Source organism: Lolium perenne, chromosome 1 (assembly GCF_019359855.2).
Source record: "Lolium perenne isolate Kyuss_39 chromosome 1, Kyuss_2.0, whole genome shotgun sequence".
NCBI classification, from domain to species: domain Eukaryota; kingdom Viridiplantae; phylum Streptophyta; class Magnoliopsida; order Poales; family Poaceae; genus Lolium; species Lolium perenne.
The window spans coordinates 52090314-52162402 of NC_067244.2; the positions used below are offsets into that span (position 1 = coordinate 52090314).

General features: G+C 45.0%; 1 protein-coding gene across 1 annotated transcript; it reads left to right on the forward strand.

Moving 5' to 3' along the window:
- The first annotated feature begins 19351 nt into the window (after nucleotides 1-19351).
- LOC127292176 (DNA-directed RNA polymerase IV subunit 1-like) lies at nucleotides 19352-36172 on the forward strand. Its single transcript, XM_051321533.2, has 20 exons — nucleotides 19352-19782; nucleotides 19938-20474; nucleotides 26147-26231; nucleotides 26307-26427; nucleotides 26513-26637; nucleotides 27085-27138; nucleotides 27212-27478; nucleotides 28362-28520; nucleotides 28931-29062; nucleotides 30207-32078; nucleotides 32170-32339; nucleotides 32429-32495; nucleotides 32625-32743; nucleotides 33110-33255; nucleotides 33565-33791; nucleotides 33910-34083; nucleotides 34179-34316; nucleotides 34644-34819; nucleotides 34914-35025; nucleotides 35451-36172. Exons 3-10 carry the CDS (start codon nucleotides 26148-26150, stop codon nucleotides 31620-31622), a joined length of 2358 nt encoding a protein of 785 aa, XP_051177493.2. The 5' UTR covers nucleotides 19352-19782; nucleotides 19938-20474; nucleotide 26147; the 3' UTR covers nucleotides 31623-32078; nucleotides 32170-32339; nucleotides 32429-32495; nucleotides 32625-32743; nucleotides 33110-33255; nucleotides 33565-33791; nucleotides 33910-34083; nucleotides 34179-34316; nucleotides 34644-34819; nucleotides 34914-35025; nucleotides 35451-36172.
- The last annotated feature ends 35917 nt before the right edge of the window (nucleotides 36173-72089 follow it).

Here is a 72089-nt window from a genome sequence, read left to right on the forward strand (position 1 = left end):
TGTCGTCCTCCTCCTCCTCCTCCTCTTCCTTCTCCTCCTCTTCCTCCTCGGGAGAGGTGAAGTCGCAGGAGAAGTGATCGTCATCGCTCTCCTCCTCCGTTTCCCCATCGGCGAGGAAGCGGAGGTCGCTTTCCCCGTCGGTCAAGGACTTGTCGTCCTCAGACCAGATGGAGAAGTCGTGGCTGGACTCCTCCCCGGCTTCGATGGCGCGGCGGGTGTTCGCCGCGTGGACCTCCTCCTGGTTCGGCTCCGGCGTCGGCTCGCGGGAAGAGGAGGACTGGGTGGAAAGATCCGATGAGACAGAGGAGGAAGAAGACATGGTGGCGCAGGAGGGCTTTTGGAGTGCTAATGCGAAGGGGATGCGGAAGTAAACTGTTCGGAGCGGTTAAATAAAAGGGGATATAGTGGAAATTCAATACCACAGCAGTTTCCGAGGAAGTGGTGCCTAAAAGAAAAAAAAAACTGCCAGGTCACGCGGAGAAGTTGAGAAGGCAAGGCATCATGATGAAAGATACTGCGACGGTTCTGCCACGACATGACCCAACGAAGAAAGAGCAGAGTGATTTTGGAATTATCAATTCCAAAACCAGGGGGGCATGTGTTATCACCAGAATTTGACCGAGTCAGAGGTGGGCCGCGATCAAGATGGACTTGAAGATTATATACGGAGGAAATATGTGAATCGGCCTTATATGCAAAGTTTGGGCTAGTTTGCCTTTGTATCTGTAATATAGTAGATCGCATCTTAGATTAGAAGATAGAGTTTGACCCGTGCACGGTTAGGTGCACGCCTAAATTAGAAAGTCCCCTGGACTATAAATATGTATCTAGGGTTTATGAAATAAACAACAACCAACGTTCAACCACAAATCAATCTCGGCGCATCGCCAACTCCTTCGTCTCGAGGGTTTCTACCGGTAAGCATCATGCTGCCTAGATCGCATCTTGCGATCTAGGCAGCACAGGCTTATTTACGTTGTTCATGCGTTGCTCGTACTGAAGCCTTTTTGATGGCGAACAACGTAGTTATCTTAGATATGTTAGGGTTAGCATAGTTCTTCGAATCATATGATGTCGTAGTGCAACCCTTGCATATCTAGCCGCCCTTACACCTATCTTAGGTGTAGGGGCGGCACCCCGCTTGATCATTATTTAGTGGATCCGATCCGTTACGGTTGCTCCTTGTTCTACAAGGATTAGTTTAATATCTGCAATAGTTAGGCCTTACAAAGGGTTGGAGGATCCAGCGGCACGTAGGGTGTCGTTTGCTAGTCCTAGACAGGATGTTCCGGGGATCAACCTCGTGTTGGTTTTTAGGCCTTGTCTAGGATCGGCTTACGATCACCGTGCGTGGCCGCGAGGCCCAATCGTGAGTAGGATGATCCGATTATGCGGTGAAAACCCTAAATCGTCGTAGATCGCTTTAGCTTTATCTTGATCAAGCAGGACCACCATATATTCGTGCACCTCGTACGAATCATGGGTGGATCGGCTCCTTGAGCCGATTCACAGGATAACCTGAGAGCCGATCGAGGCTCGTATTTAATGTTTACGTGTATGCCATGCAGGAAACTAAGCGAGGCATCTCCATCACCTTCCTGACCAGGTATAGGTCAGGTGGCACGCCCTTGCATCAGCATCGGACGTGTGTACCAGAGGCTTTGCGGGCCGTCGCTCGGAGGGACCAGGGCCAGCCGCAGCCCTAAGTTGTTCCCGGCTCTACTGTGTTGCCCGTCGCTGCTCGCCGGTGGGTTTTGACGTCAACAGCTGGACAAGTCACAATGGCTGGATTTCAAGAAGACATATAAATACCCCTTCACCTAGCTCAGAACACTTATGCACTACACTACGAACTGTTCTTGAGCACTCTCTCTCTTACTCCATTGATAGAAACACCAAAGGCCTTAGATCTCCCTCCTCCTCCACCCAAACTCGAATCCCTCCGAGGAAAAGATAGAGGAGGGCTTGATCTATAGTTCCACTAAGAAAAATCTTGTCCCTCCTTGTATTCATCGAGATACCTGCTCTCTACGGTTCCTCGGAAACCCTAGGTGGGCAAAAGAAGTCCGGAAGCATCCGGGCTGTGGATTTTCTCCTGACAAGATTGTGAAGGTTTGGAGGCTGCCTCAAAGTCTACCACAAGTGAGTGAGCTATTCCTTCGTGGGATAGGCTCCGGAGAAGAAGGTGAGCCTTCGTGACGTTGGGGAATCCTTCGTGGGACCCCAACCTCTGCAAACGTGACGTACCTTCTTGCAAAGGAAGGGAACACGGGAATAAACCTTCGTCTTCGCGTGCTATCGGTTATTCCCAATCGATCTCTTTACTAGTGCTATATTTGCCTGTGAGAGCCTTTGTGCTTGAGTTACTTGTATCATCATCTAGGGTGCCTCACCTAGTGTGCATTAGGTTCACCTTTATATTCCGCAGAGTCTAATATTGCAAAGAAAGAATTAAAATATGTAGAAACATATTCATCCCCTCTAGGTTTACCATCTCTGAACTTTCACCGTTCCCATCCTTCCTCCTCTTGAGAGTCCACCGTCATGTCCTTGATCGAGCTTCATTCTCCCTTCTCCGGCGGCTTAGAGGTCCTCTTCGTAATCAGTAACACCACCGCTTTGAGTTAATACAGCTTTGAAACCCTTCGGGGTCCTTTCCTTGTGCAAGAAAAAAGATGTGACTCTAGACCAAGAAAGAACATTGAGAACATTGTATTTTTTTTTTTTTGGTTCATATTACTTACGAATCAAGTCCAACTTGTCCAAGATAATATCTAAGATTATGTCTCAGTGGTACATTTATTATCCTAATCGGAATATTTATTAATTAGTCTTTACAACGTTCTTTAAATTACGAGGAATTTGACAAACTCATTCCTTTGTCACGATGTAATGATTCATCACCTTATTTTCCTCTCCATATGATTTATTGGATAAGTATTAATTGTAATTGTTAAATTGTTATGATATTATAAAAATATGCTAATTAAATTCACAAATTAAAAGTCGTAGTGAGGTAGGCTTGGGCAGAAAACGTGGAGTGAGGTTCCAAATCTGGTGACATTATCTATACCTAATAATAAAGAAAATAAGGTTTCCGTGGTTCGGTCCGTCGAAAGACGCTTTCATCCGTTTTATGTACGTTTTCGTCCGTCCCAAATTTCCTCCGTCGGCCTGGGCGCTTATACGAGGAATACCATGAAGAGTGTCAGCCAGAAGTATCACGAGGAGATCCAGCCGGAAGGAACAGGTGAGGAGTTCAAGAGGGACACGAATTTAAGCAGAGCAGACTCACGCCTTGAAGGACGATTTCCATCAATGAAAAAAAGAATTTTACTAAGAACACCCACGGCCCCTATTCGTTCGTCCTGCGGATCAATGAAACCCGACGAAAACAGTGTCCTGTTCGAAAAGGAAAACGTAATAGCAGTATTCATGTTCGGGGGACTTTCCGATTCCAAAGAAGATGGTTGCTTTATAATCCCGACGCAACTTGCCGAACCGCTCATCCCATGAGGTGAGTTTAGATGTGCCGTCTTCTTCGATGTCTGCCTCTAGCAGCAACGACGACGTCTGCCACCAGAAACGATGATGTCCCCGACGATGGGACCCATGGACTGTTGGAGAAGCAGGCCGAGGGCAATGGCTACTGCGAGGAGCTTCGACCACAACTATAAGCTCGACCATGCCGGGAGCCCGGGACTCAAAGGAAGTGGGGGAAGACGGCGCAGTCGCACATCGGCCAGGGTAGGACAGCATCGTCGACGACCGCCAGCAAGAGCCTTCCGGCGTAGCTCCCCACGCCGCAATGGCGGCGCCAATGAAAGCGCTCCCAGTACAGCTCTCAATGCCCCGCATTGGCGCCTGTGAAAGCGCTCCTGGGGCGAGCCTGTGCGCACTCGTGCTCGCCTCAGCTCCGCATGCAACGAGCCTCCATGGCGGCCGCGGCGATAGCCTGAAGCTGGCGCTCACTTCCGACTCCACTGCGGCATAGTGTTTCATTGGCTCGTCCGTGGCCCATTCGTTCGATCCCGTGAAAAATACCGTACTTCGCTTCGATCAAGCGCCAGATAGGAAAATGAAACAAAGAAATCATGTCGCCGTTGGTGCCATTACCATCAATTTCATAGATCAAACATGATAACTCTCGATCGATTTCGTATGTATTGTGAGTAAGTGAGCATAGACGGTGTTGGTGTTTTGGTTGCAGCCCTTCTCCCTCACGCCTGGATACTAGAAGATGTTGATCTCGTCGATGAAGGATAGCCAGATCAAGCACTCCGGCAACCGGATCAAGCACCTGACGGCCAAAACGATATCTCTAGCAACCGATCTCCATGGCCAGCTATTGATTTCTGGGAGGGGCGAGTTGATCTTTGCAAAACAAAATCTAGACCTTGCATTGGTGGAGCTTAGATTTGTCGGGAAAAAATTTCGCCATGGACTACGAAGAAATAGATAAACGAATGATTAGCAAAAACATTGTCCCACAAAAGCACAACTAGCCCATATATATGTCATCGAAGTTCTGCTCACAAAGCAAAATTTTGTGCCTGGCTTGGAAGTTCCAAGCTAGATATGTGGATATGTTGTGGTAGAAGTTGTGGGCCACCAGCGACATATTGTGCCTGGATGTATCACGAAAGCAAGAATTTGTGTTTGGCTTAGGAGTCTCTTTCTGGTTTTTGCCATTCTATCGGGCGGATGAATGCCGCCGATTCCCCGAGGCAGGGTGGCACAATGTGGGATGCTAAGTCTGCCAGCTAGGCTGCACGCGAGGGAACTCAATAAAAAGAGATGATGGCAACAAGGAAAAAAGGGGGATGGAGTCCAGCTGGTGGAAGGTGGAGGCTGAAAGGCGACGCGTGGGTAGAAGGGATGACGCACTGTGATTTTTTTACGAATCAAACATTTAAGCCGTATCAACGCATGGTATATCAAAGGCGCCCGTCATTTTAGTCTGTCCATGCAAGTATCCCAGCCTAACATGTCGCAACCAGGCTCTTCTTACCTTGTGTGGACAGCGGAACGGTCGATGGCCATGGCAATGATCGAGTCAATTTTTCGTCACCCGTAGCAACGCACGGGCAAATTTCCTAGTATTTCCTATGAAAATAGTTCGCTTATATCGCCTAATACGTGTATTGCACGTGCTAGTGTACCCAAAAAGTTGACCTGCCAAATTTTTTTAATCATGAGTTGGCTCACCAGCTTTTTATGTATAGACTTAAATTTTATTGGCAATTTTCTTTTATTAATGTCAAATAAACTTTGGTCTTCAATAAATGGAAAATTTATGGAAGGTTTCAATACCATTAGCCGCCTATTTTATTTCTTACCGCTTGTCATATTCATACGGTGGCAAAATTTGGTAAAGCCCCATTACCGCCAGCTACCAACTTTATTTCTTACCAAAAACTTAAACGTGCCATATTCATAGGATAGAAAATTTTAGCCTTTATTCAATAGTTGGAAATTTTTAGTAAGGTTCCATTACGACATTATGATCAGCTTCACCTCTTACAAAGAAACTTTAAACTTGTCTATTCATACGATAGAGAATTAAACCATTTTCACAAGGCACTACGTGTTTCTGCCGGTGAGATGGGGGTGTCAATTTGAAAAGATAGTTAAGGAAAACGTTATCGCCATATTTTCTACTACTTACAAGCTTTGCTAAAATTTTGCATAACCAAAATTGTTTGACACTAGTGTCTCGGTAGTGAGAGCACCTCATCCCCCACCTAGGCTGATATGGGTATACCATATTAGGTACTCGGCGTTATGATCCCTGATGTGGATCCGGGAAGGAATATGTGAAGTCCATGAAGAATACAACATGGAGCAGAAGCCCAATAGCTATGAAAAATAGGCAGGTTATACCCATATTGGGTAAATCGACCTCTGTAATGTAACCGACCCGAAGGTGGACTCTGAGACATAGCCCACTCTATAAGGGCTAGGAGGGGGCACCGAGAGAAAGATCTAGATTGATAACACGGAACACCCATGCACTAGTAGGGAAAAAGCTATATGGAAGCGGGCACTAGCTGGGGCAAGCGATTGGCTATTTTTAGCTGCGACGGCGTAGAGACACACGGCTAGTATGCTCTTATAAGAAGTTTGCCGCCGGCTATGGCACGCGACAAGTATGTGGGCCGTAGCGTGTTGCTGATGAGGAGGAATCGGATGAAGACCACCTTCGCTCGAATGCAGCTCATCGTGACTGCATTTCTCATCGATGTGATTTTAGTTTGGATAACCATTTGAGATCAAATAATGGTTTAGTACTGGTATAATTGTATCATGTGTGTATGTATTTGGTATTACCTGTATATGTATATGCATGTGTATGTATATATGAATAATACGGAGAAATGATAGCGTATTCGAAACATGATAGTTCCACAAGTACTGGCAGTGTACGGGTAGAGCGCTGTTAGTATATATATACATTGGTAGCGTGTCATCCACACGCTGCCATTAATCCTATTGGTAGCGTGCCAAGAACGAACACGACTTTTAAGTGGCTTACTAGTCGTGTGCCGAGCTTACACATACCACTGACGAGATATCACTAGTGGGCCAGCACACGCGACTGGTAACCAAAATCAGCACGAGAGCGGTAGGCTACTATGTCGTCAGCTACCTAGTTTAACTGACCGGTCTTTAAAATCATCAACACCCTATTTTTTAAAAAACCCAAATCCATCATCAATGTGCATTGATAATGTTACCCCTTGTTACAGGCGCAAAGGAAAAAAAATGACCACTCACCTATGCTACAAGTCAAATCTAAGGTAGACTTTCTTGTGACAAGATATATTTGCATCAGCCGTTAGTTGAGGTACAATAAAAATAATATAATATATATCCACACACACATAGTAGTTCGGCTGGCAAGGCCCTAGCCAAGCCAATGTATACCCTGATGTTGATCAAACCCTCCCAGTTCATCAGTTAATCTATTTTAACACCTCACCGATTAAATAAAATAAAATATTTGGATCACCAGTGAGCGTATATCTCACTCATCTAAAATATGTATCTATCTTGACCGACATTGACCTCTTGATTAGATTACGAAAATAGCTTTATTGTAGTCTGAAATCCAGAATAATTTTTTTTTTGAACAAAAGAGCGGTCTGGAAGACCCCAGAGAAGATTAATTGCATACGTGGCGGGTACATTTTACACCGAGGTCCTTTTACATCGCTCGCACGGAGAAACCAAGGATTTGAAGAAAGGACCTTAAAAATTACAGAAAACACCCTGGAGCAAAAACTGAAAAAGCGATCAGGTCCTTGGGTGTCTCCGCCACCAACCGCTGGCGATCTCCAGATGTCTCCGTCGAGATACGGTGCCGAGATGCCCATCAGCACGCTTCCGGCGAAGCTTAGCATCCGCCAGCCACCTCTCCTCCTCCGGGGACGAACCACTTGTTGGTGAAGATGCGTTGAGCTCCAACAAACGAAGCAGGGGATGACCTCCGTCTTGGAGGTAGCAGATGGGCCGCCATGCCGGCCAAAGATCACGCTGTCGACGAGGAGCAACGCGTGTTCCGCACGAATGAGCTTCGACGACGAAGCTCCGTAGCACCCTGTAGGCAGGCGCCGACGAGCAGAGGTCCAGTTCGTCCATCCGCCACTTCTCATCTCGCCACCACGGCAAGGCAGAGAAGAAAGCAGGGAGACACACTAGAGCAGCAGCTACACCGGCAGAGAGGGCAGTATCCCTCCCCTCGAGACAAAATCGGCAAGCCTCTCTCCTCCTCCTCCTCCTCGCTACCATGGCCGGCCAGGAGAGAAGAATAGGCAAACCTAACAGCACCAGGGCATCTCTCCCCCACGCCGCCACGGCCGACCAGGAAAACTTCACCTGTGCTGAGATCCAGGGGAGAAGAAGAGCCTGTGACAACCAGGTTATTGGGGAAGACGATGCCGCTCCCAACCTCTCCTCCCTCCAGCCATCGGAGCAGAGGAAGAAGCAGCAGCAGCCCTAGGTTGGCCCAGATCTGGCGGCGGAGATCCCGGCCATCGCCTCCACTAAGGGGTAGACGCCCAGGCGGTGGCATACGCCACAAAACCACCAACAAAACTAATCCAGGATAATTGGAAGGTCCTTTAATTGGAGCTCAATGCCTTCCCTACGTGCCCCAAGTACTAGTTCTCAAGCTCCTGTGTGAAAACTTTAGATCTGGCATGAATTCGTTGGATCTAGCAAACAGAGCATGCGTGTCATCTCCATGGATGCATTGCTTTGAGTTCTTTTGAATTCCTGCTCTAGAAGAAAATCCTTGATCTGGCCTTTAGTGGCAGTGATCGGAAAATGACCTTGTAGGCATGTTGTTTTGCTGAAGGTGCTGCTTTGGAGGACCTTTCTTGATGTCCCGGCATTTTTCAAAAGTTAGGAGATTAGAGTAGAAGTTTTTTGTTCACCACCTTCATGGTGTTCTATATTTTTTTGTTGTGTGCATCTTCAACGCATTTTCTTAACCAAGTACTGTTTCCGAACCCATGTATTCAATGTATCATATTGGTCTTTTAATAGAATGGCACTTATCAAAAAACATGTATCAAATTCCACATGCAATGCACTCACACATGATTGCAAAGATCGAGAAGGCAAAATCTGATTGCCCCTTCTTCATAGGTAACACCACTCATGCACCTGAGGTTACATTCGTCCTCCACATGTCAACATTCACTTTCGCCTTCAAAATATACTTAGTCGATCATAAGGAATAAAACGATATCAGACTTGTGCATTCCAACGACAACCCTGTACGTGTTGCTTTCCTTTGTAGCTACATATTGCTGTTATGAAAAAATATAATCTAATACATACTCATACATCCGAGAACCCTCCAATGATATGGTCGACTTGTCATGTCTAGCTTCATTATGTTCATGCTTGAGTCTCCATAGCAGCAACAAACCATCACACATTGCGCCGCAGGTGATTCCTCCTACACGTCAAGTAAATGGTGATGTTAGTTAGTGTATCGATAATATGAGTTAATAGATCTATAGCACAACAAGTACTTGATGTTTGTGTAAAATTTTCTATTTTCTCCAATTCGGGTGAGGTTAAAAATTTCGAACACATGAGGACTCTCCTTTTTTTTTTGAAAGGAATACGGTAGGGGAAGCCCCTTGATACGTCTCCGACGTATCGATAATTTCTTATATTCCATGCCACATTATTGATGTTATCTACATGTTTTATGCACACTTTATGTCATATTCGTGCATTTTCTGGAACTAACCTATTAACAAGATGCCGAAGTGCCAGTTGCTGTTTTCTGCTGTTTTTGGTTTCAGAAATCCTAGTAACGAAATATTCTCGGAATTGGACGAAATCAACGCCCAGGGTCCTATTTTGCCACGAAGCTTCCAGAAGTCCGAAGAGGAGACGAAGTGGGGCCACGAGGTGCCCAGACCCTAGGGCGGCGCGGCCCCCCCCTTGGCCGCGCGGCCCTGTGGTGTGGGGCCCTCGTGCCGCCTCCTGACCTGCCCTTCCGCCTACTTAAAGCCTCCGTCGCGAAACCCCCAGTACCGAGAGCCACGATACGGAAAACCTTCCAGAGACGCCGCCGCCGATCCCATCTCGGGGGATCCAGGAGATCACCTCCGGCACCCTGCCGGAGAGGGGAATCATCTCCCAGAGGACTCTACGCCGCCATGGTCGCCTCCGGAGTGATGTGTGAGTAGTCTACCCCTGGACTATGGGTCCATAGCAGTAGCTAGATGGTTGTCTTCTCCCCATTGTGCTTCATTGTCGGATCTTGTGAGCTGCCTAACATGATCAAGATCATCTATCTGTAATTCTATATGTTGCGTTTGTTGGGATCCGATGAATAGAGAATACTTGTTATGTTGATTATCAATTCATGTCTATGTGTTGTTTATGATCTTGCATGCTCTCCGTTATTAGTAGATGCTCTGGCCAAGTTGATGCTAGTAACTCCAAGAGGGAGTATTTATGCTCGATAGTGGGTTCATGTCTCCGTGAATCTGGAGGGGTGACAAGAACCTCTAAGGTTATGGATGTGCTGTTGCCACTAGGGATAAAACATTGGTGCTATGTTCAAGGATGTAGTCACTAATTACATTACGCGCAATACTTAATGCAATTGTCTGTTGTTAGCAACTTAATACTGGAGGGGGTTCGGATGATAACCTGAAGGTGGACTTTTTAGGCATAGATGCATGCTGGATGGCGGTCTATGTACTTTGTCGTAATGCCCAATTAAATCTCACTATACTCATCATAATATGTATGTGCATGGTCATGCCCTCTTTATTTGTCAATTGCCCAACTGTAATTTGTTCACCCAACATGCTGTTTATCTTATGGGAGAGACACCTCTAGTGAACTGTGGACCCCGGTCCAATTCTCTATACTGAAATACAATCTACTGCAATACATGTTCTACTGTTTTCTGCAAACAATCATCTTCCACACAATACGTTTAATCCTTTGTTACAGCAAGCCGGTGAGATTGACAACCTCACTGTTTCGTTGGGGCAAAGTACTTTGGTTGTGTTGTGCAGGTTCCACGTTGGCGCCGGAATCCCTGGTGTTGCGCCGCACTACATCCCGCCGCCATCAACCTTCAACGTGCTTCTTGGCTCCTCCTGGTTCGATAAACCTTGGTTTCTTTCTGAGGAAAAACTTGCTGCTGTGCGCATCATACCTTCCTCTTGGGGTTCCCAACGAACGTGTGAGTTACACGCCATCAAGCTCTTTTTCTAGCGCCGTTGCCGGGGAGATCAAGACACGCTGCAAGGGGAGTCTCCACTTCTCAATCTCTTTACTTTGTTTTTGTCTTGCTTAGTTTTATTTACTACTTTGTTTGCTGCACTAAATCAAAATACAAAAAAATTAGTTGCTAGTTTTACTTTATTTGCTATCTTGTTTGCTATATCAAAAACACAAAAAAATTAGTTACTTGCATTTACTTTATCTAGTTTGCTTTATTTTCTGTTGCTAAAATGGCCAACCCTGAAAATACTAAGTTGTATGACTTCACAACCACAAATAATAATGATTTCTTATGCACACCTATTGCTCCACCTGCTACTACAGCAGAATTCTTTGAAATTAAACCTGCTTTACTGAATCTTGTTATGCGAGAGCAATTTTCTGGTGTTAGTTCTGATGATGCTGCTGCCCATCTTAATAATTTTGTTGAACTATGTGAAATGCAAGAATATAAAGATGTAGATGGTGACATTATAAAATTAAAATTGTTCCCTTTCTCATTAAGAGGAAGAGCTAAAGATTGGTTGCTATCTCTGCCTAAGAATAGTATTGATTCATGGACTAAATGCAAGGATGCTTTTATTGGTAGATATTATCCCCCTGCTAAAATTATATCTTTGAGGAGTAGCATAATGAATTTTAAACAATTAGATACTGAACATGTTGCTCAAGCTTGGGAAAGAATGAAATCTCTGGTTAAAAATTGCCCAATCCATGGACTGACTACTTGGATGATCATCCAAACCTTCTATGCAGGACTAAATTTTTCTTCGCGGAATTTATTGGATTCAGCTGCTGGAGGTACCTTTATGTCCATCACTCTTGGTGAAGCAACAAAGCTTCTTGATAATATGATGATCAACTACTCTGAATGGCACACGGAAAGAGCTCCACAAGGTAAGAAGGTAAATTCCGAAGAAACCTCTTCCTTGAGTGATAAGATTGATGCTATTATGTCTATGCTTGTGAATGATAGGACTAATATTGATCCTAATAATGTTCCGTTAGCTTCATTGGTTGCACAAGAAGAACATGTTGATGTAAACTTCATTAAAAATAATAATTTCAACAACAATGCTTACCGGAACAATTCTAGTAACAACTATAGGCCATATCCTTATAATAATGGAAACGGCTATGGTAATTCTTATGGGAATTCTTACAACAATAATAGGAGTTCACCCCCTGGACTTGAAGCCATGCTTAAAGAATTTATTAGTACACAAACTGCTTTTAACAAATCTGTTGAAGAAAAGCTTGGGACAATTGATATACTTGCTTCTAAAGTCGATAGTCTTGCCTCTGATGTTGATCTCTTGAAATCGAAAGTTATGCCTAATAGGGATATTGAAAATAAAATTGTTACTACAGCAAATGCCATCCAAGTTAGAATTAATGAGAATATAAGATTAATGGCTGAACTGCGTGCTAGGTGGGATAGAGAAGAAAATGAAAAACTAGCTAAAGAGAAGAATGTAGCTAAAGTTTGGACTATTACCACCACTTGTAATGCTAATGCTACACATGTTGCTGCACCTCCTACTAATAATAATAAAAAGAATTGGTGTTAGCAATGTTTCCACTTCTAATGCAAAGCGAGAAACTGCCCTAAAGCTGCTAAAAGCTGAAATCGCTGTGATAAAACTGCTGAAATTTTTTCCAACATTGGGGATGATGATCCCATTGCTTTAGATTATAATGGTTTGAATTTTGATGATTGCCACATCTCTGAAGTTATAAAGTTCTTGCAAAAACTTGCTAAAAGTCCTAATGCTAGTGCTATAAATTTGGCTTTCACGCAACATATTACAAATGCTCTCATAAAAGCTAGAGAAGAGAAACTAGAGCGCGAAGCCTCTATTCCTAGAAAGCTAGAGGATGGTTGGGAGCCCATCATTAAGATGAAGGTTAAAGATTTTGATTGTAATGCTTTATGTGATCTTGGTGCAAGTATTTCCGTTATGCCTAAGAAAATTTATAATATGCTTGACTTGCCACCGCTGAAAAATTGTTATTTGGATGTTAATCTTGCTGATCATTCTACAAAGAAACCTTTGGGGAAAGTTGATAATGTTCGCATTACCGTTAACAATAACCTTGTCCCCGTTGATTTTGTTGTCTTGGATATTGAATGCAATGCATCTTGTCCCATTATATTGGGAAGACCTTTTCTTCGAACTGTTGGTGCTATCATTGATATGAAGGAAGGTAATATAAAATATCAATTTCCTCTCAAGAAAGGTATGGAACACTTCCCTAGAAAGAGAATGAAGTTACCTTTTGATTCTATTATGAGAACAAATTATGATGTTGACACTTCGTCTCTTGATAATACTTGATACACACTTTCTGCGCCTAGCTGAAAGGCGTTAAAGAAAAGCGCTTATGGGAGACAACCCATGTTTTTACCTACAGTATCTTTGTTTTTATTTTGTGTCTTGGAAGTTGTTTACTACTGTAGCAACCTCTCCTTATCTTAGTTTAGTGTTTTGTTGTGCCAAGTAAAGTCTTTGATAGTAAAGTAAGTACTAGATTTGGATTACTGCGCAGTTCCAGATTTCTTTGCTGTCACGAATCTGGGTCTATCTCCCTGTAGGTAGCTCAGAAAATTAAGCCAATTTACGTGCATGATCCTCAGATATGTACGCAACTTTCATTCAATTTGAGCATTTTCATTTGAGCAAGTCTGGTGGCCTAATAAAATTCGTCAATACGAACTGTTCTGTTTTGACAGATTCTGCCTTTTATTTCGCATTGCCTCTTTTGCTATATTGGATGAATTTCTTTGATCCATTAATGTCCAGTAGCTTTATGCAATGTCCAGAAGTGTTAAGAATGATTGTGTCATCTCTGAATATGTTAATTTTTATTGTCACTAACCCTCTAATGAGTTGTTCTAAGTTTGGTGTGGAGGAAGTTTTCAAGGATCAAGAGAGGAGTATGATGCAACATGATCAAGGAGAGTGAAAGCTCTAAGCTTGGGGATGCCCCAGTGGTTCACCCCTGCATATATCAAGAAGACTCAAGCGTCTAAGCTTGGGGATGCCCAAGGCATCCCCTTCTTCATCGACAACATTATCAGGTTCCTCCCCTGAAACTATATTTTTATTCCATCACATCTTATGTACTTTGCTTGGAGCGTCGGTTTGTTTTTGTTTTTTTATTTTGTTTGAATAAAATGGATCCTAGCATTCACTTTATGGGAGAGAGACACGCTCCACTGTAGCATATGGACAAGTATGTCCTTAGTTTCTACTCATAGTATTCATGGCGAAGTTTCTCCTTCGTTAAATTGTTATATGGTTGGAATTGGAAAATGATACATGTAGTAATTGCTATTAATGTCTTGGGTAATGTGATACTTGGCAATTGTTGTGCTCATGTTTAAGCTCTTGCATCATATGCTTTGCACCCATTAATGAAGAAATACATAGAGCATGCTAAAATTTGGTTTGCATATTTGGTTTCTCTAAGGTCTAGATAATTTCTAGTATTGAGTTTGAACAACAAGGAAGACGGTGTAGAGTCTTATAATGTTTTTAATATGTCTTTTATGTGAGTTTTGCTGCACCGGTTCATCCTTGTGTTTGTTTCAAATAAGCCTTGCTAGCCTAAACCTTGTATCGAGAGGGAATACTTCTCATGCATCCAAAATACTTGAGCCAACCACTATGCCATTTGTGTCCACCATACCTACCTACTACATGGTATTTTCCGCCATCCCAAAGTAAATTGCTTGAGTGCTACCTTTAAAATTCCATCATTCACCTTTGCAATATATAGCTCATGGGACAAATAGCTTAAAAACTATTGTGGTATTGAATATGTAATTATGCACTTTATCTCTTATTAAGTTGCTTGTTGTGCGATAACCATGTTCACTGGGGACGCCATCAACTATTCTTTGTTGAATTTCATGTGAGTTGCTATGCATGTTCGTCTTGTCTGAAGTAAGAGAGATCTACCACCTTATGATTAAGCATGCATATTGTTAGAGAAGAACATTGGGCCGCTAACTAAAGCCATGATCCATGGTGGAAGTTTCAGTTTTGGACAAATATCCTCAATCTCATATGAGAAAATTATTAATTGTTGTTACATGCTTATGCATAAAAGAGGAGTCCATTATCTGTTGTCTATGTTGTCCCGGTATGGATGTCTAAGTTGAGAATAATCAATAGCGAGAAATCCAATGCGAGCTTTCTCCTTAGACCTTTGTACAGGCGGCATAGAGGTACCCCTTTGTGACACTTGGTTAAAACATGTGCATTGTGATGATCCAGTAGTCCAAGCTAATTAGGACAAGGTGCGGGCACTATTAGTACACTATGCATGAGACTTGCAACTTGTAAGATATAATTTACATGATACATATGCTTTATTACTACCGTTGACAAAATTGTTTCATGTTTTCAAAATCAAAGCTCTAGCACAAATATAGCAATCGATGCTTTTCCTCTATGGAGGACCATTCTTTTACTTTCAATGTTGAGTCAGTTCACCTATTTCTCTCCACCTCAAGAAGCAAACACTTGTGCGAACTGTGCATTGATTCCTACATATTTACTTATTGCACTTATTATATTACTCTATGTTGACAATATCCATGAGATATACATGTTACAAGTTGAAAGCAACCGCTGAAACTTAATCTTCCTTTGTGTTGTTTCAATGCTTTTACTTTGAATTATTGCTTTATGAGTTAACTCTTATGCAAGATTTATTGATGCTTGTCTTGAAGTGCTATTCATGAAAAGTCTTTGCTATATGATTCACTTGTTTACTCATGTCATATACATTGTTTTGATCGCTGCATTCATTACATATGCTTTACAAATAGTATGATCAAGGTTATGATGGCATGTCACTCCAGAAATTATCTGTGTTATCGTTTTACCTGCTCGGGACGAGCAGAACTAAGCTTGGGGATGCTGATACGTCTCCGATGTATCGATAATTTCTTATGTTCCATGCCACATTATTGATGTTATCTACATGTTTTATGCACACTTTATGTCATATTCGTGCATTTTCTGGAACTAACCTATTAACAAGATGCCGAAGTGCCGATTCTTTGTTTTTGCTGTTTTTGGTTTCAGAAATCCTAGTAACGAAATATTCTCGGAATTGGACGAAATCAACGCCCGGGGTCCTATTTTGCCACGAAGCTTCCAGAAGTCCGAAGAGGAGACGAAGTGGGGCCACGAGGTGCCCAGACCCTAGGGCGGCGCGGCCCCCCCCTTGGCCGCGCGGCCCTGTGGTGTGGGGCCCTCGTGCCGCCTCCTGACCTGCCCTTCCGCCTACTTCAAGCCTCCGTCGCGAAACCCCCAGTACCGAGAGCCACGATACGGAAAACCTTCCAGAGACGCCGCCGCCGCCGATCCCATCTCGGGGGATCCAGGAGATCGCCTCCGGCACCCTGCCGGAGAGGGGAATCATCTCCCAGAGGACTCTACGCCGCCATGGTCGCCTCCGGAGTGATGTGTGAGTAGTCTACCCCTGGACTATGGGTCCATAGCAGTAGCTAGATGGTTGTCTTCTCCCCATTGTGCTTCATTGTCGGATCTTGTGAGCTGCCTAACATGATCAAGATCATCTATCTGTAATTCTATATGTTGCGTTTGTTGGGATCCGATGAATAGAGAATACTTGTTATGTTGATTATCAATTCATGTCTATGTGTTGTTTATGATCTTGCATGCTCTCCGTTATTAGTAGATGCTCTTGCCAAGTTGATGCTAGTAACTCCAAGAGGGAGTATTTATGCTCGATAGTGGGTTCATGTCTCCGTGAATCTGGAGGGGTGACAAGAACCTCTAAGGTTATGGATGTGCTGTTGCCACTAGGGATAAAACATTGGTGCTATGTTCAAGGATGTAGTCACTAATTACATTACGCGCAATACTTAATGCAATTGTCTGTGTTAGCAACTTAATACTGGAGGGGGTTCGGATGATAACCTGAAGGTGGACTTTTTAGGCATAGATGCATGCTGGATGGCGGTCTATGTACTTTGTCGTAATGCCCAATTAAATCTCACTATACTCATCATAATATGTATGTGCATGGTCATGCCCTCTTTATTTGTCAATTGCCCAACTGTAATTTGTTCACCCAACATGCTGTTTATCTTATGGGAGAGACACCTCTAGTGAACTGTGGACCCCGGTCCAATTCTCTATACTGAAATACAATCTCGCAATACTGTTCTCTTTGTTTCGCAAACAATCATCTTCCACACAATACGGTTAATCCTTTGTTACAGCAAGCCGGTGAGATTGACAACCTCACTGTTTCGTTGGGGCAAAGTACTTTGGTTGTGTTGTGCAGGTTCCACGTTAGCGCCGGAATCCCTGGTGTTGCGCCGCACTACATCCCGCCGCCATCAACCTTCAACGTGCTTCTTGGCTCCTCCTGGTTCGATAAACCTTGGTTTCTTTCTGAGGGAAAACTTGCTGCTGTGCGCATCATACCTTCCTCTTGGGGTTCCCAACGAACGTGTGAGTTACACGCCATCACCCCTACAGTGGTTTTTCTTTAAATAATAAAAACTCAATTCTATGTCCGTGGAAACTTGAACCTGAGTGGCTGGGTTGTACATCCACTTCCCTAACCGAATGAGCTGGGCTCACTTCTTCATGAGGACTCTCCTTATAACAAAATATACCAAACCATAGAAGAATTAGTGGGTTAACATTGTATCCTTCAGCTAGGTGAGTGTAGATAAAAGTAGTGGCCGGCCATACATGCAGACGACGCATCCACAAAGTCTCTAGAGAAGGCAAACTTGGAAGATATTACACAAATCTTTTTGGGAGACAGAATTCCACTAACAACTCAAGACAAATCAAAAAATATAGGGGCTCGTAGAAAGTGATAAACAAAGTATACATGGTCACCTAGCTCTCCGCTGGTGTGCATTTCAAACCCGGCTAACAACTTATCTTCCGAACCAACTACCCAAAATCTTAACATACTTAGCCATAAAACCTTGTACAATTTGATCTAGATTTATTCTTGAAGAGTATTAGCCTCAAGGTTGCCACCCTTGATATCACCATGCACGAACTGTGTCACATCATACAAGCACATATAAGAGACTAATGTACCATGACCCCCCCCCCCCCCCCCCGCAGAGAAGACCATTGAAGGTCGTCATACTTCATTTCTTAGATTTATCACACCTTGCTTCTGGCACCCAACCTACACAAATCTTCTACGTGGATCTTCCTTCGCCACTATCTTCAACAACACAATCATGTTATATGCCTGAACACCGTATATGTATTTCATGTCGTAAGTGGTCTTAAGACTAGTGTGAAACGTGAATGCAGATAATAGGGAATGAGCTAACAATGGGAACACATAATATATGATGGATACTGAAATTTTATTAAACCCCTCCCAACATTCTAAGTTTTGTCCATGGTCTTGCTGTTAGGTGATAGAAAGTGAAGACGAATTTGGAATGACTACTTTGCCACATGAAAGTTCTCATTTTAAATTTACTCACACACAAAAATACATTGTTGAAACTATCAAAGTATTAATTGATTAGAAAAACTATCCCTAATGTATTGACGGAAAGAAAATCTAATGACACAACTTACATCCCAAGGTTAGCCTTCGGACATGATTGATTAAAACTTGCCAAATAAAAGCATTAGACGCTCCACGGTTTTGCGCCATATTTTTTCTCAAATACATATGCAACATGTCCTTTTTCATTCGAAGAGAATGTCAAAGCAACACAAAACTCACAACTCAAAAAAAATCAATACAAAGCAAAACACAGCTAAAGGAAACCTAAGAAGAAGTGCAAAACGACATAAACACAAAATCTATATTAAAAACTATAAACTCTACTAGCATCTATGCCACTACTATGCCAGGGGATCATGGCGATGAGGTGTCTGGCACCCCATGGCAACGTTTCAACTCCTTATCTCTGGCTAGCTTCCAATGATTGACTTCTATGAAGATCCCATGGTTGGTGTTAGGCAATCCTTCGAGGTGCTTTCGAACACACACTCATTTCTTAACCGTGACATGGTGAAAATAATAAAATGGTGCGAGACCTATCTTATACCCGTGCTTGATTCATCAACACAATATGTTATGCTTATGGTTACCATTTACTTTGCACATTTTTCTAACAAGTGCACTTTGTGTTTGCATTTTGTCTCCGTATTCCTACGACCTCGACTCCCTTCGTGAGGGTCATCATCTAAATGTAACCAGTGGGGTTTCTCACATCCATCACATCCAGTTTTGTCTTGAAACTTATGCAAAATTAAGTCACTGCAACTTAGGTTACAGTCTTCGAAACTTAGTACGGAGATACAATATTTTACAAATCATAAATGGTTATATTTAATATGTTTTAGACTTCACACACCAACCTAGACGGGCAGGTAAATCTTTTCATCTGAATTTCAAACATAAGCTAGATAGTTGGTTCAAACAGAAGTAGTGACTGCTATTTTGATGTTGCCTAGCCGTTGTTCACATTTAGTTTCAAAGAAAAAGAACACCTGCAGCCCAGCCCAGCAGCCGGCCCATCTAGGCTTTGTCCTTTCTTCTTCCCTGGAGCAGCTCGCTCTTGAGCGCATCACAGAACCGTCGACGCCATGGCGCTCCAGTCTCTCCTTGTCGTTGGCCCCCTCTCGAAATCCATACGAAAGTTTTCTTTATCTCTCCTTGTCGAGATCTCCACTATCCCCTATTTCCGCATCCTCTCGTGCCCTGTAATGCCAGTATGCCATCGTCGTGCTTGTCTTCCCCAACTCCGGCTGTCCGCCATTGTCGCGTCGATCTCCTCCACCCCCTCGCCCCGGTCCTCCTACACCGGTTTGCCGCCGTATTTCCGTACTCTTGAAGCCGGAGAAGCTCTCCCTGAGCAGTAGCGCGCCTCGAGCCTCCTCGCCCGTCAGTGTGCGTTGGCCACCCCGCCGTCGGCCATGGCGTCGCACACGCGCCTCCTCTTCCCAACCCGAACTCGCTTCCATCATTACGGTAGGCCTCTGGTTCTTCTGCCCCATTCTCCGGTCTCTCTCGCGTTCTCTTGCTCGCCCCCGCCAAGCGCCGCCCGTTGCCGCGGCTAGCTTCCTCCGGCGAGTTTATGCAGCCGATTTTTTTTGGTGCTAATAATGTTTCTTGGGTTTCTGTAGGAATTGCCCTTCCGTTCGGTGGATTTTTGCGAGGAGGGGCCAAGGACTCTCGATTCGATTTGGTAGGAATCGTGTTGGGTATGAACTGGTTCTTGTTTTTGAAACTGTCTCGGAATAACGTCTTTGTGCGGCCTAAATGAAAACTGGGCCGTCATTGGGTCCGAGCTGGGATCGCCGCTGGTCCGAAAATTCCAAAATTTCCCTCCTGCTCTCCCCTGCCGCCTATTCCCAATTCCCAAACCCCAGGATACAAATAGCGCCCGAAGTCCCAAACCTTTCTCTCCTCAGTGCGGCCGCCGCAATACTTCTCCGACCGAGAATTCTGTCCCCGTCCCCAGCTTCCATCCTCCTCTCTCTCCCCTGCGCCTTCTTCTTCCTCTTCGTATCGGGTTGGTCGCAAGATTGATAACGCATTTCTTTCTTCTCCTTAACTTGCTGAGCCGGTGGCATAGGGGCACGGCTAGGCGCCGCCACCCTCCAACTGCTGTCGGATCGGACTAAACTCGACTCATCGTAGCGTCCCTTCTTCCTTTGCAGGTGAGGAATCATCTTTTATCCACGTGAATCCTCTTTTGAACCAAACGATTTGTGTTGCCGAATTATTCTGTATATATTCGTTTGCCTCAAGGATTTCAAATGATTGTGTTAGACAACTGTTGGTGTGTCTGTTGGGTTGTCTTCTTGTTCTCTGTTGTGGCCCATTTGGCCCAGCCCAGTCCTGACCTATATAAGGTGCTTCTATCTCTGTAACCCTAGGAAGAGAGAGTTCCTCCCTGCAGCCTCCTACCTCAGGTTAGGCCCTCACCTCTGTCCGCATGGTATCAGAGCAAGGGGCAGTGAGGGCAACGACGGGAAGGACTGCCGATCTGGAAGCCTAGTCTGCTGTGGCTGCTAGGAGGAAGAGGAAGAGGAAGGGAGCAAAGCTGCTGCGGCGGCAAGGAGGAAGGCGGTGACAAGTAAGGAGACGAAGAGGCATCCTGGGTAAGTCCTTTGGTGATTACGAGAGGTTAGTTTGGTGTCAAGCATGGGGGACAACAGGATTTGGCCAAGGCTCGGAGAAGCTGGCGAGAACTTATCACTACCAAAGGAGATGGAGGAGGATCTCGCTGGAGGAGCAATCGTTCCCCATACCATCATCGGTCGAAACTTGAGCTGCCGGCGAATGAAATCAAGTTGGAAGGAGTGGCCAACTATCTCCGGTGGTCAAGGAGGGCGCCGTTGATTTTGAACTCGAAAGAAATTTGGATGAACGTGTGAGTGGTGAAGGCTGCAGAACCAGCAGACAAGACCAGTCCGGAATGGAAACAGTGGAATGCCATAAACTCTCCGATTGTGGCATGGTTGCTTAACTCTTTGGTTCCTAACATTGCCGCTCAGAGAGGCACTCACAAAAGCTTCGGAGGTATGGGACACCCTATCAAATCTTTATTACGGAAAGGGGAACATTATGTTGATTGCTGAGATTGAGGATAAAGTGCATGACTTGCAACAAGGAAACAAAGCTTGTGATGGCATATGTGGCTGAGTTGCGGCATCTTTGGGGAGATTTAGATCATGTTGATCCTCTGGAACTTGCCCATGGGGAATGTGTGAGTCTTCCGCAAGGCTGGATTGAACGTCGGCGAGTCATGAAGTTCTTGAAGGGTCTTAATCAAGATTTTGAGGGGAGAAGGGCTGCTTTCTTGCATCAAACCACTACCCCTTCTCTCAAAGAAGCCATTGCGGCTATGTCCAGAGAGGAAGTGCGTCGAATATGACAAAGGGAAGCGATTCTGTCCCTCATCCAACCTTCTACACTAACGAGAGACAAGAGATGAGAGACTGCTATACTTGTGGGCGAAGGGACACTTGAAGCATCGGTGTACCTCCTTTGCTACATCCGGTAGGGGGAGAGGAGGATACACACATGGCGAGAGGAAGCTACGAGAGGAAGAGGTGATGGCGAGAGGTAGTGGACAGCCATATGGACGGCACCATGGAAGAGGTGGTGGACGGCACTATGGCGAGAGGTAGTGGACAGCCATATGGATATCGGTATGGCGGGGGTGGAGGACAATGACACGCTATATCACCCAAGGCACATATGGCGGCGGCTTCGAGTCAACTACCGGTACCTCTCGGGGACAATCAAAGGAAGAAGGACAAAATGAAGCAACCTTTGGGAACTTTGCTCACTATGTCTACAAAGATGAAGGTAATATTGATAGAGTTTCTATAGCCACTCATAATGCTAATTCAGATTGGATTCTTGATTATGGAGCATCAAAACATGTTACTGGAAATATTAGTGAGTTTGACTCTTATACTCGGTATCCTTCCACACATAGAGGCACTATCCAAACAGTGATGGCACGGCACAATCTATAAAAGGGGAGGGGTCGGTGCAATGTACACCCAACATAAAATTGTCATCGATTCTACATGTTCTGCTTTTCCGGTAAATCTGCTATCTCTAAGTGCCTTGATTGATCAGCGAGGACTACCGTATAATAGTTGATAGATATATGTGTTTAATTCAGAAAGGGAGAGCAAAGAAGAAGATTGGGACTGCAACCAGGCATAGAGGTCTTTGGCACATAGATCGTGACAAGATGGGGCATGATGCTAGTTACGTGCTTGCTGCGATTGTTGTAGGAAAGGAGAGTATGGCACTAGTTCATCATTGTCGAATGGGTCACATGGCGTTTGATAAAATGTTTCGAGTTTTTCCTGATGTAATGAATTGAGTGGACAAAACCAAATTATGTTGTGATGCTGCGAATATGCTAAGCATACGAGAACCTCTTATGTTAGTAGAGGGATTAGAAGTGTATCCCCATTTGTGTTAGTGCACTCGATGTATGGACGTGTCTGTTGTGTCGATAAGTGGCATGAAGTACTTTGTGACTTTTATTGGTTGCTATTCGAGAATGACTTGGATCTATCTTATGCGTCACAAAGATGAAGTGTTCAATTGTTTCCGAGTTTTTGTGCCTATGTGAAAAACCAATTCAATGTTCAGTGCAAGTGATCGGAACTGATAATGGTACCGAATATATCAACAAACCTTTTCTTTGCTTTCTTATCTTCGCAAGGTATACCGCACCGAGACTTCATGTCCCGACACTCCTCCCGAGAATGGAGTTGCTTGAGCGGAAGAATAGGCACATTCTTGAAGTGGCTCGATCTCTTATGTTTACCATGAATGTTCCAAAATTCTTATGGAGTGAGGCGATTATGACTGCTACATATTTGATCAACAGAATGCCTTCAAAGATTCTAGGTATGCGGTCTCCTTGCCAACTCCTTCTAAATAACAATGACTTTGTTGTACCACCCAAACTCTTTGTTGTACATGTTTTGTAAGGGATCACGGGCCATACGTTGGCAAGCTAGATCATCGGGCTATCAAATGTATCTTTATTGGCTATTCCTCCAGACAGAAGGGTTACAAGTGTTGGAGTCCCACCGACAGGAGGACATTTGTAAGCATGGATGTTACGTTTCGCAGTCGAGAACCATTTTATGACGGTGAGAGTGATCTTAGTGGCTTGTTCCGTGGGCTTGACCATCTTGGTGATGCTCAAGAGGGGGAGCAACAGCAAGGTGCTGATCAAGAGCAGCAAGATGGTGACCAACAACAACATCAACAATTTCCTATTGTTGCGGAGATTCCTCCAATTCCTGGTACACCTATACCACCTAGACCTGTACCACCACAAAGATGGGCTGCAGAATCCACTTGTGTACTCTAGAAGACAAGTACAAAGGGAACAAGTAGATGCACCGGAGGAGCAACAAGACCAGGGGCGGGGAGCAACCCATTGGACCGAGAAAATCAAGGAAGTACAAGTGTAGATTCTGCAGAGGAGAATCAATCTCAGGCGAGTCCAATAATAGCCTAGACTTGCCAATTGCAATAAGGAAAGGGATAAGAAATGTTGGGCCCCCAAAGCGATCGAGTTATGATGACTATGACATAGGAAATTATATTTCCTACGAGGCATTGTCACCCACTTTTCGGGCTTTTGTTGCTTCCGCAAAGCTCGTATCTGTTCCTAAGGATTGGAAGGCAGCCGAGGTTGGACCCGAGATGGTGCAATGCTATGATGGAAGAGTTAGAGGCCTTGAAGAAAAATAAAACATGGGAGTTAACAGATCTCCCTAAAGGAAAGAATACGATGAGGGTCGTAAGTGGATCTATTCTGTAAAACAAAATGCGAAGGAAAAGTGGAGAGATATAAGGCAAGACTTGTGGCAAGAGGATATAGTCGGACTTATGGCATTGACTATGATGAGACATTTGCACCGATGGCAAAAATGAGCACTGTCAATTTTGATCTCTTGTGCGACAAATTTCGGATGGCCCTTGCATCAACTTGATGTCAAAAATGCATTTACTGCATGGTGATCTTCAAGAGGAGGTGTATATGGAGATGCCACCAGGATTTGTCGGACCGAAACTAAAGGGAAGGTATGTAGGCGAAGAAATCTCTATATGGTCTCAAACAATCTCCACGGGCCTGGTTTGACGAGGTTCGGACAAGTGGTGTGTGGCATGGGTTATGGTCAATGCAATGGAGACCATACCTTATTTCTGAGACATTCGGAGCGTAAAATCACTATCCTTCTTTGTGTATGTTGATGATATTATCATCACGGGAGATGATGTTGTGGAAATCGCAAAGCTGAAAGGATGCTTGAGTCAGCCTTTGAGGTGAAAGATTTGGGAAAACTTAGATACTTCCTTGGAATAGAAGTTGCAAGATCGTCAAAAGGGATATCACTATCTCAAAGAAAGTATACATTGGATCTCTTAGATGATATGGGCATCTTTGGGGTGCCGAGTGGCTTCAACACCTATTGACCAGTAACACTAAAATCACAACAGAGTCCTGGAGAACCCATAAACAAGGAGAAATACCAAAGACTTGTTGGGAGACTAATATACTTATGCCACACGAGACCAGATATATCATTTGCAGTAAGTGTAGTGAGTCGCTATATGCATGATCCGAGGGATGGACACCTGGAAGCAGCTCAAAGAATCTTGAGATACTTGAAGGGCACTCCGGGAAAAGGAGTGTTGTTTAAAAGTAATGGACACCTAAATGTAGATGGATATTGTGATGCGGATTGGGCTAGCTGCTTAGATGATCGAAGATCCACCTCAGGGTATTGTGTTTTTGTTGGAGGAAATTTGGTGTCGTGGAGAAGTAAGAAACAATCTGTTGTCTCGAAATCAACAGCCGAAGCTGAGTACAGAGCTATGTCACAGGGCCTGGGTGAAATGTTGTGGGTACGAAACCTTCTAAGAGAGCTGAAAATTTTAAGGCAAGGAAGCTTGAAAGTGTGGTGTGATAATATGTCTGCCATAAACATAGCAAATAACCACATCCGGCATGAAGCGAACTAAACATGTGGAGATAGACAGATTCTTTATTAAAGAAAAGATTGATGCAGGGATTATCTCATTGGCTTATGTGAGATCAGGACAACAAGTGGCAGACTGTTTAACAAAGGGACTGGGCTCAAAGGAGTGTAATCTTGCCTGTGCCAAGATGGGGATGATTGACATTTATCACCCATCTTGAGGGGGAGTGTTAGACAACTGTTGGTGTGTCTGTTGGGTTGTCTTCTTGTTCTCTGTTGTGGCCCATTTGGCCCAGCCCAGTCCTGACCTATATAAGGTGCTTCTATCTCTGTAACCCTAGGAAGAGAGAGTTCCTCCCTGCAGCCTCCTACCTCAGGTTAGGCCCTCACCTCTGTCCACAGATTGTTTTTCCTCCAAAAGATTGTTCTCCAAATTTGCTTCAAAGAATCCTCTTCTTCAAGGATTACTCTGTATTCGTGAGGGCTTCAAGGATTTTGAATGATTTGTTTTTCCTCCAAACGATTGTTCTCCAAATTTGCTTCAAGGAATCCTCTTCTTCAAGGATTACTCTGTATTCGTTTGGCTTCAAGGGATTTCAAATGATTGTTTTTTTTTCCTTCAAACGATTGTTGTCCAAATTTTCCTGCATACGATATGTTTTTTCCTATGTGCAGTTCGGCTTACAGTAGCAAAACATGTTAGTTGCCATATTCAGTTCATATCTTCATAGAATTGCATCTAGGAATTTTGCTTGTTCCATCAAGTTATTTCTTTTTCTATTAACGATTTAGATCTCGTTTCTTGTCATCATCTACTTCTTTCATCATGGCAATTGTTTTCTATCTTCCTTGTGCAGGATGGATGAGCTAAATGATCAAATGGACCAGCCTACAGCCGTGCTGAAGGCCATACAATTTGATCTCATGACCAGTGCAGATATGGTAAGCTTTTACTTTGCCCTGACAGATTTTACGCGCGAAAAGGGAAAAGTACGTAAAACTTGCATGCATTTCCAGGAAATATCAAGTAGCGCGACCGTCATAAAAGGATCTGATGTGACTAGTGCCAAGTTGGGATTGCCAGCTAAGGCAACACAGTGTGAGACTTGTGGATCGGAAAGCTCACGTGATTGCGATGGTGAGTAATATTAACTATTTAGCATCGAATGATGCATTCTATGTTCCTCTTTAATCCAAATTAAACTGGTTTGTCAAATTGCTAGGTCATTCTGGTGTTATTAAGCTGCCGGCAACTGTGTTCAGCCCGTATTTTATCAAGGAAGTTGTTCAGTTACTGAATCAGATATGTCCTGGCTGTTACGCTCCAAGGAAAAACAGAGATTCAAAGGTTTGCAAAATACATATTAACCTAATTTATCCTGATTAAGCAATTTATTCTCTTCTGTGAAAAAAATCGATATATGTCATAGTTGAAGGGCCATAGAACCTTCACACTATCAGGTGCTCAGTCAAAAGTTTTGCTTATTGATCGCTGAATTAACGTTTATCAGTACTACTGTCATTACTAACCCTAAATTTCTTTAACATGCCTAAGACATCTTCAACAAACTTTTGGATTGTGGAAACAGAACATAACTTCATTCAGTTTTCTGACATTTTATTTGTTTGAACATTTGGAAATTGTGAGACAAGATATTAACATTTCAAAAGCCCATCAGAAGATATGTAAGGTTTCACAGAAAATAATACAGACACTATGCATATGGAAGCATTTCCCTTTTTGGTATATCAGATTGGTGCATATTTATTTCCCTAACATGTTGGTTTTTTGAAGTTGTTGAAGAACTCAGATGGGGGAACAAGTCAGTCAACTTGCAAGTATTGCTCAGTAAGTGCATGCTCATATTATTTGGCCCTTACTTCTGACCTATTGCATTAACCTTGGTCTTTTTTCTGAGCAGAAGGATGGTGCTAAACTTTACCCGAGTGTAATCTTTAAGGCGCTGAAAAGTCCAAGAGTAACGCTGTCCAGGAAAAAAATTAAACGTGACCCTACTGTTATAGACACAATTTCGATTACCGCAGAAGTTGCCTACAGAGTGACAAATATGTTGACGAATGAAGGTCCACATCAAGCTCTTCCCAAGGATTATTGGGGTTTTATACCTCATGACCATGACCAGCTCCCTCAACCAAATGTGACCAAGATATTATTATCTCCTCATCAAGTAAGTGTTAGCTATCAATTTGTCAGTCTGTTCTGCATTGGCTTTCAGAGTAAATTTGATAGTGCTGCAAAATTGTCCCCTGTTTCCTTCCTTTTTTGAGAATACATTCTATTTTACTGGATGAAAATTCGTAGAGTGTCCTTGCCATATTTATCTCAAGTGCCAGTATCAGAAACTGAGGGTGCAATGTGTATGGAATCAAAAGATAATTTAAAGAGAATTTACGGTTTCATGTACTTTTTCAAGTATTTACAATGTACAGAAAGCACAACAAATATCCCTCGCAAAAAGAAAACACAACTAAAATCATGAGATCCAGAAATACGATGTCTTATTATTCCTGTCAGGCATAATAGTTTTGCCTGATCATTAAAGCAGTACGCTTTTATGGAGATTAAAGCAGTACACTTGATTTTTTGTTTTTGCGGGAGAAAACACTACGCTTAATTAACTATGATGCATCACCAACTACTTCATAAAATTAGACCCAGGGTGCCCTAATATGGTGAAAGATTCGCCCAACCACTTTTAATCATGATTATCTTCTAGTCTGTTCAGTTTAGGGTGGGTGGATTGCAGTATTGTTAAGTGAAAAGGGAAAACAAGGCCCAATAGTATTTTCTTAAAGATTATTTGAGAAGCTGGTATGCATATTTTTGTCAGCCATTGAACCGGTATGCTGAGAACCGAGCAGTGGCCAGCTGGTTAGAGCACACGCCTATGAGCTCACCCACCCGCGTTTGAGGCGCAGCCTCTGCAGGGTTCCTCATTTCTTTCTAACACGTATATTTAAGGGAGGGAACTTCCCCCTTTAACCACGTTTGTATTTTTCTCAAAATTATTTCTTATGATTAAGTCCTAGTTTCCTTGATCATATTTGCAGGTATGTCACATGCTGAAACAACTTGATCCTGAGCTTATTAATAACAACTTTCCTTCAAGTCATCATCTCCTGTTCCTGTCAAGTTTGCGGGTGACTCCTAACTGTCATCGTGTGGCCGAGATGTCCTACAGGTTCTCAGATGGCTCTCGCTTAGCTTATGTAAGTGCTATCTATTTTGGGTGAAGTTTTCTCCCAAGATATTTTCGTACCATCCCTTCAATGATTTCTAACCACTTCTCCATTGAATACTTCGTTAAATGCAACCTTACCATTTTTATGGTGCAAGTTCTGAAATCTGACAATCAGTCAATAACTAGTCAATTACTCAATGCAAGAACATGGGTTACTTCGGTACATCTTGTTAAAAGCTTTTTCATGATTCTTTCTAATATAATAGTCTTATACAATCCTGTTGCCAAATGGATGCCGTATTTTCTCTGGCTTCCTTGTATGTGTGTTGAGCATGCATGTTTTATTGTTGTGTGATGAATATACATTGCACATAGCTGTATAGTTTTTCTCTCAGATTTATGATCTTATATGTTTGTTCATTCCATGTTTGGATTTAGGATGACCTGACAAAAGCTTATAAGAGGACTGTTGATGTCGGTAGGAAAGTTGATGACTTCCATCAGTATCCAAAGATCAGTTTCCTTTCACTTGTCACAAGCCAAGTTATGGAGTGCCTGAAATCATCTAAGGCAAGAAATCTAATGCTCTTGTTTTTATTGCGATATCCATGTTGCATAGTTATATCCAATTAACATATCGCATAAGGCTTTATTTGTGAAGTTTTCACGACTTTGTTTCTACCAAAACATAATAAGCATTCTAAATGCTGTCAAATCGTATAATTCTTTCTTCTAATATTTCCAAGAACACAGGAGTAATGTTTCTATTTTTTAATTTGTATTAATTTTGTTCATTTTCTGAAAAACACAAACTACCGCATTCATAATTTGGTCAGCGTGTGAACAACCGTGAGAAAACATAAGAAACAGTTAATGGGCCAAGCCCAAAAGCGCAGGGGAGGTACGTCGTCCCACAAAAGGATGCTAAGAGCACCAAATAGGAGCTCTTGTAAACTCTTTTAGTACCACCTTGCTCGTGGTAGAAGTGTCTCTGTTGAGCATTGTCTATAAAAGTAAAGGCTGGAGGCCCGAGTCGAATGGAAGAAAAGTGTGACATGCTCCTGTTCTAAGAGCAGGCACATACGTTGGCAATTTAAAGAGTTAAATAATTACGATACCTATTAGCTCGTAGAGCCTTCGGCGAATACAGCTTGGGCCAAGGTTCAAGGTCGCTAGTCGAGCTTGAGCCAAACTATAGGCTGAGGTGCTGGTAGAACCATCGTAAGACTTCTTAATATGATTGGATAAGGAATGTTTGTTTTGAAGAAGTCCTCGTTATTTTGTTCCCACACATGCATATGTAGTTATGCACATTATTTTATTCTTTGGTTTCCGTTTATGTCCATCCTTTTTCATTTACATGGTTTCCATCTTTGTGATATATAAATTTTTCCGGCACATTATATTATTGTAGTGGAGAATAGTGTAGGCACTAGTTACTGAATATCTTGTTCGACTTTCCACCTTGATATGCAGCGCTCTATAATACTCCCTCCGTTCCTAAATATAACGCATTTTGGGATATATTTACGTCCTTTCTAGTCGCTGCTTAGATTTGATCCAGTCAATGTTGGAGGATGAGCATCAATTTTTTTTTTGGAACAAGAAAGATGAGTATTCAAGTTACACTTTAGAAGGGACTAGATAGTTTGACATGTCAATTGCATTTACCGCTTATGTTTTATGCTTTTTAACATATTTCTGTCTTTTGCAGTTACACTCTAAAAAGACAGATAATGAATCATCAATAGCCATGTATGGAATGAAATGGATGAAGGATGCCGTTCTCAGCAAACGGTCAGATAATGCATTTCGCACTACTATGGTTGGTGATCCCAAGATTAGATTACATGAAATTGGCATCTCCGTAGATTTAGCTTCGAACTTGGTTGTTGCTGAACATGTTAATTCTTACAATGTCGAGAGCTTAAATTTGAAGTGCAGCCTTCACCTTCGTGCCAAGAAAATACTACTCACTCGGCGCAATGAAGAGCTAATTCATGTTAAGAGAACAAATCAGCTACAAATTGGTGACATTGTATACAGGCCATTACAGGATGGCGACATTATTCTTATCAATAGGCCACCCTCAGTACATCAACACTCTGTTATTGCACTCTCTGCAAAGTTATTACCAGTTCAGTCAGTTGTTTCAATCAACCCACTCTGCTGTGCCCCTTTAATGGGTGATTTTGATGGCGATTGTTTACATGGATATGTCCCACAGTCTATACGATCAAGAGTTGAGCTTGGAGAGCTAGTAAGCTTAAGCCACCAACTGTTGAATGTGCAAGACGGACGAAGTGTGGTGTCCTTAACACATGATTCTTTAGCTGCTGCACATTTGTTAACAAGCTCAGATATTTTATTCAATAAGACTGAGTTTCAGCAACTTCAAATGTTATGTCATTCACTCTCGCTGACACCAATGCCGTCAATAGTTAAATCGATGAACTCTCAAGCTTCACTGTGGACTGGCAAGCAGTTGTTCGGCATGCTGGTTCCTTCTGGTATGAATTTTAGTATTGATCCCAAGTTACAGATCATAGACGGTGAAGTACTTTCCTGCTCTTCCGAAGCTTTTTGGCTGCAGAGTAACACATCTGGCCTTTTCTCTGCCATGTTTAAACAGTATGGGGCTGAGGCTCTTCAGTTCCTGTCATCTGCTCAGGATATACTATGTGAATTCTTAACCATGAGGGGCTTAAGTGTCTCTCTTTCAGATTTTTATCTGTTCTCGGATCATTACTCAAGGAGAAAACTTGCTGATGAAGTTAATCTAGCATTGGATGAGGCTGAAGAGGCTTTTCTTGTCGAACAACTATTGCTAAGCCCAAATTCCATACCAAATCTGAAGTGTTATGATGACTGTGCTGATCTATCAAATTTTCATAAACAATCTGATTTCAGTCAGAACAATGTACCGATGATCAAATCTTCAATCATTGCATTTAAGAGTGTGTTCAGTGATCTTCTTAAGATGGTTCAGCAACACACGAGTAAAGAGAATTCGTTGATAGCGATGATGAATGCAGGAAGTAAGGGTAGCATGCTGAAGTTTGTGCAACAAACTGCATGTGTCGGTCTTCAACTTCCTGCAAGAAAATTTCCGTTTAGAATTCCTTCATAAATCTCATGTGCTAGATGGAGTAAACTTAAATCATTGGATAGTGACAATGCCGAGGGAACAGGTGAATGCTTGGGAGGCCGAAACTCATATGCTGTGATCAGAAATTCTTTTATAGATGGTTTAAGTCCATTGGAGTGTCTTCTGCATTCAATTGTTGGCAGGGCAAGTTGCTTCAGTGAGAATGCAGATGTTCCCGGGACATTAACGAGAAACCTAATGTATCACTTGAGAGATACATATGTTGCTTATGACGGAACTGTTAGGAGTTCTTATGGGCAGCAAATAACCCAGTTCACTTATGATACTGTTGAAGACATGTACACTGATGGCAGTCTGGAAGGTGAAATTGGTGCCCCTGTTGGTTCTTGGGCTGCTGGCTCCATTTCGGAAGCTGCATATGGAGCTTTGGATCACCCAGTGAACATCTTAGAGGACTCTCCTCTCATAAGTTTGCAGGTTACATTCTTTTATTCTCTTCTTTGATGGCCCATGATTATTGTGCGGTCTCTTTTCTTTCTTTCTTATACTATTTTAACTTTACTGTCAGGATGTATTAAAGTGCCAGAAGGGTGCCAATTCTCTGGATCATTTCGGTTTTCTGTTCCTGTCAAAGAATCTAAAAAGGTATAGATATGGTCCGGAGTATGGATCGCTAGAAGTTAAGGATCATCTTGAACCAGTGAAGTTTTCTGATTTTGTTGACACCGTCATGATTCTGTGAGTACATTTGGATCATCTTTTTTTTTCTCAGCACTTGACCTGTAATGGTTTTTATTTTATTTTTAAATATCACATTTGTTTTGCAGATATAACGTACGAGGTATACAGACAAGGAAAGAGAGCACATGGATTACTCATTTTCATATAAGCCAGGTATTGTTCTTTTGAAGTTTTTTTTTTGCAAATATTGTTCTTTTGAAGTTAAATGATCACATTTTCTGTTTCGTAAGGGACATTAAGTTGGCGTCTTTCTATTCACTTAAACTTGTACCTTTGCTGCAGGAAATAATGAAGAGGAAAAAAATGGGATTAAGATCTCTTATAGATGAGCTGACAGAACAATACATGAGAGACCGAGACCAGTCAACCATTGTGTTCCCGGATGTATATATTTCGAAGGGGTAAGTTCTGAAGCTGTTTGTGTTACAATAAAAAATATTTGTGTTTTCCAAGAAAAATAAATATCATTTTTACAATTATAAATAATTAAAATCACTGAGATTGGTGTTGCGTTGTATTTATGTCCAATTATTGTGTAGCCTTGTCCAAGTGATATTTAGACATCAATTTGTCGACAAACATATCCTGCATATTAGATGTAAGGTGGCTTTTAGGCTGTAAAATGATTGAACTTATTTAGTACTTGGCACTTCTTCTATTAGAATTATATATGCTTTATGTTGCTATGCGAGTACCTATTTTACCTTTTCTTTTTGTGGTTACATCAACATATTATTTTACACGTGTTACTTTTACCCTCCCTGCAGCAAAGGTTCTGCTGGGAATGATGAGTGTGTTAACGAGCAGACTTGTTGCATTACTGTGATAACAGAGGACGATTCCAACTCAATATCTCAGTTGGACACTATCAAGAAAAGGGTGATCCCAAAGCTCCTGTCCATGCTAGTTAAAGGTAATTATGTTTTGATAGATTTTTCCATATAAGTTCTCAATATCTGTGCTAAGGATCTCTTACTATTTTGCTAAAAAAAATCTTACTACGATCTGAGTTCTAAATGTATAATTTCCTTTTCCTGTGTTACATGGTACAAGGTAAAGTTTTTCAGGTGTAACTTGTATGATTGGGTCTTCTCACATTTTGGGCATTGCGAGGACCCTTTGCGTGACTTTTATATTTCTAGTATAACATACTTTTGTCTTCAGTACAAAATACGCAGCTAATATTTGATATGTACTGCTTGTCTTGTTTTTTCCTTTGCAGGATTTTTGGAATTTAAGGATGTTGAGATCCAGTGTCAGCAAGACAATGAACTTGTTGTGAAAGTTGGTATGTCTGAGCATTGCAAGAGTGGGGAGTTCTGGGCTAATCTACAAAATGCTTGCGTTGCAATATTTGAGTTGATTGATTGGGAGCGGAGCCGACCAGGGAGCGTATATGATATTTCCTTCTCATACGGCGTAGACTCGGCGTGGAATTTTTTTGTTGAAGTATATATATTTACTTTTGTTTGTTTTTTTCCATCTTTTCCTTGAACATCTGGGCCAAAAAAATTATTGCCTAATAATTTCCTCTATAGCATTTGATTTTCCCTTATTCCCTGTACAGTCTTTAAGATCAACAACTGATGATATTGGAAGGAATATTCGTCGGAAGCACTTGCTGGTTGTGGCAGATAGTCTATCTGTAAGTGGGCAGTTCCATGGGCTAAGCAGTCAAGGTTTAAAGCAACAGCGGACTCGATTATCAATCTCATCTCCATTTTCTGAAGCTTGTTTCTCTGTGAGTAATATATGCTATTATGAGTGATTGATTACTAGAAGATTTCCTTTTTATAGAAAGGTGAAAATTTTCTTATCTGATGTTATTTTCTGCAGAGACCTGCACAAAGTTTTGTAAGTGCTGCAAAGCAATCTTCAGTGGACAATCTCTGTGGTACTGTAGATGCAATGGCCTGGGGCAAAGAGCCTTTTGCCGGAACGTCGGGTCCTTTCGAGATTATGTATTCTGGAAAGGTATGTTGCTGAATTCAGGCACAGCATCCTTTTAGAGGCATTGATTGTGCTTCCGAAAATGTTAAACTGCTAAAGCAAATTGGGGCCTTCATATGTAATCACCCTATACTAGGTTGCTACAAACCAGTTCAGTTTAGTATTTGAGAGCTTAGTATGTACCAAATATATTTCACCCATGGCCAGGCTAATGAATAGTGTATATCTGTGATGTCTGGATTGTTGTAACTAATGAATCAATCTTGGCGAAGTGATAATCTGATAAAACTACACCATCATGCTTACTATTCAGATATTTACTTGGATGCTAACATTTAAATTCTCATGCAGGTGCATGAACCCATAGCGAGTGTGAATGTCTATGAGTTTCTACAGAACCCTGAAGTACGGGATGCTAACTCAAATGGTGGCACCATATCTGAGCAACATGATTTTGTTAGTGCTAGGGTTGGTTTATGGGACAACATTATTGATATGCGCACCTGCTTGCAGAACATGCTACAAAAGTAAGGCCCCCATTGCTATCGATGGATTGTATTGTGCATATTAGTTTTATCTTGCAAACCTTCCTATATGATATAATGTTTTACTTGCATGAAGGTACAAACTGAATGAATATTTCACGGAGCTAGATAAATCAGACGTGATTGAGGCCCTGAGATTTCATCCAAGAGGGCATGAAAAGATTGGTGCTGGAATAAGAGATATAAAGGTATGTAAATGACAGAAATGTATTTTTCGTTTTGTCATAGCTTCATCACTCTACAGTTCTACTGATCTGAATTTAGTTGACTATTAATCACAGAATGTATTAATATGATTCCGCTTGTGTCTCCGGAAAGTAGGATTGGTTCTTTTACATCATTGTGTTCATCTGTTTTTCATTGACTCATGTGTGCTAATCTTTTTTGAGTTTAACATGCAAATGCGCCAATGAGCTCTCCTTTTAAATGTGAAAAAAGTTTATTTCAATCTTAGCTTAGCTACCATTGCCAGCTTTCGCCCCAACCTTGCATGAACAATAATTCCCGAGTATGTATCCCTAGTTTAGTACCATTCTGCAGTGCATTATGGCTACTCTTGAGTGTCAGAATATTTTGACAGTATGATCAAAACATGTTCTGCTCTTGGTTGCAGATCGGACACCATCCTAGTCACCCAGGCACAAGGTGCTTCATTCTGATACGGGACGATGATAGCACCGAAGACTTCTCTTACAGGAAATGTGTCCAGGGGGCTGCGGATTCTATCTCGCCTCAGCTCGGAAGTTACGCAGAGAAGATACTGCGTTATAGAGCAGTCTGATCACAGTAGTCGGCAGCAGCTCTCTTGCCGTTTTGTTCTAGTTTTGAACCTATGATCAGGCGACAAGGAGAGAGCTTTTAGTGTTCTGTTTGTCGACAAACAGCTGTCAGAACAGAAGCGGAGGATGTTAGCTATCTCAAAGAACAATGAACTGGCTAAGAATGCCATGCTTCTTCGCTGCCATTTTGTGATAGGAAAAGACAGACATGTTGTCGTCCCATTTTTGTTCCCCTCTTGTTGTTGTACAACTTTTTTACCCCCCCCCCCCCCCCCCCCCCTAGCATTAGCATTTGGAGAGTTTTTTTTTTGCAGCAAGAGTTACAAAGGAAGGAGGTTACATCAGTGAAACTCTTGTAATACATCAGTAAGACGCATGGATACTTTTAGCCAAAAACTTTGTGGGCTTAAGTTGATCCGAGCGTCGTACATTAGTTATGCTCATGCGCTCAGAATAAAAGTTAAAAATGGATACCCCTACTTCGCAGGGATTCATTAAATTAGCGCATGTTGCTTGAGTTTGTTAACTGGGAGTACCTAATTGCATGGTTCGAGTATCCTAGACGTGTATAAGTGGTGAGGTTCTTTGATCTAGCTGAAAATTCATTTCTCAGTTAATTGTTGCCGTGGGTGATTGAGCAGCATACACATTGCGCATGATCAAATTTAGTAGTACTACATGTTTTTCCTGAATGCATGCTATTTTACGAAATTGCACTTTTTAAAACAAAAGGCCACTGGCCCGGCCATATATATAGCCCGGCCATATATATAGCCCCAGATCACCGATTCACCGATACAACATACCCCACCACGTCTGGTACCTCAAGGCATACAATCAACAACACAGGTTCGAAACACCGCACAACATAATACTACCAGAACAAAACAAGGTCCCTCCGCCTCTACCAGAATTTTGGTCAACACCAATCCCTCCGCTGAATTCTTCCACCACCGTGGTGTCAGGCAGGGGGATCCCCTATCCCAATGCTCTTTGTTCTGGTTATGCAGGTATTTCACTACTTGGTCGACCTTTCTGCTCGTTTGGGATTGCTTGCAGCTCTGCCGGGCAGCCGGGGTGCTTGCCGCACATCTCTTTATGCTGATGATACCGTGATCTTCTTCAAGCCCACCCTCAGTGACTGTGATACCATCAAGCAATTGATACAGATGTTTGGGGAAGCCACTGGTCTACATACTAATATCCTCAAGAGTGCAGCTACTCCGATCAGATGTTCTGAGATGGATAGGCAGCTAATTGCTGATCAGTTGCTTTGCCCTGTCCTTGACTTTCCTATCACCTACCTTGGGGTGCCTCTGTCCATTTACAAGCTGCGGGCCCAGGACCTTCAACCCATCATCGACACCCTCCACCGCAAGCTCTCTGGATGGCATGCCAACCTCCTCTCTAAGGGAGATCGCCTTGTGTTGGTCAAGTCTGTGCTATCTGCAGTCCCCATCCACACTATGTTAGCTACTAATATCCCCAAACCTGTTAGTGAGGCTATCGTCAAATGCCAACGGAAGTTCTTCTGGTCTGCTGGTCGCAATGATGGCGGTGGGGGCTGTGCCATCGCCTGGAAAGATGTTTGTCGTCCTGTTGAGATGGGAGGCCTTGGCGTTCTAGACATCAAACGCCTGAGTTGGGCACTGCGTGCCAGATGGCCCTGGCTCCGCCGTGTTGACCCTGCGAAACCATGGGCCATGTTCCCTATCCGCTCCAATGGTCATGTTGAGGCTCTTGTTCATTTGGCCACCTCGATCAAGCTAGGCAATGGCACCAAGGTGCTTTTCTGGTGCAGCGGCAGATGGATCGCCGGACAGAGTATTTCCCAACTTGCTCCAGCTGTCCTTGCTGCTGTTCGCCCCAACGCTGTCAGCTCCAGATCTGTTGCTGAGGGTCTTACCAACAACTCTTGGATCAGGGACATCTCTGGAACTCTCTCCGTTGAAGGGGTCCTGCAGTTTCTGCTTTTGGTTGATCTCTCTGAAGCTCAAGTGCTGTCACCTGCCACGGAGGATGAGTTCATCTGGAATCTCTCGAGCTCCGGTCTATACTCTAGCAAGTCTGCGTATAATGCCCTTTTTGCCGGAAGAACTTTATCTCCGCACCATTTGGCCATTTGGGATTGTTGGGCTCCCCTCAAGTGCAAAGTGTTTGCTTGGCTTGCTGCGGCTGATCGCTGCTGGACCGGTGAGCGCAGGCTGCGACATGGCCTGTCTACTTCTGACACCTGTGCTGTTTGTGATCAAGAATCTGAGTCAATTAGTCATCTCCTGCTGCAATGCCCTTTTGCCAAGCAAGTCTGGTTCCATTCCCTGTCTAAACTTGGCTTGCAGGCCTGTTTGCCAGGCCCTAATGAGACTTTCTCGTCTTGGTTTGAGACGGCTGCCACTCGTGTTGCCCCCAGCCTGCTCAAGGCTGCAAGGTCCATCATCATCCTCACCCTGTGGAGAATTTGGAAATCCAGGAATGATGTCGTCTTCAACAACCTGAGCCCTTGTCACATGGATCTCTCTCTCTCTATCCTCGAGGAGGCTCGGCTATGGATTCTTGCCGGCGCCAAGGAGTTACGTCGCTTACCTCTCCATGCTCGACCTCCGGACTCTCCCTAAGTCCCTGGCCGTTGGGTTAACAAATGTTAACCCATGTATAGTTTTCTTCTTCTTTTCTTCTTTTTGTCCTTGTTTTTTAGATCTTTTGTTTTGTTTCTCTGTCTTTCTCTTGTAGCGCTGCTACAGTTTGTACAGTTTTTCCACCTCTTTGCGGCTCCTTCTAATATACAAAGACACTCGCTTAGGCGTGTGTTAGAGAAAAAAAGAACAAGGTCCACACACGTGCTACGAGATGCCGACAACCGAGGGCACTGCCGAGTAACGCTGCACCGCCACAAGCTCATGTCCTCGTCGACCCATGGAGCCGCCTAACCTCATCCATCGCCACGTCTAACAGCCTCCGGTCCGTCTGTCTGACCAAAACCCTCCAGCCCTACATATGAATAGACATTTTGAACATAGCATCAGTCGGGCTGCTGATGACCTTTCCCTCTATAGCTAGCTTATTGCGAATATTCCAAAGCGTCCAACATTGAGCTGCAAAGGTAAACCAAGCTAATCTACGGAGGCGCCCCGACAAACCCTGGACAATAGCGATAAAGTCACCAACCTTTGTTGGGTTCCAAGCGCACGACAAGATTTCCCTAATCCCTGCCCACATAAACTTTGCCAAGTGGCAGTTGAAGAATATATGATTACAATCCTCGAACTCCCCACATAGCGCACAGTCCCCATTCGAGGGGCCATGACGCTTGGCCAACTACTCACCCGAGGGCAGTCGCCCCCTGATTAGCTGCCAAAGGAAGACCTTGATATTCGGGGGAACCCTAGTCCTCCACACTTCCTTGAAATGTGTGATCGCCGCCCCATGCGACAGTTTGAGGTACAGGGAATTGGTGGAGTAGCACCCAGGCTCCTCAAGCGCCCACGACACTTTGTCTTCACCCATCCTCATCGGGTTCAGATCAAAGATCCGGCACAAATTATCCCATTCTACTCGTTCAGCCAACGTGAAGCTGCGCCTGAACCGGATGCGCTAGCCCCCCCAACCCCGGCAACCATCGCAAACTAATTATCGCAACAAGTGAATAAGCCCGGGAAAAGACCGCGAAGGGGACCCCTGCCCGTCCACCAATCTAACCAGAAGTACGTCTTCCTCCCATCCTGCACAAGGTGTTTGACCCCCAGCTTAAAGTACCATTTGATCTTATGAATGGCATTCCAAAACTGGAAGCCCTTCGTAGGGACCTCCGGGGAGAAAAGGTCATTGTTTCCCAGATACTTGGCCCTAAGCAAGTCTGCCCACAGACCCTCCTCATTCTGGTATAGTTTCCAAATCCATTTTACCATCAACGCAATGTTCATGTGCGCTTGGTATTGAGGATCTCCAGACCCCCAAATGCCTTTGGTCTGCACACCGTGTCCCAGTCCACCATATGGTACTTTCGTTTGGCGCTCACTGACATAGGCATCCCAAATGGGCCTGCCGAAGATAGTACCCGGGGTTTACTGAAGGCCCACTACCCGAAGAATAAGAAGATTCGGGAGCCCAAGATGTATTTAAGGAAAGATAGAGTTGTAATAGGAAGTGTTAATTGTAATCTTACGGGATGAGTTAGAAACCTTCCTGGACTATGTAACTTGTACTACACGAATCCCTCGGCTCCGCCTCCTATATAAGGGGGAGTCGAGGGACGCAGAGATCATCGAATCATTGTTTACAAACCCTAGTTTTCATAATCATCGAGTACTTTTCGGCTGAAACCTTCGAGATCTACTTGCCCTCTACTTCCAACTAAACCCTAGCCTACAATCCATAGGCATTGACAAGTTGATACCTTGTCAATTGGCGCCGTCTGTGGGAACTAGAGGCGTAAGGATCTGATCTCGATGGCACGTTCAAGATCTTCGACATCATCAACTGCAAGCAATGCAATGGATCGAGGTAAACAGATCGCTACTGGTCCTGTCGATTTTGTTCCTCACCCACCCTCCCGTTTGGATGCATATGCGTATCTGGAGGAGCCTATGGAGATGACGTTCGGAAGGTTTCGCTTTCGCGTCGAGAAGGAAGGATCGTATCGTGTCGAAATTCCGATTTCGTCGGGATCATCGGCGGTCGATTCTGATTTTTCAATCTATACATCGTCAACCGAATCAGGAGAAGAAGAAACTTCGTCGACACGCTACGTCAGCACCAGGGCAAGAGAGAAACTTGCCAAGATCTTCAGCGACATGTCGTTTGAGTCATCTGCGGACTCATATATAAGCGATGGCTCAAGCGATGTCGATAGTTATGACTTCATCGACAAATCTATTACAGTGGGCAAGGTCTTCATCAATCTCAACGATGGTGTCACCAAACCCAACATAGATCTGAATACAAAATATCATCAGATTTATGCCATTGAAGATCAAGAGGAAACATCTGAGGCTTTCGACGATCTGGGAAATCCATACGTCGATCCCTCCGATCTGCAACGAGGCCTGGGCAATAAATACGTCGGGCCACAGCCGCGAGACAGAGTTCAACTCTCGCAAGCAGCGTGGGATAGGGCCGCGAGAGCTATGGACGGCTCAGAACCAATGGCCACCACAGCTACGCCAGAGGAGTTGCAAGCATATCAATATAGGCTCGCACGAGCTGCAAGAGAACTGGAAAAACAGACAGCTGAGTTAAACAGAAGAAAGGAGGCAGCTTCTGCATCTAGCAGGAGAAGGGCAGATCTGAGTCGACAATCTAGAACTTCGGGTGATAGCCACAGGGAGGCTCGGAACAGAGCAAGATCAAGGTTACAACACATACCCGAAGCAGAAAGAGAGCACTTGGTCCAAAACCTCGACATGTCTTTTATGTCGATAGATACAAGAGGAAATATCATCCCTAAGACACCAGAGGCTGGGTATATGGCGACACACGCTTTTATCCTCGCATCTAAACCACCTCCAGGCGATCCAAGGGAAACACTATACAATATGGCGGTAGCAGGAGTTGGAGCTATGGGGACAGCATTTGTAACAACGCCTCCCGAAGGAGCGGCAAGGCAAAATAGTCCACGACCTGCAGCAGCAACAGCGGCATCCCCTGAAGGACCAAGCGGAGCAAGAGACACGGCAGCACAAGCAAGGGTCGACAGAGCGCGGCAAAGCAGAAGGGAACATCGGCAATCCCCGGAGCTTAACGACGAAGATATGTGCGGTTTGCCATGCTTCACGAGGAGAGTCCGAAAAACTCGAGTTCCTTCAGGATTCAAGTTACCCGACAACTTCAAGAAATTCGACGGCCTTCAAGATCCAGAGGATTGGCTAGTTGATTATCTCGAGACAGTAAAGCTCACAGGAGGAACCAGAGCAACAGCTATGCAAAGCATCCAGGTGCATCTGAGTGGAGCCGCACGATCTTGGATAAAGAAACTTACCCCAGGATCTATCGACAACTGGGAAAGCTTCGAAGATGTGTTCGTCAAGAATTTCCGGTCCACATGCAAGAAACCTGCGTCGTTGGAGGAGTTGAGAGCATGTCGACAAAAGCCAGATGAGCCAATGAGAAAATACATCCAAAGGTGGAACATCATCAAAAACTCGGCAGAAAATATATCTGACGAGAGAGCGATAGATGCGTTTGTCGCAGGAATCAGGCGTGGAGATTTCGTCGAGGACTTGGGAAGGACCAACCCAAAGACAGTATCCACGTTAATGGAGATAGCAAACAGATGGGCAGATGGAGAAGATGCTGTCCACAATAAAAGGCACAGGTCGCCAGAGGAGGACCGTGGTCAAAATTATCAACCAAGGCGACGATTTCCTCGGCAGTACCCGAACTATGACGCTTCAGGACAAATTTCGGCAGGTTTTCAGGCAAACACAGGAGGAAACAACAGAGATGATTATCAGAGAAGCAGTGAGCAGCGAGGCGATAACAGGGACAATTCTCGTAACAACAGGCAAAATAGCGGACCTAGGTTCCCGAGGCCTTTCGTTTCCCCCGAAGAAATGATGAATGGGCCGTGTCAGATGCACTTTTTCCTCGACAGCAACGGAAAAAGACAGTCAGGGCACCTGCAGAAAGACTGTCGCAATTTCCAGGCAATGCTAAGGTACGCAGAGAACGCTAACGCGCGGGCAGCACAGAGAAATCCTCGAGAACCCAGGAGCGAGATTCACCTACCACCACCTCCCGTGATCACAGAAGACAATCGACATCAGCTCAGAATAGCGGAAGCACCTCCACCACCACCTTATGTTGATCCTAACTCTAACGGAGCAGTGTCGATGATTCAGAAGGGAAGGCCATCCAATAGAGCTCAGAAAGTAATCTCACGACAGGTGTTTATGGCAGAAAAAATGCCTCCACCAACTGTCGAGTATCTTAATTGGTCCGGGCAAGATATTGGCTTCACCATAGCAGATCATCCGCAGCAAGTTCCTCGACCAGGGCAGTCAGCACTTATTTTACCAGCAGTTATTGCGGGATTCGATGTCTCTCGAGTGTTCATAGACGGCGGCAGCAGCTTAAACCTTATGTATGCAGATACATTGAGGAAGATGAACATATCCCTAGCAAACTTGAAGCCAACAGACACAAGGTTCCACGGTATCACACCAGAGAAACCAAGTTACCCATTGGGGAAGATCAATCTCGACGTTCAGTTTGGGACCCGAGAAAATTATAGAATCGGGAGGCTGGAATTTGAAGTCGTGGATTTTCCGTCGCAATACCACGCTTTGTTGGGACGACCAGCATATGCTAGATTTATGGCGGTGCCACATTATACATACCTGTTATGGAGGTTGCCTGGACCAAAGGGACCAATCACGGTCAAAGGAAGCTTCGCCTTAGCCGATAAGTGCGACAAGGATTTTCACCGGATATCAGAAACTTTCGGGATGCAAGCTGAGTATCTGGCGTCAAGGAGTATGACTGACTATGACGTACTGCCAGACGTTGGAAGGCCAAACAAAGAATCAACTTTCAACACCGAGAAAAATTCTAAGGAGGTGCAGATTCACCCGGCAGACCCGAAAAAGACGACGTCCATCGCCAACGACATGGACTTCGCATAGGAAAGCGCGCTCGTCGAGTTCCTCCGTGAGAACTAGAAAATCTTCGCATGGTGTCCAGCTGACATGCCAGGAGTACCCAGGGAACTTGCCGAGCACCACCTCAACTTGGATCCCCTCGCGAGACCAATCAAACAACCCTTGCGGCGTTTTTCGGAACCAAACCGCAAAGCTATGCTATCAGAAGTAAATCGACTTAAGGATTCTAGTTTTATCAAAGAGATATCTACAGAAGCCACATGAGTAGCTAATCCAGTGATGGTGCCGAAGAAACACACGTCAGTCCTTCGCATGTGCGTCGACTTTACGTGTCTCAATAAACATTGTCGTAAGGATCACTTTCCCCTCCCAAGGATCGATCAAATTATCGATTCCACGGCAGGATGTGAACGTCTTTCCTTCTTGGATGCATACTCTGGTTATAACCAGATCAGACTAAAAGAAGACGATGAGGCCAAAACAGCGTTCATAACACCTTACGGCGTGTTCTGCTACAGAACAATGCCTTTTGGTTTAAAAAACGCGGGAGCAACATATCAGAGGATGATGCAGAAGTGTTTGGCGACACAGATTGGAAAAAACGTGCAAGTATACATCGACGATGTCGTCATAACATCAAAAAAGGGGGTAACGTTGATCGAGGATCTCAAGGAAACCTTTGACAACCTCAACAAATTCTGCCTCAAGCTGAACCCGACGAAGTGTTCCTTTGGCGTCCCAGCAGGAGAACTTCTGGGGTTTCTAGTTTCAGCAAGAGGGATTGAAGCAAATCCCGACAAAATACAAGCTATCGTCACAATGAGGAAGCCAACAAAGTTGAAAGAAATACAGCAGTTAACTGGGCGAGTCGCAGCTTTGAGCAGATTCGTAGCCAGGCTGGGAGAAAAAGCGTTACCATTTTACGCTCTGATAAAGCAAGGAGATAAATTCCGGTGGAACGAAGAGGCCGACAGAGCTTTCGAGGTTTGAAACGCACAATCTCGACACCACCAATTTTAGTGGCGCCGAAGGAAAAGGAACCGCTCCTGCTGTATATTGCAGCCACGCCCCAAGTGGTTAGCATGGTGTTAGTCGTTGAAAGAGAAGAGGAAGGAAAACTCCATGGAGTGCAAAGGCCAGTATATTTCATCAGTGAAGTTCTGTCGCCTTCCAAACAGCGGTACCCGCAGTACCAAAAGCTAGCATATGGAGTAATTGCAACGGCAAGGAAGTTGCGCCACTATTTTTCGGCACACCCGATAATAGTAGTCAATGAAGCACCTCTCTCAAATATACTGAACAATCCAGAAGCTACAGGGCGTGTCTCCCTTTGGGGAATAGAACTTTCCCCTCGGGACATCACGTATGAAAAAAGAAAGGCAATCAAGTCGCAAGTTCTGCCAGATTTCATTGCAGAGTGGATGGAGTTACAAAACACGGGACCTCCAGATTTGTCGAGAACCTGGACCATGAACTTCGATGGGTCCAAGAGAGTAGAAGGAGCTGGTGCAGGAGTAGTACTTATATCACCTGAAGGCGACAAGTTGAAATACGTCCTTCGGATGACGTTCCCTAACGCATCTAACAATGAAGCAGAATATGAAGCCCTCATACACGGGATGAAGATGGCGAAAGCTTGCGGTGCAACTCGACTAAAAATCTTTGGCGATTCACAATTGGTAGCTCAGCAAGTTATGAACCAATGTGACGCAGTCAATGATAGCATGATGGCATACAAGGAGGTGTACAATGAGCTCGAGAAGCTGTTTGATGGATGCGAAGTAAACCACATCAGCCGATTGAGCAATGATGAAGCCGATGTTCTCGTAAACATCGGGTCGCAGTGCCTCCCAATCCCACCAGGAGTATTTTGGGAAGAAATAGCGGAGAGATCCACGAAACCAAAAAAGGTGCAGAAAAAAGAGAAAACTTCGACGCCTCCGAAAGAAACCACGGAGGATGAAGAGGAGCAAGAACTTGTGATGATGGTTCAAATTCCATGGATGCAAGCATATATATCATACATCCTTAGGAAAGAAATACCCGACGATCCAGTTGAAGCAAGGCGAGTTATTCGACGATCCAAAGCTTTCACAGTGATCAAAGGGGAATTATACAAGCGAAGTATTTCGGGCGTCCTGCAAAGGTGTGTCGCACCTGAAGAAGGAAGAATAATTCTGAAGGATGTACACGAAGGAATATGTGGCCACCACGCAAGTAGTCGAGCTATTGCAGCCAAGGTTTTTCGAGCAGGATTCTATTGGCTGACAGCAATCGAGGATGCCAAGGAAATAGTAAGAACTTGCGACGCGTGTCAAAGGTTTGCCGCAAAACCTCACTCTCCAGCAGCAGAACTAACACCAATACCGTTGTCATGGCCCTTTGCCCAATGGGGACTTGATATGGTGGGCAAACTGCATAAAGCTTCGCCAGGAGGATATGAGTACTTGCTGGTTGCTGTCGACAAATTCACCAAGTGGATAGAAGCAAAGCCGATAAATTCACCAGATGCAGCATCAGCAATAAAATTCGTGAAGGACATCGTCTTTCGATTTGGAGTACCTCACAGCATCGTTACAGACAATGGCAGCAAATTTACGTCAAAGGAATTCAAGGCGTACTGTGCAGAGGTAGGCACCAAATTGGACTTCGCGTCAGTCGCGCATCCTCAAACCAATGGACAAGTTGAGAAAGCCAATGGCATCATCTGCAATGGCATCAAGAAACGCCTGTTAGGACCACTGGAAAAAGCTCGACATACCTGGCCAGAAGAACTACCAAGTGTGTTGTGGAGCATCCGAACAACACCAAATACAGCGACACAGGAGACCCCGTTTTTCCTCGTCCATGGAGCAGAGGCAGTACTGCCAATAGAAATAGAGCACGACTCCCCTAGAGTCACAGAGTATAATGAAGAAGCTTCCAGGAAAGCATTGGAAGACGACGTCGACGCACTCGATGAAGCTCGAGACGAAGTATTATCAAGGGTAACCAAATATCAGCAGGACCTGAAAAATTACCACAGTCGACGTTTGAGACCAAGATCTTTTCAAGTCGGAGACTTAGTTTTGCGACTCAATCAAGAGCGCACTGAAAAACTCGAGTCGCCATGGTTGGGACCTTACGTTGTCACAGAAGTCATCGACGGAGGCGCATACAGGATCAAGGATAAGAAGACGGGGGTTCCCGAGAAAAACCCCTGGAACGTAGCACAGCTCAGGCGGTTCTACGCCTAGAGTCAAAATATAGTCCTCTTCTGTAAAAATACAATGTACTGAAACGCCCGCGAGTTTTCAGACGCACTCTTTTCCTTTTCGGGGCACCGAGTGGGGCCGGAAAGGTTTTTAATGAGGCGGGCTCGCGGTGCTGCAATATAATAAAGATAGTGGAGATATATTTCTTATTCTTCGACACGCTCGGGGGCTCAACGCCTTCAAGTTTCAAAAAACGTACAATATAGACATATTAGACTTACCCAAATATTTCGCCTTGGTACACTAAATACCTCGCCAAATATCGGAAGCTAATAAAATTATAAATATAGTGTACGCACCAACAAACTTACTGCTTTGGTCTAAGAACCTCGCAACAAAAAAATAGAACTTTGACACCACGAGACTCGGGGGCTTTCAACCCATCAATGAAAAAAACAGAGGTATCTTATTATGACAGGAGGAAAAGTCTTCGAGATGGAAAAAACAGTACAACTCTAGCCAGAAGGCTCGGGGGCTCCAGCAATATAGAGCAGTTTACAATATACAACAAATTTCTTCGGAAATCAAAAAAGATACAGACATAATGTTGTTCAATATAGTACAAATCAGTCAAAACCTAAAATACTATCTATGGACAAGCCTCTGGTTGTCTTATGCTCAGCATAGGACCCCTTGACGAAGAATTCTGAATCCATCCGAAGAAGCTCATCTATCATTGACTCAGCCACAGGAGTTACCATTTCATTGATTGAGTCGATATCATTCTTTCACCGCGATTTTTTGGCCAGACAATCAGCAACAATCTTCGTCAGGTCTAACTTTGGATGGCAAATATTTATCATAATCATGGCGAACCTCGCTCCAGCTGTCAATTGAGCTCGCACAAAATTATGAATGCGAGGAGCATCTCTGAATACCTCCAATAATTCAGGAAGAGTTTTGGGAACTTCATTTCGAGGGAACAAAGTCCTGTAAACAAGGGTTAATGTTGTCGTCCAAAAGTTGAGGAATTCGCGCACTTGGCAAGCATGATCTTGAAACCTGACAATCTGCTAGGTTCGTTCAGGGGAGGCCCAGAATAAACAGCCATGGTTAAGGGAAAGATTGACGAGAAGATTTGTTCTCTCGTTCACCCTTCGATCTTCGGCGGCAGCATCAAGAACCGAGCCTATTAAGCGACAAGGCAAGAAATCTGAAGGGAGGCACAGCACAGTAAAGAGGAGGCATTGCGAGGTTAGAAAAATATACCTAACATATCTGTGCTAGCCTCCAACATTAGCTCGAGCATGCTATTTTCTCGGGTAGTGGCTCCTTTTGCTTCCAATACAGCAGTATCCTTGGCAGCCACAGCTTCTTTGGCTTGTTGGAGAGCAAGTTTTTCTTGTTCAGATGCTTTTCGAGACTGTTCCATCATTGCCAGAGTTTGCTTCTTCATGGACTGAAGTTGTTGTCGAAGTTCTTGCAAATCCTCCGAGAAATGTTTGTTCGAAGAACCTTCAAGGGGGTCGGTATCAACTATCATTTTCTTCGAGAAGGAAGAAGCAGGAGAAGCATCGGCAGAGCAAGGATTGGTCGAATAGTTGTCAAATATTAACTGGAAAAGAAAGGGCCAGGATCAATGATAGTGCCAGAGGGAATTTCATTAATTTCTAGAAATATTTACATAGGCATTACAAAAGAAGTGTCCCCTAAAGGGCTACCAGGATAATTGTCGCCATAGCTAAATTGGCGACAAGGGCAAAAGAAACAGAGAAAGAAAAAACAAAGAGGCATGCAACTAGACCTCCGGCCTTGATGAGCTAGGAGTTGAAGCTGGTTTGATCCCGAGATAGGCCAGGATTTTCTTCGTGTTGGGCTTGGCTGCCTTAATCAACGACCTCCATCTTGACTGTTCTATCTGATCGGTGTCGCCAACCTTCATCCAATCAACAGTTTGTTGGCTGTCAGCGACCAGGGCAACAGTACTCTCGACAGCAATCTTCATGTTTTCCTGGCGCATCTTCAGTCCAAGGTCCTCTGACGAATTGAAGCTCTGGGCAAGGGCAAGGAAAGTCGGGGGCTCCTCTTTCTTCAGGAAGAAGTAGGGGAACAGCGTCGACAGTCCCGCATTAGCATTCGCCACGCCTTCACGAATTTCGGATCCATGAAGCTCCAGATAAGAAAGTGCGTCAAGGAGAGGATCATTGTCGGGATTTTCCAGGTCAAACTCTTGGTTTGTTTGGCCTGCCACAGGAAACAAAACGTTGGTCAAAAACAAGAAACAGCGGGTCTCATAAAAATAGAAGAGATCAATAATATTACCTTGAGTGCGTCGACTTTGTGATTTCAGGCGCTTGAGGATCCCCTGCTCACGAGCAGCCTGTGCAGCTTTGTGCTCGTTTAAAGCAGTTTCGGCATCCTCAAGTCTTTTCTGCAGATCCTCGACACTAGCAGCTTTTGCTTTGGCTTCTTCAGCCTCTGCTTTGGCTTCGCTAGCAACAAGTTCGGCTTTCTTGCGGGCCGCTTCACTTTGCTCCAGTTTTTGAGCAAGTGCGTTGGCACGTTTGTTGGCTTCTACAAGTTTCTCTGTCGAAAAAAAAAGAAAGGTCAAAAATGGCGACAAACGACAGGAGCAAGAAGTCAAAAATTATTACCTTCAGTTCTGCTGGCATATTCACGGTACCCAATGAATTGGGATCCGATGCGGATAAGCTCTTTGATCATGGGCTGTTAAAAAAGAACAAAGAAAGAGAAACGTCGGTATGAAAAAAGAGTGAAGGCGTGAAAAAGCAAAATAGAGGAAATATAGATATTGGCAAGAAAATTCAAAAACTTACATCATCCAAGAGCAGAGTGGAAGAGCTACCCAATTGAGGGGCAGGCTCAATGATCGTCTCAACCCTCGTCCTTTTTGGTGAAGGAGCAAGGGGGCTTGATGGCGGAGTAGTGGTGACGACGTTTTGTTGAGGAGGCGAAGATTCTTCTCCTTCAACTAGCGTGTCCGAGGCAAGTAAAGTATGTGACGTGCTCGTCCGAGGAGCCACGTCAACAGTTGGTATTTCTTCCTCGTCATCGCTGTAATTAAAAGTCGACAGCATAAAAAGCAAGACAAGATAAGCATTTTAAGTACAGAAATAAGGAGAAATAAAAATGACTTACGAGCTGACGAGGGATTCAAGATAAGGATCATAAGCTGCCTTCTGATGAGAAGGGTCAACTTCTTCGGCTTTAGAAGTGCCGGAATATTCGATATCATTCCTCTTCCTTTTGCCTTTCGGGGAGACAGCGGGAGGAGGAGATTGCGCCGACGCAGTACCTTCGGAAGAACCCGCAGATTTTCGAGAATCCACGGGTTCATTCACAAAAGATGGAGTTTCCTGATTGTCATCAGTGACAATGGCCCTTTCTTCGACTTCTCCACCTTCAGGGAGAGGAGGAAGCGAGACAAGGTCTGGATGATTCTGTGCAAAACAAAACAGGGAGCAATATCAGAAATGAAGTTACAAAAAAAGATAGCAAAGCAACAACAAGACAATTAGTCAAAGATTACCTCGGGAAGGGGATTGGCGGTGCTAAATGGCGTCACTCGACAAGAAGAAGGAACAGCATCTTTTTTGCTGAGAGATGAAATTTTTCGGACAAGTCTTTCTAAGTCCTTGACCTCCAAATTCACCGACAGCCGATCTACGTCCTTGTCGCCGGCATATTTCCAGAGAGGATGCTTGCGAGCCTGAAGCGGCTGCACCCTAGTCCTAAGAAAGTATGCAGTGATTTGGATACCTGATAACTCCTTGCCGCGAGTATTTTGTAACTCGTGGATACGAGCCATCAAGGATTCTGTCGACGCCCTTTCTTCTTCGGTGGCCTCCGCGTCCCATGAGCGGCGGCGAAAGATTTTTTCGGCGCCATCAAAAGGAGGGATGTTGTCTTCTGCGCATCCGTGGTTCTCCTCCTGAATGTACAACCACTTCTTGCGCCATCCTTGAACTGAGTCAGGAAGCTTGACGTCAAAGTAGTCGACAGTGGGTCGAACAGAAATTACAACGCCGCCTATATTATAGGCGACATTGGGCGAGCCATTGCGGCGGCAGAAGAAAATGCGCTTCCATAGCGCCCAGTTAGGCTGGACGCCAAGGAAGGCCTCGCACAAAGTGATGAAAATGGAAATGTGGAGGATTGAGTTCGGCGTGAGGTGGTGGAGTTGCAAACCATAGACAAAGAGCAGTCCACAGAGAAAAGGATGAATGGGGGTGGAAAGACCACGGATGAGGTGGTTCACAAAACTTACCCGGTACCCCATTGGAGGGGTTGGGTAGCTCTCCTCACTGGGGAAGCGCAATGCTTGGGGTTTCTTGTTGATCCCTAGCTTCTTCAGCATGTTGACGTCTTGAGTGGAAATTTTGGATCTTTCCCACTCCGCCGTTCCGAGATCCACGGCGGCCATGGAGGATTCCGGCGTACTGTGCCTGGTCAATCGGCGAGGTGGCATCAACAATGGCGCAGGATTCGCAGTTTCGAGGTGAGGAGCTCAGGAAGTTGTGGATTGCAAGGGGAAATTTGCAGATGAGAGAAGGAAGACGGCGCGGGTGGAAGTGTCCAAGGAGGAAGAAGATGAATTTATATAGGGGTGCGGTGAAACGATGAACCGTTGGATAAGGAAAATGTGTGACAGATGATAGCCACGTGGCGTCAAGGGTAAAAAAGTAATTCAACGTCACGGAAGTTATGGTGCGTGCGCCAGAAAAAGCGGAGGACGTGTGTCCCCCACTTGCACAACGTGTCAAGATAGTGGATTAATTGGGCCCGCATGGCGGTGAGAAAAGGCTTGTCGCAAATTTTTGATAGGCAATCGTGGCTATCGTCAGCAACAACGTCATCTTGACAGAGGGAAAAAATTCGACTCAACAGCTTCATAAAAGGCGACACGGAAAAATAATGATGGAGCCTTTGATCAAATACAAGTTTCTAATCAAACGCTCGGGGGCTACTTTGGAAAAAAGAAAAACATCTAGAAAGACAAAATAGAAATGGCGTGAGCCTATGACCAAATACAAATATTTGTTCATAGCCTCGGGGGCTACTCCCATCGGGAGCGCTGTTCGCGCACCCGAGAAATTGAAAAACTTCGGGAGATAAAAGGAGAATATAGCGGCATGAGGCGTGGAGCCTACAACCAAGAACAAGTCCTTGGCTGTAGCCTCGGGGGCTACTCCCATCGGGAACGCTGTTCGCGTGCCCGATGAAATTATAAAAGAAAGAAGGAAAGAGAAAAAAGAAAGATAGAAGAGCAAAAGAGTATATTTCGAGTTATAACTAACTCTACATATACTCCCATCGGGAGAGCAATATAAGTCATCTTTGACTCGATAAAATGTGCCATTCCAACAGCCGAAAAAGCACTCGACAATATATTCTCAGAACGCCAAAGTTGCGATCAATTTCTGAATGCCGCAAATTTGCGAAGGTAAGACCCCAGATCCGTTCTGCTGGGCGTGGCATCGCCGAAGACTGCGCTCACATTTTTATCCGTATCAACAGATACGAAGAAAAATCCTAACGGACGCGTTAGGTACCCGATAAATTTTACTGGGACTCGGCAGAATGGTAAGACCTTAAGCGGCGCCTGTCGAAGTTTACACCAGTATACCGAGGTCATGTCCTGGGACGTGATCTTGAAGTAGGTTTTTGCGGATTGCCACGAGAGCAGTTAACTAGTACCTGATCCGTCAGATGAACTAGCCCCAACTACCATTATCCCTGTACAATATAGAATTTTATGTGAAGAAATATAGAAAGGTCGAAGCTGTCGAATAAAAATAAACAGTGGAGATTTTCCTTGACTCTACGATTCAAGCAAAATCTCGGGGGCTACTGACATAGGCATCCCAAATGGGCCTGCCGAAGATAGTACCCGGGGTTTACTGAAGGCCCACTACCCGAAGAATAAGAAGATTCGGGAGCCCAAGATGTATTTAAGGAAAGATAGAGTTGTAATAGGAAGTGTTAATTGTAATCTTACGGGATGAGTTAGAAACCTTCCCGGACTATGTAACTTGTACTACACGAATCCCTCGGCTCCGCCTCCTATATAAGGGGGAGTCGAGGGACACAGAGATCATCGAATCATTGTTTACAAACCCTAGTTTTCATAATCGTCGAGTACTTTTCGGCTGAAACCTTCGAGATCTACTTGCCCTCTACTTCCAACTAAACCCTAGCCTACAATCCATAGGCATTGACAAGTTGATACCTTGTCACTCACCCCTTCCCAAAAGAATCGAGCCCTAGATTTGTTCATCGCCCCATGAGTCTTGTCATGGAGAAGGTACATGCTCATCGCAAACATTGGCAGGCCTGAGAGGCAAGAGTTAGTGAGCTCTAGCCTACCAGCCGAAGCCAGGAAGATACCTTGTCATGGGTCAACCCTATGACCCACCTTCTCCGTCAGAAAGTCCCAGTCCGCTGCCGAGAGGGTTTTGTCACTCACCGGCAGACCCAAGTACTGCATTGGGAGAGAGCCCATTTTGCAGTTCAACCCATTGGCCACCCACACTCTATCCACCTCTGTAACCCCTGTTACAATGGCCTCGCTCTTCAAGAAATTAATCTTGAGCCCCGACATGTTCTCAAAACAGAGCAGGATGAGCTTGAGATTGGCCACCCCCACCCTAGAGGATTCGATCATGATCATGGTATCATCTGCGTATTGTAGGTGTGTAACTCCACCTGGTATGAGATGAGGCACAACACCCTGTATGTGACCCGACTCCCTGGCTCTCGAGAGGACAGTCGCCAGTGAGTCTACCATGAAATCAAACAAGACCGGAGATAGGGGATCGCCCTGTCGCACTCCCCGTGCATTCCGTAAGAAACCCCCAATCTCCCCATTAACATTGACCGTCGTTTGACCCCCGGAGACCAGCTGCAAGAGGCGGTGGACCACCATTGCCGAGAACCCTTTCCTGAGCAAAACCTCCCACAGAAAATCCCAGCTAACACGGTCGTATGCCTTTTCAAAATCCAGCTTCAGCAGAAGACCTCCAAGCTTCTTAACCCTCAACTCGTGGGTAATCTCGTGAAGCGCGAGAACCCCCTCGTGCAAACACCGACCTTAATGAACGCCGACTGGCTCCAATCTATGGTCCTGTGGGCAATCGGACAAAGCCTCATAGCATACGCTTTCGCCATAAACATAAAGATAACGTTAATCAAGGCAATTGGTCTAAACTGTCTGATGTTGTCCGCGCCCTTCAACTTCGGAATCAGGGAAATGATCCCAAAATTCAGCCGGGCGATATCCACCCTCCCTAGGGCGAAATCGTTCAGGATTCTAAGGATTGGTTCCTTCAAGATACCCCAAAATTTCTTGAAGAACAAGACTGGCAATCTGTCTGACCCCGGAGCCGAATCGGGCTTCATATCTGCCAGCACCGCATCCAACTCCTTTGGGGTAAAGGTCACCTCCATCTCCACATTCTCTGCGTCTGAAATCCTCTTATTTTGCGGCCACAGATCGTCTGCTGAAGAGAACGCCCTCGTCTCTCCCTCTGAGCCCATCAGGTTCTGGTAGAACTGATACACATGGTCCACCAGATCCGCCTGTTCTGTAACTTCCCCAGCGTCTGTAATCAATCTCAGAATCTAACACTTACGCCGCCTCCCATTGGCAATCGCGTGGAAGAAGGCTGTACAGGAGTCCCCCTTAAGGGTCCACTTGACTCTGCTCCTCTGGCGCCAGTACTCCTCCTCCACACAATCAAGGTGAACAATCAGATCCTCCACGTGATAACGAAGGGCCCACCCCTCCTCATCTAAGCCCTGAGAGTCAGCTAGGTGATCCAGATGATGTACCCTACGCATAAGATCCTCCCTAGAGGCCCGCTTCTCTTTTCCTAAATTCGCCCCATCCCTTGAGGAACTGGCGTAAGCTCCTAGAGATGCATTGCCAAAGGTCAATGCTGCATCGATGTGGCCCCTGCGCATGGATACACTCAAGGATCTTTCCATTGAGAATCTCTACGAAGCCATCCACCCCAAACCACCAGGTCTGAAAGAAAAAAACGAGATGGTCTCTTAATCCCTTTGTCCCCATTATCCAGAATTAGTGGGGTGTGGTCAGACCCAATCCTCGTGATCTCCTGCAGCGAACACAAGGGAAACATCTGCTCCCAAGCAGGAGAGACGAAGACCCGATCTAGCACCGAGCGAATCGGAACCGATTGTTTGTTCGTCAAGGTAAACCGAGCGCCCGCTCTGTGCAGCTCCCTAAGGGATAGGGCTGCCACCACATGATTGAACCGACGCACCCTTGTCCAGTTCACGATACCATTACTCTTATTCGACGCCCTACAGATGAGGTTGAAATCACCGCCCACCACCACTGGTAAACTGCAGGCGCGCACCTCCGCCCCTAGCTCGTCCAAGAACTCCCCAGTCCTCGCGTGATCCGCCGGGCCATAAACCAGGATGAAGCACCACTTCTTCCCCAACTTGCGTTGGAAGATATCAATGCTGAGAAAGAAGGATCCCTTCCTTCAAACTCCAACCTCAAAGGTTTCATCCCTAAAGCCTAGCAGCATCCCTCCGGAATGTCCCGTGGCTGGGACCAGCTCCACGCAAACTGACCCCCACACTCGAGGCTCTGTATCTCCGGAACCGAGAAGTCCTGCTTAATCGTCTCCTGTAAACCCACTATGTCCATCTTATCACTCCGTAGATACTCCCGGAGTTGGGTACGACGCCCTTGTCGTCCAAAACCCCGAATATTGCAAATTAGTGACCTCATTTAGCACCCCTGCGTTTGTGTTGACCCTTCCGTACCGTTAACTGAGATTTCTTGGCACACTTGCGGCGTGGCCCAGCCGGCACGCCCTCCACACCCCCTGGGCTGAGCCAACAGCATACCCCGATGGCGAGCCCCTCGCCTCCGGGGAACCATCCTGCCTGCTAGCCTCCCCGGCCTCGGCAACCTCCACGGTCCCAACCACCCCATCGGTGCCCGTCACGTCCCCATGAGTCGCAACCCTCTAGGCCTCAGCCACAGGCTGCGCCTCAGCTAGCTCGCATTCAGCACGTCTCGCGACCTCCGCTAGTGCGCCCTGGGCTATTTCCTTGGCGCGAACAAGCAGCAACGCTGCCGCCGGCGGACCAAACGCCGGGTTGAACACAAGGCAAGTATCGCGCACCACTGAAGACAAGTGAGCATCAGAAAGAGCATCTAGGATATCGAAGTCATTACCTTTGTCCTTCTTCTTGGTGGTGATGTCGGCCTCCAGGTTCCTCTCCTCCGCCCGACGCTGCGCCAGCTCCAGGATCGGCGTGCCCGCCAGCGCCGCGTTCCTCGAACTCTTGCGCATCGGGAGAGACGACATTGACTCCTTCTTCTTCCTGCTAGAGTAGGTGATTGCCAGTGAGCGCCTCCCCTGAGCAAGCGGAGCCACCGCCATGGCCTCCTGCAGCAGGTCCTGCTTATCCCCACCCAGCCCCACCTCCTCCTCGTCCTCTGAGGATGTCACCTCCTCCACCTCCACCTGCTCGGAAGGTCCCCCGACCCTAGCAATCTTCGTCGGCGGCCCATCCGCCACCTGACTGTCCTCCACCCAAGCCGCCACTGGGTCGGTGATTTGGGACCCAGTCTCATTGGAGAGCAGGGAGCCCTCCCCCGTCGCCGTCACCTTTTTCGCCACCGGCTGCATCACATGGACCACAAGCTTATCTTTACCCTTCTCACCCACCAGCTCCACCAGGGACAATTGACTATCCCCCACCCTCCCGAGGTTTGTGCCGTATTGGTCGAACGGTAGCCCTTTCCCCTTGCTTCCCTGTTGGTGCTCCCGGCCGAGTATCGGGGCACTCCACGAGCCAAGGTTGGCCCATGGCGACTTGGCCCTGGCCGGACCCGCACCCACCGTAGCCTCCTTGCTACCCGCTTGCACCTTATCTCCCTTCTTCTTGCGCCGACCGTGTTTGTCCACTCCTCATCCGAGGACAAGTCGTCGGAGTCACCATCATCATAGTCGTCCCGCCGCGGCGGTGGTGGCGGATCCCCCGCACCTCCACCCGTCGCCGTCCTTGGCGGCCTCTCAGCCTGCACTCCCACCGTGAAGCCCTCTCCCTTGACAAAGACCTGCACCGAGCCCTTGATGCGGTTCGGGTAGGGGCATTGGAACCGCATCCTCACCGGATCCGTGTCCCTCTTCGTGATAGAGAGCTCATCCACGTCAATGGGCCTACCAATCATGGTGAAAGCTGCCATGAGCCTGTCTCTCTCCATCAGATCCTTCGGGACCCCGGTCAGCTTGACCCACCCTGAGGGAAGCACGATCGTCGGCCTCGGAGAGATGAAGCCCTCCCGAATCTTCGTGTCGCGCTTGCTGAGAGATAGATGAAGCTTACCGCTGCCCGTGCAAAGGCGCAACGTCTTTCTGGAAGGAAACACAACCGAGAACTCCGACTCAGAGACCTTCTTCATCTGCCAATCCCACAAGTCATCCACCAAATGCTTTAGCTCATCCGACAGCCTCTCCTCCGCCAGCAGGTCCTTGTTGAACTTGATCACAGCCGTAAACCTCGCTAGCCCCCTGGCTCGCCCGCAGAAGCTCAACATCAATGTTGAAGAAGCCCCCACCGGTGATGGCATGCCCCATCGTCATCAACCGGAGACCCTTGCCCCGAGTCGGGCAGCTCGCGGAGGTGTGGCCTTCCTCGAACCTCCCCCTCTGCTCCCCGTCCTCGCCACCGAACCGCCACCCACTGGAATCGCCCCCAAATCGCCGCGCCCCGCTCTCCGCGTCGAACCGCCTCTTGCGCCCATCGTCAAACCCGCCTGCCATGACCGCCTCCACGTAGGAGAGCCCTTGGCGCGGTGAGCCGGCGACCCGACGGAGAAGTCTGTGCGGCGGCGCGAGTGGATCGTTGAGCCGTTGTCTCACCTCCTGAGCCCGAACTGGAAACCCTAGCTTTGGATGCACGCACCCGACCGGCATCGAGAGCCATCTAAGGACCATCTTGCGCGTTGGGCTGTCCAGCGCCACCCTTGGCCCGGAACGGTTGGTCCCAGGCCCAACATCTTCTTACCTCCTGCTCAGCCCACCTCCTTCGAGCCCATCCGGGCAGCTGCAGACAATGCAGAGAGTAGAGGTTCCCTGGGCCGTACCCCCAACCCCAACAGGCCCAAGGCCCACCCCGGCAGAGCGAGCGGGCGTCGTCTCCGCACCCGCATCCCCAAGATGGTAGCGACCCGCCACCATCACCAGGTCTTGTACCTCTGCCGCCCGCGGCTCCCCCGCCGTGGAGACGCCCGTCTCCGGCGGCGCACTGCCTGCGCGAGCAGCCCGCCCCGCCGCGCCACCCGCAGCCACGCCGGCGCCATCACCCAGCCTCCGGAATCGGGCAGGACCCTTCCCCCCCCGACCGGAACCTTTGCCACCCGGGGCAAAGGCCGTGCGCCGCCGCCGGAGAGAGCCTCCCAGCTCCTCCGCCCGGCAGATGAAGCCTCCGAGCGTGGGCGCCTCAGGCAGCGACGAGTCCTCCTCCTGGACCTGCGCCGCGTCCTCATCCGCTGACCTCGTCTCCGAGGCCCCCAGCCCCCTCTCGTCCAAATCGCCATCGCCGAGCTCCGCCAGAGCCCATAACTTACCTCGGCATCCCCCGAGCCACGAGGGGCGCGCCTCCGCTGCTCCCTTGCCGGCCAGACCGCCGCGACCCACCACCGACTGCTCCGCCACCGGCGACGAAAATGAATCGCCCGCAGCGTCACCTAATAACCCTATCCGTACGGACATACCGTTTCGCTCCCCTCTCCCCGCACGTTGCTCCCTCATGTGTCGTCCTCCTTACGAAATTGCACTTCAATGTAGAAATGATGACTATGCATCACCGCTCTTTATCAGTCAGTTATTATGACCTTTGAAATGTGTACAAGATTGTATTGGAAACGTGGTGGTATGCAAGATAAAATTGGTCTAACCTACATTATTGAAACAAAGTAGGTTGTGTCAATGCTTAGGACAAAAGGTTCCGTCATTGCTGTTTTCGAAGTCCCTCTTGAAGACGACATGAATAACGTTTCAAGTGGAAGCGAACACGGGATGTCTCGCTCCTGCCGAAATTTTGACGTATCAGATCAACTGCATAAGTGAAATGCCAAAAAAAAAGACCATCTCTTAGTGTAAATGGTAAAAGTACCGTGGCGGCACGCTGGCCAGACGACACATGGCTCATGCCGCCGCAGTCGGTGGCAGCAGGCCTTGCCGCCGTGAGTCGTGGCGGCACGTCGAAAATTCTTTCTGCCATTAACGGCGACGCCAGGTGGTGGGCCATGCCACCATAGGGAGGGACGGCACGCTGACGGCACATGCCACCACCGGCTCTAGCGGCAGGTCTCCTGCTGGCTGACAGCAGCGCGGCACACATGCGCGTCATTGTACGGATTCCCATGCTTTTGGTTTTGGCCCGTGAATGGAATGATTCCTGCTGGTTCCAATGTTGTATGGGTGTAAGTGGGTATTTGGTGCAAACTGCTATCAGTATCACTTATTTGATACAATGTGATTCTCAAACATGAAACGACGTCCGCAGCTGATACAGGAACTAGATCACCGAAAGAACTTCACCACCGAAAGAGCTTATCACTCCGCATGCTTTAAAAATAGCAGTTGCTCACTCCTCACATCTAAATGTTCTCAGATGAGCGCAGCTACTCTCTCTTCTCGTGCGAGTTGACTACAAGTAGAAGAGAACCAATGTTGCGTGCATGAAAGTGATCATCGATAGAGCTGCATGCTTGCTGATGGTTAAGTGCATGCATGCTTTTTTATTCGTACATCAAGGTGAGCTCTTTCAAACCACTCTATTCGTGCATGCATGGGCTTGCTATTTTTTGGTGCAGTGTAGTGCATCTTACTCTGTAATTAGGCAAGTAACATTATGTTAGCATATAGAATGAAGTGAGAATTTTAACATCTGAGCAACAGGTCGTAGTGTAGTGTAGTATTATTGCATGTACGAGTGAACTTTTAACATATGAGCAAATTGTGGATTTTATTAAGTGATGACCTTGAATATTAGGTGAATTTTATAAATTTTGTTGAAGAAATCCATATGTTATAACTATATTTTTGAATGTATATTTTAGATGGATTTGAGCATACACCTACTCTCAGACTATTGGTATAGAAGCGCAACGTTTGAGTTGTTGCTGATTGGTATTATTATTTGGAATATTCTGGTGCGTAATTTTTTTGGAAGAATATCTATCTACAATTTGAGGTATATATTGTAGGGATTCGTTGCATAGAAAACAAAAAATTTCCTACCGCGAGAACGCAATCCAAGCCAAGATGCAATCTAGAAGATGGGAGAAACGAGGGAATGAACGAGACTCACCCTTGAAGATTTCCAAAGCCTACAATATGAGGCTCTTGTTGCTGCGGTAGACGATCACTTGCCGCTTTTAAAAGCGCGTAGAAGATCTTGACGGTGCCACAATCGGGCAGCACCTCCGTACTCGGTCACACGTTCGGTGTTGATGAAGACGACGTCCTTCTCCCCGTTCCAGCGGGCAGCGGAAGTAGTAGCTCCTCCTTGAATCCGGCAGCACGACGGCGTGGTGGCGGTGGCGATGGAGATCTCCGGCGGAGCTTCGCTAAGCGTTGCGGGAGAGGTGGAGGAGAGGGGGACGGCTAGGGTTTGGGAGAGGGAGAGGTGGCCGGCCACTATGAGGGGTGCGGCCACAATGGCTTTGGTGTGGCCGGCCCCCTCCCCTTGCTCCTCATTATATAGGTGGAACACCCAAGAGTTGGTCTACAAGTCTTCGAATAAGACCCCAAACCTAAACCTTCCATATGACATGAAACCTACCCAAGGTGGGATTCCCACTTGAGATGGGATTCCCACCTTTCCTTGGGAGGGGGTGGCCGGCCACCTTGGTGGAGTCCTGATACGTCTCCGACGTATCGATAATTTCTTATGTTCCATGCCACATTATTGATGATATCTACATGTTTTATGCATACTTTATGTCATTATTATGCGTTTTCCGGAACTAACCTATTGACGAGATGCCGAAGGGCCAGTTGCTGTTTTCTGCTGTTTTTGGTTTCAGAAATCCTAGTAAGGAAATATTCTCGGAATCGGACGAAATCAACGCCCAGGGTCCTATTTTTCCACGAAGCTTTCAGAAGTCCGAAGGGGAAACGAAGTGGGGCCACGAGGTGGGGACACAGTAGGGCGGCGTGGCCCAAGCCCTGGCCGCGCCGGCCTAGTGTGTGGCCCCACCAGGACTCCACCGACCTTGCCCTTCCGCCTACTTAAAGTCTCCGTCGCGAAAACCCTACGACGTTCGACGAAACCAGAGAAAACCTTCCAGAGCCGCCGCTATCGCGAAGCCAAGATCTGGGGGACAGGAGTCTCTGTTCCGGCACGCCGCCGGGATGGGGAAGTGCCCCCGGAAGGCTTCTCCATCGACACCACCGCCATCTTCATCAACGCTGCTGTCTCCCATGAGGAGAGAGTAGTTCTCCATCGAGGCTAAGGGCTGTACCGGTAGCTATGTGGTTCATCTCTCTCCTATGTACTTCAATACAATAATCTCATGAGCTGCCTTACATGATTGAGATTCATATGATGATGCTTGTAATCTAGATGTCATTATGCTAGTCAAGTGGATTTTACTTATGTGATCTCCGGAGACTCCTTGTTCCACGTGTGTAAAGGTGACAGTGTGTGCACCGTGTGGGTCTCTTAGGCTATATTTCACAGAATACTTATTCACTGAGTTATGATTTGAGTTGGATGTCTCTATAAAATTGTGGTGTGTTAGTACCTCCTGTGAATGCTCAAAGTGACAGCGTGGGGTGTTCATTAGTACTTGGGAATGCATCTTTAAGGTTTGCCTACATGATGAATTAGTGTTCGTTATCTTGCCAGAGAGTAATTCAGAGTAGCATAGTGAAGTGCTTATTTATATCTCTTTATGATTGCAATGTGTTTTGTATCACAATTTATCTGTGTGCTACTCTAGTGATGTTATTAAAGTAGTTTATTCCTCCTGCACGGTGTAATGGTGATAGTGTGTGCATCGTGTAGTACTTGGCGTAGGCTATGATTGTGATCTCTTGTAGATTATGAAGTTAACTATTGCTATGATAGTATTGATGTGATCTATTCCTCCTTTCGTAGTGTGAAGGTGACAGTGTGCATGCTATGTTAGTACTTGGTTTGGTTATGTTGATCAGTTATGCACTCTAAGGTTATTTAAACATGAACATTGAATATTGTGGAGCTTGTTAACTCCGGCATTGAGGGTTCGTGTAATCCTACACAATTAGTGGTGTTCATCATCCAACAAGAGGGTGTAGAGTCTAGCATCTATTTATTTATTCTGTTATGTGATCAATGTTGAGAGTGTCCACTAGTGAAAGTATGATCCCTAGGCCTTGTTTCTAAATACTGCTATCGCTGCTTGTTTACTGTTTTACTGCATCTTTACTTCCTGCAATATTACTACCATCAACTGCACGCCAGCAAGCACTTTTCTGGCGCCGTTACTACTGCTCATATTCATTCATACCACTTGTATTTCACTATCTCTTCGCCGAACTAGTGCACCTATTAGGTGTGTTGGGGACATAAGAGACTTCTTGCTTTGTGGTTGCAGGGTTGCTTGAGAGGGATATCTTTGACCTCTTCCTCCCTGAGTTCGATAAACCTTGGGTGATCTACTTAAGAGAAACTTGCTGCTGTTCTACAAACCTCTGCTCTTGGAGGCCCAACACTGTCTACAAGAATAGAAGCACCCGTAGACATCAAGCACTTTTCTGGCGCCGTTGCCGGGGAGGAAAGGTAAAAGGCATTCATACTCCGGTCCCAGGTAAAGTACTTTTCTGTTGCCGTTGTGTGTGTGCTCGAAGCTTTTTCCTTTAGATCCTGCAATTGCATCTTTTTGTTTCTTGTTTACACTAGTTAGGCATAATGGACAACAATGAGCTTCTTATTCTATTTCCTGATTTAAGACATGGATGGTTTGATGCGAAAATTAAAAAACCTGTGGAACATATTAGTATGAACGCTTTGAACACCATTGTTGCTAATGATATGGAAAATTCTAAGCTTGGGGAAGCTGGCTTTGATGAGCATGATATTTTTAGTCCCCCAAGCATTGAGGAGAAAATTTACTTTGATGATACTTTGCCTCCTATTTATGATGATTATAATGATATTGGTCTTTTAGTACCACCTGTTATGGAGGATAAATTTGATTATGATTACAATATGCCTCCTATATTTGATGATGAGAATAATAATGATAGCTACTTTGTTGAATTTGCTCCCACTACAACTAATAAAATTGATTATGCCTATGTGGAGAGTAATAATTTTATGCATGAGACTCATGATAAGAATGCTTTATGTGATAGTTATATTGTTGAGTTTGCTCATGTTGCTACTGAAAGTTATTATGAGAGAGGAAAATATGGTTGTAGAAATTTTCATGTTACTAAAACACCTCTCTATGTGCTGAAATTTTTGAAGTTACACTTGTTTTATCTTTCTATGCTTGTTGCATCATGCTTCATGAATTTGTTTATTTACAAGATTCCTTTTCATAGGAAGCATGTTAGGCTTAAATTTGTTTTGAATTTGCTTCTTGATGCTCTCTTTTGCTTCAACTCTTATTTCTTGCGAGTGCATCATTAAAACTGCTGAGCCCATCTTAATGGCTATAAAGAAAGCACTTCTTGGAAGATAACCCATGTGTTTATTTTACTACAGTACTTTTGTTTTATATTTGAGTCTTGGAGTTGTTACTACTGTAGCAACCTCTCCTTATCTTATTTTATTGCATTGTTGTGCCAAGTAAAGTCTTTGATAGCAAGGTTGATACTAGATTTGGATTTCTGCGCAGAAACAGATTTCTGTCTGTCACGAATCTGGGCAGAATTCTCTGTAGGTAGCTCAGAAAAATATGCCAATTTACGTGCGTGATCCTCAGATATGTACGCAACTTTCATTCAATTTGGGCATTTTCATTTGAGCAAGTCTGGTGCCATTTTAAAATTCGTCTTTACGAACTGTTCTGTTTTGACAGATTCTGCCTTTTATTTCGCATTGCCTCTTTTGCTATGTTGGATGAATTTCTTTGATCCATTAATGTCCAGTAGCTTTATGCAATGTCCAGAAGTGTTAAGAATGATTATGTCACCTCTGAACATGTTAATTTTTATTGTGCACTAACCCTCTAATGAGTTGTTTCGAGTTTGGTGTGGAGGAAGTTTTCAAGGATCAAGAGAGGGAAATGATGCAATATGATCAAGGAGAGTGAAAGCTCTAAGCTTGGGGATGCCCCGGTGGTTCACCCCTGCATATTCTAAGAAGACTCAAGCGTCTAAGCTTGGGGATGCCCAAGGCATCCCCTTCTTCATCGATAACATCATCAGGTTCCTCCCCTGAAACTATATTTTTATTCAGTCACATCTTATGTGCTTTGCTTGGAGCGTCGGTTTGTTTTTGTTTTTGTTTTTGTTTGAATAAAATGGATCCTAGCATTCACTGTGTGGGAGAGAGACACGCTCCGCTGTTGCATATGGACAAATATGTCCTTAGGCTTTACTCATAGTATTCAAGGCGAAGGTTGAATCTTCTTCGTTAAATTGTTATATGGTTGGAATCGGGAAATGCTACATGTAGTAATTCTAAAATGTCTTGAATAATTTGATACTTGGCAATTGTTGTGCTCATGTTTAAGCTCTTGCATCATATACTTTGCACCCATTAATGAAGAAATACATAGAGCTTGCTAAAATTTGGTTTGCATATTTGGTCTCTCTAAAGTCTAGATAATTTCTAGTATTGAGTTTTGAACAACAAGGAAGACGGTGTAGAGTCTTATAATGTTTACAATATGTCTTTTATGTGAGTTTTGCTGCACCGGTTCATCCTTGTGTTTGTTTCAAATAACTTTGCTAGCCTAAACCTTGTATCGAGAGGGAATACTTCTCATGCATCCAAAATCCTTGAGCCAACCACTATGCCATTTGTGTCCACCATACCTACCTACTACATGGTATTTCTCCGCCATTCCAAAGTAAATTGCTTGAGTGCTACCTTTAAATTTCCATCATTCGCCTTTGCAATATATAGCTCATGGGACAAAATAGCCTTAAAAACTATTGTGGTATTGAATATGTACTTATGCACTTTATCTCTTATTAAGTTGCTTGTTGTGCGGTAACCATGTTTTCTGGGGACGCCATCAACTCTTTGTTGAAAATCATGTGAGTTGCTATGCATGTTCGTCTTGTCTGAAGTAAGGGCGGTTTTCACAATCAAATGGTTTGAGTATGCATACTGTTAGAGAAGAACATTGGGCCGCTAACTAAAGCCATGAATCATGGTGGAAGTTTCAGTTTGGACATAAAACCTCAATCTCTTATGAGAATATTAACTGTTGAATGCTTAAGCATTAAAAGAGGAGTCCATTATCTGTTGTCTATGTTGTCCCGGTATGGGTGTCTAAGTTGAAGAATGATCAAAAGCGAGAAATCCAATGCGAACTTTCTCCTTAGACCCTTGTACAGGCGACATAGAGGTACCCCTTTGTGACACTTGGTTGAAACATATGTTATGCAATGATAATCCGTGTTAACCCAAGCTAATTAGGACAATGTGCGGGCACTATTAGTACACTATGCATGAGGCTTGCAACTTGTAAGATATAATTTACATGATACATATGCTTTATTACCACCGTTGACAAATTTTTTTCATGTTTTCAAAATAAAAGCTCTAGCACAAATATAGCAATCGATGCTTTCCTCTTTGAAGGACCTTTCTTTTACTTTTATGTTGAGTCAGTTCACCTATTTCTCTCCACCTCAAGAAGCAAACACTTGTGTGAACTGTGCATTGATTCCTACATACTTGCATATTGCACTTGTTATATTACTTTACATTGACACTATCCATGAGATATACATGTTATAAGTTGAAAGCAACCGCTGAAACTTAATCTTCCTTTGTGTTGCTTCAATACCTTTACTTTGATTTATTGCTTTATGAATTAACTCTTATGCAAGACTTATTGATGCTTGTCTTGAAGTACTATTCATGAAAAGTCTTTGCTTTATGATTCATTTGTTTACTCATGTCTCCATCATTGCTTTGAATCGCTGCATTCATTACATATGCTTACAATAGTATGATCAAGGTTATGATGGCATGTTACTCCAGAAATTATCTTTGTTATCGTTTACCTGCTCGGGACGAGCAGGAACTAAGCTTGGGGATGCTGATACGTCTCCGACGTATCGATAATTTCTTATGTTCCATGACACATTATTGATGATATCTACATGTTTTATGCATACTTTATGTCATTATTATGCGTTTTCCGGAACTAACCTATTGACGAGATGCCGAAGGGCCAGTTGTTGTTTTCTGTTGTTTTTGGTTTCAGAAATCCTAGTAAGGAAATATTCTCGGAATCGGACGAAATCAACGCCCAGGGTCCTATTTTTTCACGAAGCTTCCAGAAGTCCGAAGGGGAAACGAAGTGGGGCCACGAGGTGGGGACACAGTAGGGCGGCGCGGCCCAAGCCCTGGCCGCGCCGGCCTAGTGTGTGGCCCCACCAGGACTCCACCGACCTTGCCCTTCCGCCTACTTAAAGTCTCCTTCGCGAAAACCCTACGACGTTCGACGAAACCAGAGAAAACCTTCCAGAGCTGCCGCCATCGCGAAGCCAAGATCTGGGGGACAGGAGTCTCTGTTCCGGCACGCCGCCGGGACGGGGAAGTGCCCCCGGAAGGCTTCTCCATCGACACCACCGCCATCTTCATCAACGCTGCTGTCTCCCATGAGGAGAGAGTAGTTCTCCATCGAGGCTAAGGGCTGTACCGGTAGCTATGTGGTTCATCTCTCTCCTATGTACTTCAATACAATAATCTCATGAGCTGCCTTACATGATTGAGATTCATATGATGATGCTTGTAATCTAGATGTCATTATGCTAGTCAAGTGGATTTTACTTATGTGATCTCCGGAGACTCCTTGTTCCACGTGTGTAAAGGTGACAAGCAGTGTGCACCGTGTGGGTCTCTTAGGCTATATTTCACAGAATACTTATTCACTGAGTTATGATTTGAGTTGGATGTCTCTATGAAATTGTGGTGTGTTAGTACCTCCTGTGAATGCTCAAAGTGACAGCGTGGGGTGTTCATTAGTACTTGGGAATGCATCTTTAATGTTTGCCTACATGATGAATTAGTGTTCGTTATCTTGCCAGAGAGTAATTCAGAGTAGCATAGTGAAGTGCTTATTTATATCTCTTTATGATTGCAATGTGTTTTGTATCACAATTTATCTGTGTGCTACTCTAGTGATGTTATTAAAGTAGTTTATTCCTCCTGCACGGTGTAATGGTGACAGTGTGTGCATCGTGTAGTACTTGGCGTAGGCTATGATTGTGATCTCTTGTAGATTATGAAGTTAACTATTGCTATGATAGTATTGATGTGATCTATTCCTCCTTTCGTAGTGTGAAGGTGACAGTGTGCATGCTATGTTAGTACTTGGTTTGGTTATGTTGATCAGTTATGCACTCTAAGGTTATTTAAACATGAACATTGAATATTGTGGAGCTTGTTAACTCCGGCATTGAGGGTTCGTGTAATCCTACACAATTAGTGGTGTTCATCATCCAACAAGAGGGTGTAGAGTCTAGCATCTATTTATTTATTCTGTTATGTGATCAATGTTGAGAGTGTCCACTAGTGAAAGTATGATCCCTAGGCCTTGTTCCTAAATACTATTATCGCTGCTTGTTTACTGTTTTACTGCATCTTTACTTCCTGCAATATTACTACCATCAACTGCACGCCAGCAAGCACTTTTCTGGCGCCGTTACTACTGCTCATATTCATTCATACCACTTGTATTTCACTATCTCTTCGCTGAACTAGTGCACCTATTAGGTGTGTTGGGGACACAAGAGACTTCTTGCTTTGTGGTTGCAGGGTTGCTTGAGAGGGATATCTTTGACCTCTTCCTCCCTGAGTTCGATAAACCTTGGGTGATCCACTTAAGGGAAACTTGCTGCTGTTCTACAAACCTCTGCTCTTGGAGGCCCAACACTGTCTACAAGAATAGAAGCACCCGTAGACATCAAGTCCACCTGGGACTCCACCCCTCTAGGGTTGGGCCGGCCATGGGTGGTGGAGTCCCTCCGGGACTCCGCCTTCCAAATTGATTTCTTCCGGACTTTTCTAGAACCTTCTAGAACTTTCCATAAATGCACCGGATCATTTTCAAACTTATAAAATTACTTCCTATATATGAATCTTATTCTCCGGACCATTCCGGAACTCCTCGTGATGTCCGGGATCTCATCCGAGACTTCGAACAATACTTCGAACTCCATTCCATATTCAAGTTCTACTATTACAACATCAAACCTTAAGTGTGTCACCCTACGGTTCGTGAACTATGTAAACATGGTTGAGAACTCTCTCCGACCAATAACCAATAGCGGGATCTGGAGATCCATAATGGCTCCCACATATTCAACGATGACTTTAGTGATCGAATGAACCATTCACATACGATACCAATTCCCTTTGTCACGCGATATTTTACTTGTCCGAGGTTTGATCATCGGTATCACTCTATACCTTGTTCAACCTCGTCTCCTGACAAGTACTCTTTACTCGTACCGTGGTATGTGGTCTCTTATGAACTTATTCATATGCTTGCAAGACATTAGACGACATTCCACCGAGAGGGCCCAGAGTATATCTATCCATCATCGGGATGGACAAATCCCACTGTTGCTCCATATGCCTCAACTCATACTTTCCGGATACTTAATCCCACCTTTATAACTGTCAACACCCGGATTTTTAAGTCCGAATGCCTATTATGTCATACATCGCAATCCCAGGAATATTGTTGTTGCGAGGCATAATAGTTAAGTATCACAGTCATCATTCATTACAAACCATAAGTCTTACAAATTGGAATCACATGATCCATATTACACGAATAGTTGATCTATTGATCAACGAAACAAACACAAGTTCATAGTTCAACATAGCGGAAGCGTAAGATACAAGGACTCTCTAGTCCACAGGCCAACGCTTGACGTCGGAAGGCGCTTAGTTGTCGTAGGCGTCCTGCTGCTCATCTCCTTGGTCGTCTTCATACTCTGGCCATTTGAATAGCCAGGGACAAAGCCGTGAGTACGTTGAGTACTCGCAAACTAAAACTAAGGTAAGCGCTAGACATTCTAGTATGGTTTGCTAAGCTCTAGTTTCTTTGCATAAAGCTAGTTTTATTTCACAAAGTTTTGAGAAAAGCTTACTCAAGTGCTAACTAACTCAAGTGGGAACATTAGTGTTATTCCCACCATTCAAGTGGTGATTTCAATTCAATCCACCACAAGTCATTTCACCATCACCTTTCAACATCATTTTCAAAGATATGACATCGGAAACTGTATGGCCTTTCCAACCGTCCGTAACCGTGGACGCGGCTATTCGAATAGGTTTACACTCTGCAGAGGTTGCACACTTGTGCCACAACATTTGATTTCATCCGTCGGGATTTCCCCGAATCATCGTAACACAGTACGCGGATCATCAACCATAACCTTTCACTTACGAATCCTAGTATGAGCACCTCTCCCCATGAGCTTGGCCTCCCAGTGAAGACAGACGATCGGCGGGGAACTGCACAGGGCTTGGGCCGGACATTCACCTCATTTCGCATCATATCGTATCGTTTCTTTTGTGGTAGAGGCAGCTTTCGGTATAACCCCGATGACGCTTGTTTAGAGGGAACCCATACTAAGACGCATAAACTTCCAGTTAAGCCCTACCCATAATCAGGTATTGTGGGGGTACTTGATAATTGGAAAGGTATCGCATTCAAACCAACATCATGTTTTATCAAAAATCACCATCTTCTCTTGGTCATATTCACCTTCAAAAATTATTCAATGGAATGCATCTTCATTCCAAGGTTTTTAAAAAAATCCTTTCAAAGTCACATGGTTCCCATCTAGAGTAGTCAAGTTTTAATTCATTAGCACTAGCTCTAATTCATGAGGGGTGCTAACTTGCTTTGCTTGGGGGAAGACTAACTCACTACTCTAGTAATCAACTTGTACTTTGACCAAAGTTAACTATAAAAGTAACTCATTTCGAAAACAAGTAAAAACTTGTAAAGCAAAAACTTGGGATGGGTTCATATAAGAAAAGATAAGAATCATGGTGCCCTGCCCCAAGGGGGCTTTGCACTTTGCAAGAATAATAGCTTGCATAGTAATTTAGCTTGCCTTGGTAGTTCTCAAACTGTTCCTCCTCCTCCTCCTGGTAGCAACCTTCTTCTTCGGCGTACTCTCCGGTGCTACCGTCTAAATTTGAATACGAGTATAATTACTCACTAATTCAATGGCTATTCCACACATCACAAATAAACACACATACTACTCTATGCACACCAAATAAATAAACTAGGGTGCATGGGTTGTGGGACTTAAATAGAATTTGTATTCCATATGTAAATGATGGTTTCTATAGGGTTCTTGAGAAATAACTTCCTCTCATTGAAATTTTCTTAAGATTTAATTTCTCCAACAATCATGGATGAACTCATATTGACCTAAGTCAAATGTTCATCATCATCATTTGGGAAAATGATTTAAATGAGGTGGATCACCTCATACCATTTAAACAACACTACCTTTAATTTAAATCTCAAGTAATCCATATAAGAGAGTTTGGAACCAGGGGTCCAAACATCCCATGAATCCATGTGAGACAAGTTTTAATAAAGTGTAAGACTTCACACCATTTATCTTAATAGTTTTGGATAGTATCCACTAGTTAAACTAGCCATAATATCCATTCATCAAACCATGGCATGATCATGCAGAGTGACCACACCATTTTATTGCAAAAACAATTAGTGTAAGTCAAATGTGAGCTATTAGAGTTGGAATTAACTTAATATCTATTTTGGTTGATTTTTGAGAATTATTTGAATAGGGAAAAGTCCCTGCCTTGTTATTTTTATCACATTAATTCTACAAAGAATCTGACCATGAGGCCAGTGGCATGTTGTAGAGAATTTCAGTGGCTTTCTAACAATATAAAATTCACTAAATTTGGTTTAGCCCATTTGAAATGGTTGAATTTCAAAGTTTGGGCAGTATTAGAATTCATTTGAAATAATTAAACTGGTTTTGAAATTACCAGGCCGGCGGGAAAAGCTAATTGGGCCAAATGGTTTGAAAACGGCCCGAGCCAGCCCACCACGGTCCACGGACGCGCGGGCTGCCTGACAGGGTGGGGTCCGCCTGTCAGCGGCTCATCTAACCCGAAACGGTACGTTTTAATGTGGGGCGTAGGATTAGAAGGGGATCGGACGGCGCTGGTGCGTCGTCTTCTCCGGCGAGAGGCAGGGAGGTTGGCGGCGAGGGTAGGGGGTCGGAGAGCTCACCGCGGCTCCAGCAAGGTATGGCAGTGTGCGCGAGGTAGATGTGGACGACGGCGAAGCAGCTGGTAGCAGTGGCGGAGCTCGAGGTGGCCTGGATCAATGGCGATTTCTCCAGGGCTTCCGCGGCTCCGATCTTGCAATTGGCCTTGCTCCGGCGACGATCGAGGTGGCTAACGGTGCGAGGCGAAGTGGTGAAGGGTGGGGAGTGAGGTGGTGTGCTCCGTTGCTTCCAGGGAACATGGTATTTATAGGATTGAGCAAGGGTTGCGGGGCAGGGTGGTGGTCGACATGCTCGTGGCGTCTCCAGCGAGCTAGCGAGCTAGGCGAGGGCGCTGTCGGGTTCTCCTCGTCCAGGCGAAGCTAGAGGTGGTGCTGGCTTGGTCGGGGGACGTCTGGTCTGGTCGCATTTCTTCCACGACGGCCGCGGCGCGTACGGGAACAAGTCGTCGTCTCCGGCGCCGGCGGTCACGGGTCTGGGCGGGGCGCGTGTCTAGCGGCGTCACGGTGTCACTGCGGTGCTCAACCTGTCGAGGGAGGGTCCAGGGCGTGCTCGAGGTGGTGGCGCGGCGCGTGGCTAGAGGGTGCCCGTGGCGCGCTCTCGTGCGACGTCCACGGCATGCTGGCCGTCATGGGCGCGCGCTGGTCTGGCCAGTGTCGAGCTCCTCCTCGACCGTGGCCGGTGCTAGGTGATCCAGTAGAGTGAGGTGGAGGGCAAGGGCAGGGTGGCCAGGGTTGGCGATGAAGGAGAGAGGAGGTGGTGCGGCATGGTGGTGCCATGGCCGGCATGGCCATGCCATGCAAGCTATCCCCTCCTCCTTAGCTCCACTATGTGTCATTGAGGGTTAGAGGGAACCAGGGGACCAATTGGGCTAGGTTTGGTGTAGGTTAGAGGTGTAGACCACTATAGCAAATAGTGTCTAAATAGTGTTCAATTTTGGAAATTACAAAATTATCCAAATTGGAAATAATTCAAAAGGTGAAAGTTTTTGAAATGTGAGTGTTGAGATAAGTTGTAAATGACCAGAGGTGATTTGAGGTGGTGGTGGAAAAAGTGGAATTCAAGAATTGGCCAAAATGGCTAAGTGAAGATTGTTGCACTTGTTAAAATGTTGCAACTTTGGATGAGCATAGCTATTGATCAAGGATGAATTTGGCAGGGTGATCTTCATCAAAGTTGTTCACCTTGATGTT

Excerpts from the sequence above, each read along its gene's own strand:
- LOC127292176 (XM_051321533.2), top strand. The coding sequence starts at position 26,148 with ATGGATGAGCTAAATGATCAAATGGACCAGCCTACAGCCGTGCTGAAG. Across the intron at positions 27,139-27,211 it reads CAACTTGCAAGTATTGCTCA|AAGGATGGTGCTAAACTTTA; the intron begins GTAAGTGCATGC and ends TTTTCTGAGCAG. Across the intron at positions 28,521-28,930 it reads ATGGCTCTCGCTTAGCTTAT|GATGACCTGACAAAAGCTTA; the intron begins GTAAGTGCTATC and ends GTTTGGATTTAG.